The following is a 72,089-nucleotide window of genomic DNA, read 5'->3' on the forward strand; positions in this document are numbered from 1 at the left end:
ACACGGTTGAGCTTTCTCAGTTTGGAGCTGCCCTGCACAGATTATCCCGAGTATGGCAGATAATGGGAAATTACACCACGGTTTGTCGACAGGGGCACGGAGGTCCTAGTGGATGGGCTAGCACGGGGGGAGGGGCTTATTCTTCCGCGGGTGGGGGGCACATCACCAGACCCACCGAGCATGGTCTGAGCTCTCCACCCAGTTCAGTGCAGTATCTGCGGTCTGAAGAAATATCCAGCAATACAGGACAAGCATCAATAACCTTCCTCGCTCTGTCAGGGTAGGGGTCACTGTATTCTCTCTGCTCCCTCACACTCACTGTATATCTATTGCAGCAGTGACCCAGAACAAGGCTCATGCTTCACCACTCTTACTGCTGCATGCAGCACCTTCCCCCGCCTCTCTCTCCCGCCATTATAACCTCCCCCCACCCCGACACTAATAACACTACATGGATACAACACTGTGGACTGACTCCCTTCAGACACCTCACCATATCTCCCCCCACCTACACCAACACTAACAACAGCGCCACCCACTCCTACCCTCCCCTTCTCCCATTCCAGGAAAAACAGCCTGGAATAGGACACAAAAGGCCAAGCCAGGTGATGGAGTGCCCGATATCCAGTCCCTCATCACCCTCCCCTGGCCATGTGGGGAGGACTATGGCATGAGCCGGAGAGGACCGGGACACCTCGTGTGGAATTTCTGAAATATCCACAACCCACCGACCAAGTAAGGAGCAATGTTCAGTGAAGGGAAATTCTCACTTTAAACCCACTGGCAGCTCCGTTTCCCCCCCGGCACAACTTAGAAGCCGTGGCCCTGATGCCATCTCCCTTTTTTGTTGAGCTGGTACAAATGGAATCCCCATGGTTTCGGTGGGCATGAGAGTGGACTCACACCACACCATGACCACCTCCTCCCAGGAAGCGAGCACGGAGACTCCTTCCTCCTGTAAACAGCTCAGATACTGACACTAATTTGTGAGATTTACCGCTACCCCCACTTGTCCTGATGACAGAGGGTTGTGATGGAGAGTTGCTTTTCTGGAGGCCTGTGACCAGTGAAGTGCCACAAGGATCTGTGCTGGTTCTGCTACTTTTCATCATGTATATAAATGATTTGGATATGAACATAGGAGGTATATTTCGTAGGCTTGCAGCTGACAACAAAATTGGAGATATAATAGCCAACAAATAAGGTTACCTCAGATTACGACGGGATCTTGGTCAGTTGGGCCAATGGACTGAAGAGTGGCAGATAGAGTTCAACTTGGATAAATGTGAGATGCTGCATATGGGAAAGGCAAATCAGAGCAGGATTCAATACACTTAATGGTAAAGTAATGGGGAGTGTTGCTGAACAATGTGACCTCAGTGTAAAAGTTTATAGTTCCTTGAAAGTGGATTTGCACGTAGATAGAATAGTGAAGAAAGTATTTGGTATGTTATTGGTCAGTGCATTCTGTATATGAGTTATGAGACTGGATTACGTATGTACAGTACATTGGTTAGACCACTTTAAGAATACTGTATGCAATTCTGAATGCCCTGCTGTAGGAAGGATGTTGTGAAACTTGAAGGGGTTCAGATAGGGTTCAAAACGATGTTGCCAGGATTGGAGGTTTTCAGCTACAGGGAGAGGCTTAATAGGCTGAGGCAGTTTTCCCTGGAGCATCAGAGGATGAGGGCTGACGTTAGAGGTTTTAAAAATCATGAGTACAATGGTTAGAGTGAATAGCCAAGGTCTTTTCCAAGGGTAATGCACTCAAAAACTAGATGGCAAATATTTAAAGTGGGATGGGAATGACATAAAAGGGATCCAATCGGCAAAATCCTCATGTAGAGGGTTGTTGTGTGTAACGAGTGAGCTGAAAATGTGTTGCTGGTTAAAGCACAGCAGGCCAGGCAGCATCTCAGGAATAGGGAATTCTTTTAACCAGCAACACATTTTCAGCTGTGATCTCCAGCATCTGCAGACCTCAATTTTTACTGTGTAACGAGTGCCAGAGGAAGGTGTGGAGGCTGGCACAGTTACGACATTTAAAAGGCATCTGGATGGGCAGATGAATGGGAAGGTTTCAGATGGAAATGGACAAAATTCTGGAAAATAGGAAGAGATTAATTTGGTATCTGGTCTGCATGGACGCGTTGGACCAAATGGTCTATTTCCATGCTATACAGCTCTATGACGCTATGTCTTTTTAGAAACGTGCTCTTCTTATCTTAAAACAATCTCCTATTTGAGGGAAAAGACACCTACCATTCAACATAATAGATACCCCTCATGATATTATAAACCTCTATAAGTTATCTTTCAGCCTCCTATGCTCAAGTAGATAAAGTTCGAGTCTATCAAGCCTGTCCTTATAATCAAACACTCCATTCCCTGCAACATCCTGATAAATCTCATTTGAACTCTCCCGACCTTGATAATATCCTTTATATAACAAGGCGACCAGAACTGTATACAGTCCTCCAGGACATGCCTCGCGAATGTCCTATGCAGCCTGAACATACCGTCTCAACTCCTGTACTCAAAGGACTGTCCAATGCTATTTCTCATGTATATAAATAATTTGGATATGAACACAGGAGATATAGTTAGTAAATTTGCAGGTGACACCAAAATTGCGGTGTAGTGGACAATGAAGAAGTTAACTCAGAGTAAAATGGGATCTTGATCAGATGGGCCAATGGACTGAGGAGTGGCAGATGGAGATATATTTAGATAAATGAGAGGTGCTGAATTTTGGAAAAGCAAATCAGAGCAGGACGCATACACTTCATTCCGGAGAATGTTGCTGAACAAAGAGACCTTGAAGTACAGGTTCATAGTTCCTTGAAAGTAGAGTCTCAGGTAGATGGGATATTGAAGGTGTTCGGCATGCTTTCCTTTATTGCACTGTGTACAAGATTTGGGAGATCATGTTGTGGCTGTAAAGGACATTGGTTAGGTCACTTTTGGAATAATGTGTGCAATTCTGGTCTCATTCCTATTGGAAAGATGTTGTGAAACTTGAAAGGGTTCAGAAAATATTGACAAGGATGTTGTCAGGGCTGGAGGATTTGAGCTGTAGGAAGAGCCTAAATAGGCTGGGGCTGTTTTCTCTGAATCATCGCAGGCTGGGAGGTGAATTACAGAGGTTCATAAAATCATGAGAGGCATGCATATGATAAATAGACAATGTATTTTCCCTGAGTTGGGCGAGTCCAAAACTAGATGGCATAGGTTTAGGGTGACAGGGGAAAGATTTAAAAGGAACCTCAGGGGATTTTTTTTTGCACTGAGGGTGGTGCACGTATGGAATGAGTTGCCAGAGGAAGTAGTGGAGGCTGGTCAAATTAAATTGTAGTATTTAAAAGACGTCTGGATGAGGATATGAATAGGAAGTGTTCAGAGAGATATGGGCAACGTGTTGGTAAATTTAACGAGATTAGATTAAGGTATCTGGTTGGCATGGACGAGTTGGACCAGAGGGTCTGTTTCCGCGCAGTCCCTGTTTATGACTCTATGTCTCTGTTATGAAGGCCAGCAAGCGAAACACCTTCATAAACACTCTGACTACACATGATGCAAACTTCAAAGAATTATGCCTGAAATCCTAAGTCGTTCTGTTCTACAACACTATCATTGGCTCAACTTTTCATTGTATATGTTTATTTGTTTTACCAAAGTAACGCACACAGAGTCACACAGCCACATGCACATGCACAGACACACACAGACACACGAAGAGAGACACACACGGGCATATATATATATATATATATATATATATATAAAACACACACAGATACATTAGCGACTTTAGTATATAATGTGATAAGTTATGCTTAAAGATGGGATCAAGGCTTGTTGCGAAAAAACAGGAGAATTGGCTTGAAAAACATGACAGCCATGCTCAATCGCTCAGTAGACTGGATGGGCTAAATTGCCTTTTATTCTGCTCTCATGTTTTGCAGTCTATGGTACATGCATTTGTCTGTGTTTGTGCATATACTTGCATGTGCATGTCTCTGTGTGCGTGTCCGTGTTTTTGTGTCTGTGTTTTTGTGTGTTTGAGTGTGTCTGTGTGTGCATGTCTGTGTGCGTGTTTGAGTGTGTCTGTGTATGCTTTCTGTGTATGTATCTGTGTGTGTCTGTGTATGTTTGTGCTCATCAGTATTTTTAGAAATGGAAATATCAATGTACATTTTTGTAATTTCTATCCTCTTTGACGTTCACCTTTCCATCATAGTTTGAGGAAGTTTGTTTTCGTCATGAATTTGTTATTTTAACAAATTAAGGAAATCAACCTGACCTCTTTCGAGGATGCCCCTGACCCAGTATGAGACCTGTATCATTGACCATATCCTCAGCCTGTTGCACCGATAAATTGCTGTGACCAATGGAGGAATGGCAATAGAAAAGAAAACAGTTACCCAACAACCCATGGAACTCTGGACCAGTGAGCCTGACATCAGTGGTCCAGAGTTGGTGATGCCTGGTTGGTGAGTTGTTGGAGGGGATTCTGAGGGATAGCCAACTGCATGCATTTTCAAAGGCACCATGGCTTTTTGCATGAGAAATCCTGTCGCACTAATTTGACTGAGTTTGTTAAAGAGGTGACAAAGCAGATTAATTAAGGCACTGTTGTAGGTGTTTTCCATACAGAGTGGAACAAGTTGTTCGACAAGATTCTGCATATTAGGCAAGTTAGTAAGGTTAGGTCAAATGGGAACCAGCGCACCCAAGCCAATTGAGTACAAAATTAGATTGAAGGGGGGAGACAGAGGTGGTAGAGGATTGCTTTTCCGAGTGGAGATCTGTTTTAAGGTACGAGGGGAAATATTTTAGAGGGATCTTAGACGCAATGTTTTCATACAGAGGGAGGTGTCCATATGGAATTATCGGCCAATAAAGCGGTGGAGTCTGGCATCTTGATGGGTATCTAAATATAGAGGTTTAGAGGAATATGAGCAAAATGCTGTCAAATCAGATTCGATCATAATGGGAAGTCTGGTCAGCACTTACACATTTGCATGCTGTCTGACTCTATAAGAGGGATGAGCAGAAATTCTAAACAGGCATTTCAAGTGGAAGTTCGCTTCCCCAAATATTTGAGATGTCTCTTTGTTTACATTTATGGAACGCTGAGTTAGTTAAATATTGGACAGAGAAGTGCGTCATTGATAATGGCACCCAGAGAGGAAAGTGGAGCTGAGACCACAACCTGATCAGCCACAATTTTAGTCCCTGGTAGAGAATGCTCAAAGTATATAATGACCCACTATTGCTCCTCATTTCAATGTTTCTGTGTTCCATTCAGCCCATCAAACCTGCTAGAAGAAGCATTTAGAGGCTACTTACTCCTATCACCTGGTACACAGAGCAGACCATTCAGCCCCTCAAAACTGTCAAACACAGTTTGTGCTAGTTTAGAAAACTCAGGTTGGGGTGTGAAAGAGGCTCCTCATCACTCCTAACTGAGCTTCCCCTTTCTGCAATTTGTACTTCACTTGTTGGTCAAATTGTAGACCCAGTTTCACTGTGAATACAGCCCCATTCCTCACCCAGAGATGGTCCAGAAAATCTGGCAATATTCAGTAACAGAGCTTCCAGGAAAATAATAGCCTCTACTTTCCAATAACAGAACGTGAGAACAACACAAACAGGAGTATGTCATTCATCCACACCATCCGCACACCCCGACAACCCCCACGCCTCAACACCCGCATGCCTGCCTTGCCCAACAATAATATCATAAAGTCTAATATCCTCGTTCATGTTCAATTCTTCACAGCCATCAACTCTCTGATTGGTTATAAAGCACTCCCTGCCCTCACACCGCGACCTGTTGATATGAGCAAAAAATGTGAACACAAGGGCCCAGGGAAGAGTGTCTGGCCCTGACAGCAAGGCAGCATTTAACTGAGGTCGGTCTCAAGGAGCCTGAGCAGGATTTCACTTAATAGCAATGAGTTGTAAACTTCCCTTTTTAGTGTGATTTAAAGCATATAGCACAATGATTGTGCTTTGTGTACATAAATCCATGCAGTCCTGGACATGTCTGCAAAAGATTCTCAAGGACGCTTCCTCAGCACAAATATCTTCAGCTGTTTCACAAATGTCTTGCCCACACCATAAGATGACAAGGTGGGGGGAGGGGGGTTGTTTACAGAAAATCATGCAATATTCAGAAAAAAAGACTCCTTCAGCTCCTGAACCAGTCTGTGCCCATGTGCAGAAAGACCCGGACAACATTCAGTCTTGTGCTGTTGAAGTGTCGGTAACATTCATGTAACAGTACTGCTGGACACTGCACATTTCCACAGTTAAAAGGAGGAGCTCATTCAGCCCTTCACGCTAGTTTCACAGGAATATGAGGAAGTCATTCAGCTCAACGAAGTGATTGGAGAAGAGTAGAGATAGCCCATTTGGTGCCTCCAACCAATTACACAGGAAGGGAAGGAGTCACGTGTTTCAGACCACACCAGAGCCACTCAAAAATATTTGAAGGTGGTGATCTAGACTCTGAAGATTTCTTATTTTAAAGGAAACGTAAAGTGTCTGTTCCAAATACAATGTGACTTGTTAAACTACAAGACGTTAAGAAAAACGCAACACAGGCAAATAAACCAGAATTCAGAAAAATAAGTCTTTTGGAAATCTTATCAGAATGATAGATAGAGCAACCATTATTAATTAAGAGTTCTGATACAGTAATATCCCATAAACACATACTTGGTAAAAAGGAAAGTTCAGATACAGATTCTCAGATGCAGTTCTCCAGTCGAGAATGGAAAAGAAAATCAAGTGAAAATTCAGAGACAGTTGCAGCTAGTAGACTTCCACTGAAGCTTCCAACTCTGTTGAGACCCCAATAGCTTCTGAAGTTACTGAGAAACCGAAACCTTTCCTGTAATGTGGCTCCCAGAACTGCACACAGTTTTCTATCTATGGCCTAACAAATGGCATGTTTGGCTCATAGTATTTCACCTCGATGAATAAATGCTGTGCCTACAGTCCCGTGTGTTTTCTTAACTGGCTATTACACTTTCCAGTCACATTCAGGGATATGTGGAGAAACACTCTCTGAGCTTCCTAGTGCGCTGCCATTCCTAGAATACTCCCCTATGTGATTCCTTCTTCCACACTGCATCACCTCATAATTATCAGTTTGCACTCCATCTGCCATTGATCTGCATATCTGACCATTCTATTTTTCTTTTCAAGGCCTTCTTTTTCACTGCCAACTACCCGGCCAATCTTTGCCTCAAACACAAATTTACTTATTACACTCGTCCCCCACCCCACGCTCTCCCCTCAATATTCACATCTACATCATTTATGAATACACAAATAATACGATACACTGCACTGCACGCTGTGGTACATCACCAGACACTGCTCTATCTCCACCACCTTTCCAGTAACTTGGGAACATATAGCAGTTCTCTAGTACTCTGGAAACTCCTTTGTGGTCAGATTCGACATAAACATTTGCGTCATATAATTTCCTCTCTTGTCTCCAACAGCATCGTGAGATACAACTCATCTGGACTTTACATCATCCAAAACCATCAAATCCAACTTGCATCTTATATCAATCTGTTCGAGAGCTTCACGATGCATCTTCTTGAATTCTGCATCTGCCTCCTTCTTCTCCCAAGTAAAACAGATGTGAAGCTCTCATGTCACAATCTATCAATGTTCACCAGCTTCACACACAGATAGCCAGCTTGGTTTCGAAATGGGTCCTAATTGTTCCCTGGTTATTCTGTTCTGCTTTATGTTTTTGTAGAATATCTTGTGATTTCCCCTTAATCTTACCTGATGCACTTCTCCATGCCCCTGTATTAGTCATTCTGCTGCTCGTGAATTTTCTAAGATCTGCTGAGATCACCTCTCATTTTTTGAAACAGTACAGTGGGGTGGCTCAACACTTTAACTCTCCCTCCCACTCCACCGAGGACATGCAGGTCCTTGGATTCCTCCACCGGCAGAACATAACAACACGACGGCTGGAGGAGGAGCGCCTCATCTTCCGCCTGGGAACCCTCCAACTACAAGGTATGAATTCAGATTTCTCCAGTTTCCTCATTTCCCCTCTCCCCACCTTGTCTCAGTCGGTTCCCTCAACTCAGCACCGCCTTCCTAACCTGCAATCTTCTTCCTGACCTCTCCGCTCCCACCCCACTCCGGCCTATCACCCTCACCTTGACCTCCTTCCACCTATCCCACCTCCATCGCCCCTCCCTCAAGTCCCTCCTCCCTACCTTAGCCTGCTTGGCTACTCTCTCTCATTCCTGATGAAGGGCTTGTGCTCGAAACGTCGAATTCTCTATTCCTGAGATGCTGCCTGGCCTGCTGTGCTTTGACCAGCAACACATTTTCAGCTGTGATCTCCAGCATCTGCAGACCTCATTTTTTACTCACAGACTGGGTGCGGGCCGAGCGGGCCCACTGGGTCGCAGTGTACAGGCCGGGATCGGACCAGTGCGCTACCCGGTCCTTGTGCAACTCCAGCACGATAGAGAAAAACAGGTGCTGGAAGCTTCTAGAGCTCTGCCGAGGGATATATAGGTTCTGATCTACAAACGATCCCGAATTATGTTTTTCCAAGATCTTTCTACAGCTGTGATCTGCAAGAGGCAAAGCTTTGATAAGGCAAACATGACGCTGAGGGATGTGAATATTCAGTACTTGGTATGATATCCAGCAATATCCAGCCATGGAGGGTCTGTGTTTAATTTTGACTCACCAGAAAACGCAAAGGACTTCCTGTACACATTGAAATAGACTGGCTGTTCAAATAATATGGACAAATGTGTTCCCTTTGTATTCTCTGGGGTTTGCCTGGTTTACCTCGGTTTGGGTTTTTTTTTAGCATGTGGAGGTCCCAATTTTCCTTTTTCTCTCTCCTCCTTTCTTCCTCTCCGCCCATGGTCCTTTGTTTTTTTTCCATCCTTTGCTTTTCGTTTATCTCTCTTAGTACGGAATAGAAAAGGGGTTGGGGGAGATGGGGTAGTTACATTTGTTTCACCAGGACTGCCACGGGTGAAGGTATGGATGGGACGGGATTGAATGCACACTTTTAATTTTCTTGTTGTAAGACCCATGTAACGTTTTTTAACTTTGTTTTGTCTGGGTTGGGAGCGGCTTCAGCTAGGAGGAGCCATGGGGGATTAGTGGGTTGTATGAGCGCCTCCTGTGGGCAAAGGGGAAAGTCTATGCTTATGTGTGTTATATGTTGGTTCATGGTAGAAGTAATTGTTTAAAGTGTTGATTTGTTTGTTTTTGTCGTTATATTTTCAAGTTTATACAAACTGTTTACAGCTTTCACTCAGCGTGCTATAAATGGGGTTCTTCTCTCAGTGGCTAATGGGCTGCTTTGGATGGCTATGGATAACCGTTCATTTAAATTGTGCACCTGGAATGTTAAAGGGAGCCATTCACTGATTAAGAGAAAAAATATATGTTCAAGACTTAAAAAGGAAATGGTTGATGTAACATTGCTGCAAGAAACACATCTAACCGATAAGTACCATTTAAAGTTCCAGCAGGAAAGGTTCAGCCGGGTGTTTTTCCATCCTTTAATACAACAAGTAGAGGAGTAGCTACACTCATTCATAAGAACCTTCCACTTCAGTTGTTTGCATAAATTAAGAATGAATGTGGGTGGTCTCTGATCCTTAAAGCTTTAATACATGGAGAGGAATATAGGACATTGATTAATATTGCCCCCAGCACACCCCCTCAAATTTCAAATAGATCCGCTCTCCTGGTTGATGATCTTTGGGGCACGTCGTACAGTTAAGGGGAGATTTTAACTGATGTATGGACCCCTTGGTGGATAGGATACCGAGGGGTCTCGCGAGTATTTCCCCGCCATCCAGGCAGCTGGTGGACCTGAACAGGTAGCTGGGTTGGTGGATGTGTGAGATGTCTTCACACTGAAGATAGGGACTTCACCTTTTTTTCGAACCCACATAAATGCTATACTAGGACAGACATGTTGTTTGCCCCATTGGTCTTTTTAAATTCGGTGCTGTCCTGTAGAATTGGGAACATAGCCATTTCTGATCATTTGGCAGTGTACATGGAGGTCAAGGATGGTGGTGATGAGACAGGCTCACGGCACTGGCATGTGGATCCTTTCCTCCTGAAGGATAGCAAATTCATTGAGAATTTTTCGGGGGAATTTATTTTTTTTGGAACATTAACTTGTGTACGGCCAGTAATCTGATGGTGCTCTGGGAGACTGCCAACACCTATACAAGAGATTTGATCATTTCTTACTCGGTGACTCAGAAGCGACAGAAGGGAGAGCAGCAGCGCATGCTTGAGGCTCGGCTGAAGAGAGCTGAGACACCATATTTCGTCAGACCGTCTGTAACTTAATTGCAGCAGATTGCAGCCCTCCGGTCTGCTCTGAATGCTGCACTCGCCTAGACAACAAAGAGAGAGATTTCCTTTGCAGAACAGAAGGTATTTGAGCATGGTGGTAACCAGGTAGATATTAGGTGTACTTGGCCAGAAAGAAGATTGCTGCTATTATCATCTGTGATCCCAAAAATATTAATGCAGCATTCAGGAAGTTCTTCTCTGGGTTGTTTCAGTCAGCGGGCTTGGAGGACTGATTAGCGATGATGGAGTCCTTTATTAAAATCTTGGACCTCCCAGGTGTAAGTTCAGAGCAGGCGTCCCTTTAGAATGCCACTCTGATAATCAGAGCGATACAGGAGACAGTGAGGCAGCTCCAGAGTAGTAAAGCCCCCGGCCCAGATGGATTTTCGGAGTGAGATTTAGAAGGAGTTCATAGACATGCTGGCTGGGCCAATGTTGGATATGTACAATTGTTCGTACAGTTAGGACTGCCTCCCATCCTCTTTGAGAGAAGGAAATATTCATCTTATTCTCAAGAGGGGCAAAGTCCCAGAGGATTGCACTTTATATGTGCCTATTTCATTATTAAACGTGGACTTTAAATTTTGGCAAAAATGTTGGCTTTGTAGGTCCATTGTGAAAGAGGACCATTTTTATTAGGGGCAGTAGGTCCTCTGATAATATTAGAAGAGTGCTAAATATGGTTCCAGTGTGCCAGCAAGGTTCGATTTCAGGCTCGATAGTCTCCCTGGATGCAGAGAAAGCAGTTAACCGGATGGAGTGGATGTGCACATTTTATGTCCTTGAATGGTTTGGTCTTGGAGGGGTCTTCGCCAGGTGGGTGGCAGTGTTATATAGTGACCCGAAAGCAGCGGATTTCACTAATGGAATGAGGTCTGACAATTTTAGTATTGACAGCAGTAGCCAGCAAAGTTGCTCTCTTTCACTGTTACCATTTACTTTAATGATTGTGCCTTTGGCATCCGGAGGGACGCCAGTATCACGAACAAGGAGGTAAGACCAGGAAGGCATAAGATCACCCTTTAAGCGGATGGCGTTCCTCTCTTTCTAATTAACCCAATGATATCTGTGTCCTGTTTAATACGAAAGATTAATTTATGTGGATCATTCTTAGGGCATAAAATCAATTTTATGAAATCGGAGGCCATCCCTCTTGGGGGTCTTATTAGAGTACCCGACATTGGGGTGGAATCTGATTCCCTTCCAGATGGTCACAAGCAGGTTTAGGATTTTTTTTTATCATCCAAGCCTTCGATTAATTATATAAAGCTAACTTCGTGCAGTTACGAGAGAAGATAAGGCAGAATCTTCCAATATCCTGTTTGGGTTAGCTCTGGTTAAAATGAATGTCTTTCCTTGTTTATGATACCCATGCCAACGCTCCCCTTGACGCTGCCCAGGCAGGCGCTACAGATGCTTAACAGTTGGCTTTGATCTTTCATCTTGCGTCACAGACGGCCTCCTATTAAGCTGGACAAATTGCAGCTTCCACAGTGAATGGGGGTGTGTCGATTTTTCATACTTTAAGAAATACCAACTCAGTTCCTTGCTATCCGATGTGGCTGATTGGGCTTGTCAGGCCCATGGTTAATTTGGCTGGACATCGAGGCCTTACCGGCAAATTGTCCCCTCATTAATCTGTTGTTCATGGACAAGATGAGGACTGTTATGGAGAATTGCAGAAACCGATTGTCCTTAGCACAGTGAAAGCATGGAGAATGATGGGACAAGTTGAGGGCTCTTTACAAAACAAAAACTTTAGATTTCACTCCCATTGTAGGATTGATGGACTGGCTTTCGGCTCTGGGGGTCCAGGTGAGTTTCCTGTTTGGGAGGATTTTTTTGACGGGGAGGTCATGATGAATTTTGAGCAGCTGAGCCAGGAATATGAGGCATCTGGGAGGGACGTCTTTTGTTACTTTCAGCTTCAGGACTTTATACAGAAAAAAGACTATATTAATGGTTCGTCTCTGTAAGTCAGATATGGAGATGAGAGTGCTTCAGAGTACGGGCACTCTCTCGTTCAGCGCCTTTTATCATTTATTAGGAGGTAGTGTCTCGAAGGACATTGGCCCTGTTACACCAGTACAGGAAGAGGCTTTTCAGCCCCTGGAGCCTGTTATACAGTTACGGGAGGAGGCCAATCAGCTCCTTGAGTCGATAACACTGTGTCCAGAGAAGGCCATGCAGTACCAGTACCCTGTTATGCAGCAATAGGATCAGTCTATTCAGCTTCCTCAATTCTCTAACATAGGAACTGGAAGAAGTCACACAGGGACTGGAGATTGGTACACTGGGAGACCAGGAGGACATTCAGTCCCATGGAGCATGTTGCACGGGAATTGGAGAAGGATGGAAACTATAAGATTTCTTATGGGAAAGGAGGAAGAAGTTTACTTCATGTGTCTCGTGTATGGGAACAGAAGAAGGCCAATCATTCCCTCAGTCCTATATCAGGGATGCAGGAGAGACCATTCAGTATCTCCAGCCTGTGATGGAGGAATCTTAGAAGGTTTTTTCCAGCCCCTCAAATTGTGACACAGCAGCAGGAAGACAGCATAAGCCCTCACGACTCTTACGCATCAACAGGAGGAGGACAGGCAGACCATGAGATGGTGATGTGGAACACCAGAAAGACATCAGCCCAAGGCTGTGCACAAGGAAAAGAATGAGGCCATTCAGTGTCTCAGACCTCTTACAGAGCAATCAGAGCAGGTCATTTCATGCCATGTGCCAATTATATAGGATTGGAGAGAACAAAGAGATTATAGGGAGGTAAGAATTTAGAAGTAATACCTTCACGATGGAATATAGAATAGTAAGAAAACTGTTGAAATTTAAGAAATATTATTAAGGTCGATTATTCAGGAATTAAAGACAAGAAATTTGAAAAGTCAAACAACAATCCATTAGAATCGACATAATTTTACAAAGATGAATTGTGTTTCAATTATTTTCTTGAGCTTTTTCAAGATGTGATAAGCCAATCTGGATAATGGGGATCCTAGAGATGAAATATTTGGACTTCCAGAAGGCATTGAATAGCTGTGCACAAATGATAAATCTGCAGAATAAGGTCGCTTATGAATAAAAGTAATTTTTCAGCTTGGATACAGGCTTGGTGAAGCAACAAAATGCAGTGAGATGGAAAAAAATGGGTCATTTTCTGTTTGTCAAAATTCAACTTTTAGGAAACCATAAATCTTGGTCCCCAGGCCCCACCTTTTTACAATCTATAGTCTTACGTAGTTGAGAGGATAGAACATGTTATAACCCAATTGACAGATGGCACTAACTCAGGTAAAAAATTGCAATGAAGATGCAAGTAATTAGAAAATGTATATGGATAGGTTGGGGCAACGTTTGACAGAAGAAACTGAACAACAAAAGTATGAGCGTTTCCATTTGGATCAGTGTTACAGAAAGGCAAATTATTCTCCAAATGGAGAGAGGCTTCTGAATGATTGGGTGCAGAGGGATTTGGCTGCCCGCGTCCATACTACAGAATACTCAGATGTAGGTACAGCAGATAATGAGAAACGCAAGTGCAACTTTGGCATTTATTTCTAAAACAATGGATAATGAAGCGAGGGAGATGTGAGATCGCAAGTGAATGCCATGATGAATGCCATGATGAATGCCATGCCTCTAGGAATTCCCTGGCTGTTCTCTGTTTGGCTTGCCCTATGATAGTAGTGTTTTCCCAGTCGAATTCATGTTGATTGTTGTCTGAGTGTGTGGCTACTAGGAATAGCTATCATAAGGCAAGCCAGGGAATTCCTAGAGGCATGGCATTCATCCACAAACTCCATCAACAAACACATCGACCTGCACCCAATATACCAATCACTACAGCGGACAGCTTAAACTGACACCCGGAAGCAGCAAGGACAGACCACTACAAATACCGGAAGAAACATCAAAGAAGCTCGTCGCAGGAGGCTCCAGAGCACTGATGATGTCGCCTAGCCAGGGGACGAAACGTTTGCAACAAAAACTTCCAGCTTGGCGAACAGAACCACAACAACGAGCACCCGAGCTACAAATCTTCGCACAAACCTTGAACACTTACATGCAGTTTGTGTACTGGAGGGTTCATTCTGATCCCAATCAGACACGAGAGGTGTTGCTCTATCGCCCTGATGTTCCCATGGACCCCATTGCTCCCAACCACCATATATATCCTCCGACTCCAAATGGTGACGTTGATGTCGGCATACTGGGAGATGATGGAGCTGTCACCCACTCCTGTCTGAAAGTTACTGATCATATAAGCTGAATGAAACAGTGACCCTAACAGCCACTGGCAGCACCGTCCTCCCTGATGTGAAGATGCAAGTCGTGTTGAAGGAAGTGACACCGCTCTTTGACCAGCTCCTTGTTCAATCAGGGTCCCCTCACACTCTGCTCCTGAGTTAAATGTAACTTGGGAAGCTGTTCCTGGAAAATCCAGTGTGGATACAGCAGATCCCTTTTCCCAAGCACACTCTGTGGTTTCAGATCCTCCTCTCTGTGCAGCCTCTGCTCCATTTGTTGTTCATGTTACAGACACAGAGGTTGTAACTACAGTCCCTATGCTCCATCCAGAGTTGGGTCACTAAATCCTCAGGTCTCCCTGAATGTCTGAGGCAGGTCACAGCACAACCTCCAGCAAACCATCCCCAGCACCTCCACTAATGTTTCAGTAACAGGAGTCAGTCAGAAGTCCCTCACCTACAGGTTAGATGACTGCTCTTTTACAATAGTACTCAAGAGGTTTCCTCGTGTTACTGACCACACAATCATCTGAGAGGGACAGGCACAGACCAAGGTTCAAAGGCATGTCTAAAGCTGCTGGAACCCCTGTCCAGCATGGAGCACCACATGGGGCACACCGGGAAATGAGCAACAGTCAAACACACACTCCACTATCCAAGGACCATCACATGGGACACACCGGGAAGTGAACAACAGTCAAACACATACGCCCTTGTCCTTGGAGTACCACAGGGGACACACCAGGAAGTGAACAAGAGCCCAGCACACACACGCCCCTGTCCATGGAGCTCCAAGTGGGGCACTCTGGGAAGTGACCAACAGCCCAGCACACACCTCCCTGTCTATGGAGCTCCACATGGGACACACCAGGAAGTGAACAGCCTGATACACACCATTTCCTTGTTTCTGAGCTCTCGATACACTAGGGAGACAAATGGGACCCACAGCCGGGACGTTCAGGAGAGCACGATCCGTACATTTTGCAACTAGTTTCTGGGCTTCATAATGATTTCCCCGGGATTCCAGGGATATGAGGTTAAGGTACAGAAGGACGGATATTCATGTTATAATCGGATGATTACTTGATCGGCAAGTTCAGAAAACGTGGCTCTTCTCAGACAAATGGGATTAACTGGATGAGTATTACTTTCGAAGGTCCAATAACAAAAATAAAGTAAATGTGTTGATACATCAGCTGAAATCCACGTCACAGAATCAGACACCAGAACCCAGATGATATGTCTATGCATCATGCAGCAGTGTTCATACCAGGCTAGTGTACTGTTCAGTACAACCCAGCAATCTATGTAGACCACACCAGTCCATGAACTACCTCTCCAATGCAGTGAACAGCAGTGAATTGCTGTGAAAACCAGGAGCAGTTACCCTCCCAGCCTGTAGATCCCTGTACACCACCCCAGGGCATTGATTTTAAACCAGGAGCAGTTACCCTCCCAACAAGTAGAGCAGTGTACGCCACCCCAGTGCATTGATCTGTAAACCAGGAGCAGTTACCCTCCCAGCATGTAAAGCTTTGTACACTGCCCCAGTGCATTGTTCAGTAACATTGTGTTAGATGACTGCCCAGCGTGGGGAAACTTGCAGTCCATGCTGGAAGTGACAGAATGTGCACCTCCTATCCATTTACAGCCCCATATCTCCATTGTATCAATGGATGTAGAATATCTCAACACGAAGGAGGAAGATGGTTTAATGTCAAGTAGGTAAGAATCAGACAGGGCTTTAGAGGGTTACAATGTAGTCAGGAAGGAAATGAAGAATAATCTCAAGAGAGAAAGAAGCAGGCATGAAAAAGACTTGGTGAGTAGGATTAAGGTAAATCTTAAGATGTTCTACACTTATGTGAGTAACAAGATGATGGCCTGAGTGAGGGTAGGGTTCTTCAGGATAGTGGAGGGAACTTGCACCAGGAGTTGGAGGAGGTAAGGGAGGTCCTTAATGAATGCCTTGCTTCAGTATTCAGTACAGAGAGGGACCTTCACGTTTTTGGGTACAGCGTGAAACAGGCTGATATGCTAGACCAGGAGGATGTGCTGAAAGTTATGAGAAAAACAAGGATACGTAAATCTTCTTGGCCAGATGGGATATAACCTAGGATACCACAGGAAGCGAGAGAAGAGGTTACTCTGTGTTTCGCGATTATCTTTGTGTCCTCACTGTCCACTGGATTTGTGTCAGATGATAAAAGGTTGGCAAATGTTATTCCCTTGTTCAGGAAAGGGAATAGGGATAATCCTGGGAATTAGAGGCCAATCAGTCTTACGCCAGTGATGGGCAAAGTATCGGAGAGGATTTATGATTTATGATTACTAGGAAAACCATAGTTTGATTACAGGCAGTCAGCGTGTCTTTGTGAGGAGCAGGTCATGCTTTATAAGTCTTATTGAATTTTTTTGTGGATGTGAAAAAACACATTGATCATGGTAGAGCAGTGGATGTGGTGTATTTGGATTTTTGCAAGTCATTTAATAAAGTTACCAATGGTAGGTTCATTCAGAAAGTAAGGAGGCATAGGATGCAGCGAAATCTGGCTATCTAGATACAGAATTGGCTGGCTCATAAAAGACACAGGGTAGTGGTAGATAGAAAGTACTCAGCCTGGAGCTCGGTGAGCAGGGGTGTTCTGCTGGGATAAGTTCCGGGAAATCTGCTCTTTGTGATTTTTATAAGAGAGTTGACTGGGGCATTGAGAGGGTGGGTTAGGAAGCTTGCCGATGACGTGGAGGTTGGTGGAGTTGTGGATAGTGTGGAAGGTTGTTGTAAGTTGCAACAAGAGATTGACAGAACTGAGCTGATGAGTGGCAGATCGAGTTAAATCTGAAAAAGTGTGAAGGCATTCACCTTGGAAGGTAAAATTTGCATGCAGAGAACAGGGTTAAAGGCAGGATTCTTGGCAGTGTTAAGGAACAGAGGGATCTTGGGTTCCATATCCACAGACCCACAAAGCTACCACCCAGGTAGATGTGGTTGTTGAGAAGGCGCAAGGTGTGTTGGTTTTCACAAGCCGGGGAACTGGGTTTCAGAGCTGTGAGGTTATGCTGCAGCTCTATGAAGTTGAGTGCTTTTCTGCATTCAGAGCTTGCAAGCACCTCTGAAACTAGCTAGCAGTTTCAGAGTGTAGGGAAAATTGAAAATATGCAACATTTGACTGTGAAACAGAGCTTTAGTTGTTCTTTTGGCAACTTTCCATATTTAATGAATCTGTTTTAATTATGCTACAGGATCATAAACGCAACAAATTTTGAATTTACTGTTTTGCCAACATTGAACCAATGACATAATTTGATTTTGAGGGGATAAAGATGTAAGCATTATGAATGTTAGACAGAGAGTAAACTGCCATCGACAGAGACTGCCATGTAAAACACCCTCTACTGAAGTTATTTTTTTTTGCATGAAACCTCCTTGCAGTAAAAGACAGAAGATGATCCAATGAGATCTACAGCTGAAAGAAGGAGGACACTGGAGATGACAGCTGCTTCCTGGTTTGGAAATTAAATTGATATAATTTTAATTTTTCTTTTTTAATTGGAACAGTATATTTTTATAGAGGTGGAGGCAGATGACAAACAGTTCAGAGAAAGGGAGCTTAGAGCTGTGAATAGTTGTTGTTCAATGTTCACTTTTAGAGTGAAGGAACAAATTGTCATTATTTTTCTTTAAATAGATTAACAGATCTTTAACAGATTATAAGGCAATGTGAGCTTTTCTGGGTGTTTGGTTTAATTAAAAAACAGGTTCATTGCTGTGTGGTAACAGCATACTTGGAACATTGTGTTTAGTGCTGGTCGCCTTGTTATAGAAAAGATGTGGAAGCTATAGTGAGGATGCAGAGGAATCCCAACGGATCAACAGAAATATTAGCACACACCACACGAGTGAATGAAATAATGGGGAAGTCACCACATGAAAAATAAATGCTGGCAGATTCTCCATGTCTGTATAAACGTCAGTTTGTCAGTGTTTGTGGTGTGTCTGTACTGATGTCTGTATATCTGTGTGTGCACGTGCATCAGTGTATCGGTATTTACCTCTGTGTGCTTTAGTATCTGTGTGTCCCCATCAGTCTCTATGTGTGCTTGTGCATCTATATTCATATCTATGTGTATCTGCGTGTCTCTGTGCGTATCCGTGTGCACAGAGGATCTGCCAGCCCCCGTGGTGTTTAAAATGATGCAATGTCTGCCTCTGCTGGCCTTCACACTCTACTGCATTGATGGCAGTGAAGGGAGAAAATCATAAGGGATTCAGTCTAGGAGTTGGGGAGAGGGAGGTAGATCATAGCACCATCCAAACTGACAGCACCATCTGCACACTAACACGCACACACAGTTGGGTATAGGGAGGATCATAATTGTACTGAGGACATTCAGAGCGGAAATGCTCCTGAGTAATATCTGTGCTCACTCTGCAATGTGGAAGTGATTTGTCTTTGAAGATTATTCGTTACACAGAGTGTACACCTTAAAGAGTATTTCTACTGTAACTGCGTCCAAGCAACTCTGACCAAACCATTTGTAAGGTGATGCGATGAATTTATTACACGTTCTTTAAATTGAAATATTTTATAATTCACCCCTACAAGGTGCAAGTGAGAAAGGATTGAAAAGTCCTGAAACTGATCCAGTGGTGATGGTAATATATCTAGGTGTCAGACAAAACTGTTCTGTGCCTCCAGAGATATTTTCAAAGCCAAACAGCCGTGCAATGTGAGAGATTCACAGTATTTGATGTCCTCTGATAGAGAGAAAAAAAACTGACACTTGTGCAGTGGCATGGGGAGACCAGCAGAGGGAGGCATTGTATGACTATAAACTTAACAGAGACAGACGTAGAGGGAGAGAAGGGGAGTAGGGGTTTATCTCAATTTCAATGGATTTAGCCCCAAATCCACAGAGCCATCATTTCACAGAGATGCACACAAACATACATAGACACATTAAACACACAACACATATACATATAGATATGGACACTTACACACAAACACATGCTCACGCCTGCACACAGACACAGTGGTTTCTTTAAGATAGAGATAAGTACGTTTTTCATGAATAAGGGAATCAATGGTCAGTTGATGAAGGCAGAAGAATGTAGCTGAGAAACATTTTGGCCGTGATCAAACGGCACAGCAGATCCAAGGGGCTAAATGGCCTAATTCTTTTCCAATTTCCTATTTTGTGAAGGGATTCATTTTTGAAGTCGAATTTGAATGCAGATTACTGGGTCAATTGCAGGATTCGTAGCAGCGTGGAGGAAGAAACGGATCTTGGGGTCCATGTCTGTTGGTCTCGCAGTTGCTACGAGTTGATCGGGTTGTTAAGAAGGCGTATGTTCTGCTGGCTTTCATTAGCAGCAGGACTGAGTTTAAGAGCCGCGAGATTGTGCTGCAGGTGTATAAAGCCTTGGTGAGACCACATTTGAAATATTCTGGTCGCCTCATTATAGAAAGGATGTGGAAGCTTTATAGCGGGGAGAGAGGAGATTTACCAGGATGCTGCCTGGACTAGAGGACTTGCCTTATGAAGAATTGTTGAGGGAGCTATGGCTTTTATCATTGGATTAAAGAAGGATGAGAGGTAACTTGATAGAGCTGAACAAGATGGTGAGAGTTACAGACAGAGTAAATAGCCAAAGACTTCTTTCCAAGGCGAAAATGATTGCTACGAGGTGAGCATAATTTTAAGGAGTTTGGAGAAAGTTTTAGTGGATGTCAAAGGTAGGTTTCATTTACACAGAGAGTGGTGGGTGCGTGGAATGCACTGCCAGCGGTGGGAGTAGAATCACATACATTAGGGACAGTTAAGTGACTCTTGGATAGACACATGGAAGATAGCAAAATTAAGGGTATGTCGTTTAGTTTTATCTTAAAGTAGACTAAAAGCATGGCACAACATTGAGGACTGAAGGGCTGTACTGTGCTGTATTTTTCTATGTTTTTATTTCCTACACTCTTGTTAGCTTATAGTATCTGGAATTCTTTAAACTTCAGTGAAGGCTACATTTGATAACTAATTTGCCTGAAGACAGTTAACGGAAATGTGGACAGGTTTGAGGGACTGAATGGTGTATATCTGTTCCTAATTGTTGTGTCCTTGTGTTTCGAAACAGTAGTGATTGGTTTGAAGGGAACACATTTTAAGAATAAGGACCTTCCCAGTTCAGACTGGGACAGGGATGTTCCTTTCTTTTTAGGATTGTGTGATCTGTGGTGTTCTCTTCCCCAGGGAGCAGTGAAGATGGAGTTCCTGAAAACACTCAAGGTTGAGTTCCGTAGCCCTTTGATGAACAAGAGAATCCATGGTTATTGGGAACAGACAGGAAGGGGATGTGTAGTTACAATCACGTCAACAATGCACATTCCGAATGGTGCAGCAGACTCGAGGGTCTGAGTGGCCAACTGCTGCTCCTGCCCAATGCGTTGCTGTCTCACTCAACCCCTCGAGGCTGGTACAGAGAGAGGAAGATCGCATTCAGCCAGTCACGATCGGTACAATGAGGAGACTTCTGTGCCCCCTAAGGATTTATAAAGGGAGAGGATGAAGTCATTCAGCCGTTTGAGTACAATACACAGCATGGGGGAAGGCCATCCAACCTTTCTAGACTGCTACACAGGAACGTGGAGCCCTGAGTAACTACCAGGAAATTGACATAAGAGATAAATGTTTATTTTCAGGTTGGAAAACTTTAACTTAGTGTAGTACCTCAGAGCTCAGTGCAAGATCAGCAACTAATTCGAACCTGACAATAGAACATAGAACATAGAACAATACAGCACAGAACAGGCCCTTCAGCCCATGATGTTGTGCCGAACATTTGTCCAAGGTTAAGCACCCATCCATGTGCCTATCCAATTGCCGCTTAAAGGTCACCAGTGATTCTGACTCTACCACTCCCACGGGCAGCGCATTCCATGCCCCCACCACTCTCTGGGTAAAGAACCCACCCCTGACATCTCCCCTATACCTTCCACCCTTCACCTTAAATTTATGTCCCCTTGTAACGCTCTGTTGTACCCGGGGAAAAAGTTTCTGACTGTCTACTCTATCTATTCCTCTGATCATCTTATAAACCTCTATCAAGTCTCCCCTTATCCTTCGCCATTCCAACGAGAAAAGGCCTAGCTCCCTCAACCTATCCTCGTACGACCTATTCTCCATTCCAGGTAACATCCTGGTAAATCTTCTCTGCACCCTCTCCAAAGCTTCCACATCTTTCCTAAAATGAGGCGACCAGAACTGTACACAGTACTCCAAATGTGGCCTAATCAAAGTCCTGTACAGCTGCAACATCACTTCACGACTCTTGAATTCAATCCCTCTGCTAATGAACGCTAATACACCTTGGCCTTCTTACAAGCTCTATCCACCTGAGTGGCAACTTTCAAAGATCTATGTACATAGACCCCAAGATCCCTCTGTTCCTCCACCTGACTAAGAACCCTACCGTTAACCCTGTATTCCGCATTCTTATTTGTCCTTCCATAATGGACAACCTCACACTTGGCAGGATTGAACTCCATCTGCCACGCCTCAGCCCAGCTCTGCATCATATCTAAATCTCTTTGCAGCCGACAACAGCCCTCCTCACTATCCACAACTCCACCAATCTTCGTATCATCTGCAAATTTACTGACCCACCCTTCGACTCCCTCATCCAAGTCGTTAATAAAAATTGCAAACAGCAGAGGACCCAGAACTGATCCCTGCGGAACTCCACTTGTAAATGGGCTCCAGGCTGAATATTTACCATCTACCACCACTCTCTGACTTCGACCGATTAGCCAGTTTTCTATCCAATTGGCCAAATTTCCGTCTATCCCATGCCTCCTGACTTTCCGCATAAGCCTACCATGGGGAACCTTATCAAATACCTTACTAAAATCCATGTACACTACATCCACTGCTCTACCCTCATCCACATGCTTGGTCACCTCCTCAAAGAATTCAATAAGACTTGTAAGGTAAGACCTACGCTTCACAAATCCATGCTGGCTGTCCCTAATCAAGCAATGTCTTTCCAGATACTCATGAATCCTATCCCTCAGTACCCTTTCCATTACTTTGCCTACCACAGAAGTAAGACTAACTGGCCTGTAATTCCCAGGGTTATCCCTATTCCCTTTTTTGAACAGGGGCACAACATTTGCCACTCTCCAGTCCCCTGGTACCAGCCCCGTTGACAGTGAAGACGAAAAGATCATTGCCAACGGTACTGCAATTTCCTCTCTTGCTTGCCACATAATCCTAGGATATATCCCGTCAGGCCCGGGGGACATGTCTATTCTCAGGTTGTTCAAAATGTCCAACACATCTTCCTTCCTAACAAGTATCTCTTCTAACTTATCAGTCCGTTTCACACTCTCCTCTTCAACAATACGATCCCTCTCGTTCGTAAATACTGAAGAAAAGTACTCATTCAAGACCTCTCCTATCTCGTCCGACTCAATACACAGTCTCCCACTATTGTCCTTGATCGGACCTACCCTCGTTCTCGTCATTCTCATGTTTCTCACATACGCATAAAATGCCTTGGGGTTATCCTTGATCCTATCCACCAAGGATTTTTCATGCCCTCTCTTAGCTCTCCTAATCCCTTTCTTCGGGTCCCTTCTGGCTATCCTGTATCCCTCCACTGCCCTGTCTGAACCCTGTCTCCTCAACCTTATGTAAGCCGCCTTCTTCCTCTTTACTCGACATTCAACCTCCCTCGTCAAACAAGGTTCCCTCACAGGACCATTTCTTTCCTATCTGACAGGTACATACATATCAAGGACACGTCGTATCTGTTCCTTGAAAAAGTTCCACATTTCCACCACATCCTTCCCTGACAGCCTATGCTCCCAACTTATGCTCCTCAGATCCTGTCTTACAGCATCGTAATTTCCCTTCCCCCAATTGTAAAACCTACCCTGTTGCACGCACCTATCTCTCTCCATAACCAAAGTGAAAGTCACAGAATTGTGGTCACCATCACCAAAATGCTCACCCACTAACAAGCCCATCACTTGTCCCGGTTCGCTACCGAGTACCAAATCCAATATGGTCGCACAATCTACATACTGAGTTAGAAAACCTTCCTGAACACACTGCACAAACACCGCCCCATCCAATCTACTTGATCTAAAGAGCTTCCAATCAATATTTGGGAAGTTGAAGTCGCCCATGACTACTACCCTGTGGCTTCTGCACCTTTCCAAAATCTGTTTCCCAATCTGTTTGTCCACGTTTCTGCTGCTATGGGGCGGGGGGGCTGTAGTAAACACCCAACAAGGTGACTGCACCTTTCCTATTTCTGACTTCAGCCCATACTACCTCCAAAGGCAGATCTCCCTCTGCAGCCGTTATACCATTTCTAATTAGCAATGCCACCCCCCTCCTTTTTTACCACCCTCCCTAATCTTACTGAAACATCTGTAACCAGGAACCTCCAACAACCATTCCTGTCCCTCATCTATCCACGTTTCCATGATGGCCACAACATCGTAGTCCCAGGTACCGATCCACGCCTTAAGTTCACCCACCTTATTTCTGATACTCCTTGCATTGAAGCAAACGCACTTGAGCCCATCTCTGCGTCCGCAAGTATTCCCTGTCAGTGCTACCTTCTCCACAGCCTCCCTACATTCTTGGACATCCTTGGCACTCTCTCCCTATTCCTTGCCTCACTGTCACGTGGCACCGGCAACAACTCAGAGATGACGAGTCTGTCTGTCCTAGCTTTTAGCTTCCAGCCTAATACCCTGAGCTCTTGAATGACCTCCCCACTCCTCTTCCTACCTATGTCGTTGGTGCCAATGTGTACCACGAAAGCTGGCTGCACACCCTCCCCTTAAGGATTCTGAAGGCACGGACCGAGACGTCTCGGACCCTGGCACCCGGGAGGCAACAATCCATCCGAGAGTCTCGCCCATGTCCACAGAACCTCCTGTTCGTCCCTCTAACTAGAGAGTCTCCTATAACTAGCGCTCTCCTCCTCTCCCGCCTTCCCTTGTGAGACTAAGAGCCAGACCTCACGCCACAGACCCGGTCACTGCTGTTTACCCCTGCAAGGCTGTCCCCCCCAACAGTATCCAAAGCTGTATACTTATTGTTTAGGGGAATGATCACAGGGGATCCCTGCACTGCCTGCTTCTTCCCCTTCCCACCTCTATCTGTTACCCAGCTACGTCTGTTCTCCAGCGTAACTATGTCCCTGTAGCTTCCATCTATCACCCTCTCAGCCTCTCGAATAATCCTCAGTTCGTCCAACTCCAGTTCCAGTTCCCTAACTCGATCGGTGAGGAGCAGGATCTGACTGCATTTCCTGCAGACGAAGTCGGCAGGAGTATCGGTGGTCACCCCTACCTCAAACATCCTACAGGAGGAACATTCCACTGCCTGCGCTGCCATTACTGTACACCTTGTCTCAAAACAAGAACACTGAGTCGCTACCTGTGGACTTTAAACTTAGGTTAGAGGAGGAGGATGGGAGGGAGGCCCTACTATGTAGGGGCTGGGGTCTAGAACACACCCACTCAAATATCAGTCACTTACCTTCCCGACCAGTTCTACGCTCCAACTTCACTTCCGCTCAGCTCGCGCCGTTCTCTGCTGTGAAAAGACCGTTGGCGTCGAGGTAAGTTCTTTAAATATTAGTCACTTACCTTTCCAATCCTCTCTGCGTTCCAACTTCACTTCCGCCCAGCTCGCGCCGCTCTCTGCTGTGAAAAGAAATGATTTGGATGTGGGGAATGATGGTATTGCAGCTCAATTCGCTCAGCCACCAAGATAGTTATTCAATAAGATCTCAAGTGGAGGTAGACAGTCTGTAATGGGATAGAGACAGGGGAGTTTAATGTGCAAACCTTCAGCAGAAACAGTATAAGCTGGGCTACCGAGGTTTGTACTGTGAAAGAAAGGTAAAACAACAGTAAACTGTTTAAATGGCGCGAGGTCACAAAACTCATTGTGCAAAGGAATTTATGAATCCTGGTACAAACATCAGACAAAGTTATTATGAAAAAGTAGCGAGTGATTAGGAAGATATATGAAATGATTCTACTTTATGCAAAGGCTGTCTGGACATTTTACTGCATCTGTACAGGGCATTCCTGACGCCAAATTAGATGCATTGGATATAACTATGATTCCCTAAACTGACCAGTGGAGTAGCGGCACTAGAAAATAAAACAGTGACCCCTCTACCCGCAGTCTGTGCATGGATGAGGAGAAATTCACAAAGGACTGTTTGAGTGGAAATGCTTTTCCCCAGAAGTTTGTGGTGCCTGGGGGTTTGCGTTTAGTCAAAGCTGTATATTAGATATTTGACAGTAAATGACATTGAATTACAGATAGGAAATTGGGGCTGAGACCACAAACTGATTAGCCACAATCTTACTGTCTGCTGGAGAAGGCTCAAAGTGTTTAATTACCCTCTCCTGCTCCTCAGTCCAACTTCCCTATGTTACATACAGCTCGTCAAACCTGCCAGACAAGAGCATTTGGACGACATTTACTTCGATAAGCTGGTGCACAGAAACAGAGCAGACCATTCAGGGCCTGAAGACACGAGAGTGCAGTGCTGGGAAAGCACCGCAGGTCAGACAGCATTCAAGGAGCAGGAGAATCGACGTTTTGGGCATAAAGTGTTCATCAGGATTTCTGACAAAGGACTTATTCCCTAGATGTCAATTCTCTTGCTCCTCGGATGCTGCCTCGCCTGCTGTGCTTTTCCAGCACTACACTCTCGATTTTGATCTCCAGCATCTGCAGTCCTCACTTTTTCTTAGCGCCTGAAGACTGTCACACACAGTTTGGTATGATGTTGGAAAATATTCTTGGGAAAAGAAAGAGTCGGTGCCAGTGTGAAACATCCTACTCCTCTCTCTTTGCAGAACTGTGTTCATTTGTTGGTTATGTTGCAGACCCAGATTCATTATGTGTACAACTCCCATACCTCACCCAGAGATGTCTCACAAAATCATCTAGTCTCCCTGACTGCAATCTTCAATAACAGGATTCCCAGGAAAATAACTTTCCAATAACCGAATGCGAGAACAACAGAAACACAAATAAGTCATCCAGCCCTTTAAGCCTGTCTTTCTCTTCAATAAGATCATGACTGATCTGCTCAATGCCTCTACTCCTCTTTTGTGCCCAATTCCTGCAGCCCTCAACTCTCTGATGCGTCAAATATCCATTGTGCACCCCAGCACCCCCCAAAAAAAATTTCTCAGTGATCCACCTCCCTTAACCCTCTGGATTAGAGAAGTCCCAACAGTCACTATCGTCTGTGAGAAGGAAACACTCGCGTACACAAACCATGACCTATTGGCATGAATCAAAATAAGAACACATGGTAAGAGTGACAGGCCTTGATACCAAAGCAGGATTGAACTGAGGATGGTATCAAGGATCCCGAACAGAATTGAACGTAATGGGAATGAAGTGTAAACTCCCCACTGGTTACAGGCCATTCAGAGCACAAGGGAAGATATTTGTGTTTGGTGAGGATCAACCATCTCAGTCACAGGATATCTCTGCAGGCATCCTCTCGGTAGTTTTCTTCAGCTGCTTCAACATCTTTCCTAGAGCTTACAGTCAGAAATGGGAGATGTTCTCTGAAGATCGCATAATGTTCAGAATAAGTTGTCACCTCTCTGCCGCTGAAGTAGTCTGTGTCCATGTGCAGCAAGACCTGGATAACATTTAAACTGTGCTGTATGTAACATTCATGTAACAGTCCCTGCTAGACATTGCTCATCTCCTCAGTTAAACATGAGGAGCTCATTCAGCACCCCACGCTGGTTTCAATGGAATATAAGGACGCCATTCAACCCATTGAAACTATTGAATAAGCCCATTCAGTCCTCTCTGCCTATTACACAAGTAGGGAAAGCGTGTAGTCAGCACATCGAGGTGTTAAAGAGGAACCAGGAGTCGCTAAGTCAGGTCCTTGAGCCACTTCCATATGACCAGGAAGAGGCATTGCAGCCTGTAAAGCTACATATTCAGAAATAGGAGGATGTTACTGATACCCCACAGATAGACTGCTGCATGTTGTTCCTACTGGCTCTATTACTCATGGTAGACACGTGTCACGTTAATGTGGTTTCTGAAGGTGAGGATAGAAAATGGATGTTTTTTTTTGCAAATTCTCAAGAAATTACCTTATTTCTCTGAGAAGACAGTCTGGCGTTCCTGTGGAGGTCAGAAGCTGGTGGGAATGACTAACTCTTTCAGGAATAAGGCATTGTGGCTACTGAATAATTTACGAACAGTGCAGGGTCGCACACAACTGCAAACTGAGACGGTGAGAGTTCATTTAGAGCATAAAGCTCCATTTCAACCAGCATGGGGATTCGTCACAGGTACGTGAAATGTTGGGAAAAATGTATCATGTGGAAAATGCAATTTCTCACAAAATCACTGACTTTTTTCTCAACATAATAAGAGTTAGTCCATAATCCTCAAGTTTAAATGTTATTCTCTCGCAGTGCTACAGACTAAACACTCATTTCCTTTATACTCTCTTTCTCATACAGGAATTAGTCTCGTGAAACTCCTTTGTACTCTCGATCGCAACAAAATCGTTCCTTACAAAGGAGAGACATTCTGCCAACAGTGCCCCAAACACTGTCCCAGCAACACTCTCCAACTGCAGGAAGATGTCTTTACTCATTTACTTGAACAATTTTATAATGAATGACAACATGCCATTCACTGTCCTGATTACTTGCCTTTTAACAACTGCAGTTCCCAACTTCTCATCTTCTAACCAATACAAAATGGAAAGGACTGCATTTTTTGCCCACATTCAAATTATTCCTTTGCCTTGTGAACATCTGTGTTCCAAGCACTGATACATTTGATACCCTATGAGCAATGACCTTCAGTTCAGAGCAGGACCTTACTCTCTGTATTCTCCCCATTATCCAATACTCAATCTATTTAGCATATTCACCCCTTACAGAAGCTTTGTTCTTTGCTCACCTGTCAAATGCCTTCTGAAAATTCAAATACACCATTCCCATTGGTTCTCATTTGTCGATATCACAATTTGCATCCTCCAAAAACTCCTACTAGTTTATCAAAAACGATTTTCCCTTCTCTGAATCTAGGCTGACTCTCCAAATCATATCATTCTCCAAAGATCTAGTTGTTATTAATTACTTAAAAATCTAATATTTTCCTCTTAACTGACATCAATTTATCCAGCAGTTGATATTCTGTTGTCCCTCTCTCTCCTGTTTTAAATATTTGCGATAACAGTAGCTACTTTCAAATCTGCAGGACCCATAGAGTTATGGAATTGACAGTACAGAAGGAGACCACCGACCCACTGTGTCGGTTCCTGCTCTGGACAGATCTATCTAGCAAACACAACTCTCCAGCCCTAAATCTGTGACCCTCTCAATTCATCACTCATCTGGTCCAGGAATTTATCAAGCTTCAATACAATGAGTTTTTCCCCAGTATTTCCACTTTAATAATTCTAATTTCTTGCAGTTCCTCATTTTCCCCAGTCACTCTGCTCCTTAATATTTCAGGAGGATTTTCTGTTGCTTCCTCGGTGGAGACAGAACCAAGACAGACATAGTCTCTGTCACCTCATGAATATATGGGAGGATGGCACTCTGGCATAATGGGTATGCCACCCACTCCTGCCTGGAATGTTCCAGAACAAAACCATTGTTGGACATCGTGAGTACAGTCCTCTCCCTGGTGTGAGACTATTGGATATGCTGAAGGAGGTTCACAGTTCTGTGACCTCCAACTTTTTGAAATAAACTGGGCTTCACACTTTGCATCTGGAAAAGTATGTCATTGGGAAATATTTTTGGGAATTTCAGAAAACATAGTGCAGTGTCCTGCTCCTCCCTGTAGACCCAGACACTCTATAAATGCAGTGCCCACACGTTGTCCCGAGTGGAAACATTAGACACTCGAATCTCCCTGAATGATCGCAGCAGCTGACACCACAAATCCGAGAAAATCATCCAGAGAACCTCCACTGACTTTCCACGACAGGAACAAGTCAAAACGCTGGAGACAGGCACATCCACTAAATGTTAAAAATGCTTTTCACTTCAGTTTCTATTCTGGGCTGAAAATCCATAGGGTCTCTGCATAGTCGTTGTCACCTGAAATATTAACAGCTTTGTTCTCCATGGAAGCATTTGACAATATCACTGCACAATTGTCTTTATCTCAGTCACGATAATAGCAACACTGCTATTGCTGATGGAGTTACTGGGGAGGTGATGGTCTCGTGTTATTTTCTCCAGACTATAAATCCAGGGACCCAGGTAATGACCCAAACATAGCCTTCAATCCCCCGACAGCAGACGGTAGAATTTGAATTCAATAAAATATGTGGAATTAACAATCTAATGAAACATTAATGGTTGTTAAATCTAAAAACCCCTGGCTCACTAGTGTCCCTCAGGGAAGGAAACTTGTTACCTTCACTGGTCTGACCTACATGTTACTCCTGACCCTCAGGAATGGTAGATTCTCAAATGCCCTTTTAAATAGCCAAGCCAACCATTCAGTTATAACGTTACAAGATGTCAAAGAAGTGAAAGCCGATAGTCCTGAGTACTGGCAGCCGACAGCACATCGAAGTACAGTGGTTCAGAAAGGCAGTTCCCCAACAGCTTCTCAAGAACAAATAGGAAAGAGAAATAAACTCTGGCCCAGCCAAAATCAAACATGTCCCATTCATAAAGGAAAGAAGATGGCCACACTGAGGAAAGAGATAGAGGGGACAGAACTCACTTCAAACAGGGACGTAGATATGTGCCCACACGTGCATGAAACTCAGGAATGAAGGAGGAGGTGAAAAATGAATTAAAATAATCTCACATTTATTTCCATCCTAGCTTATTATCAATAATCCCTTTGTTTATGTATTCCATCTCTCTATTTGCCCGTATATTAATCTAACCCCGCCAACAGACATTAGACTAATTCCCAGCTGCTTTCAGACCTGATACATGGTCAATGGACTCAATATGTTAAATCTGATTTTCTCTCGACACAGGCTGCCAAACCTGCTCCATGTCCCCTGCACTCTGTTTCTTTTTGGTTCAGGTTTCCAGTATCTTCCATTGTTTGATTTAACATTTTTTTAACCGTATTTTATGGGACATAGGCCCTTCGAATCCACACTGACCCTCTGAAAATCATTGCACCCAGACCCACCGCATGCCCTACTCCTGCATTTCCCATGGCTAAGCCGACTACTAATCTATCCCTGCATCTCACATCGCTAATACACTGAGCTGCACATGATTGGTAATTTAGATTGGTCAATGGATTGAACCTGTTTGGACTGTGGGAGGAACATGGAGCATCCAGAGGAAACACTTGCAGACCCAGGGAGAATGTGAAAATTCAATACAAAAAGTCCTGAGGCCAGAAGCAAACTGGGTCCCTGCTACTATGAGACAGCTGTGCTAACCACTGAGACATCATGCCCCTTCCCCCTCCCCCAAATCCGGGTCCCAGGTACTGTGAGACAGCTGTCCTATTAACTGAGACACCATTCTCCCCTCCCCCTCCCCCTCCAAACTGGGTCCCTGGTACGGTGAGACAGCCGTGCTAACCACTGAGACACCATGCCCCATCCCCTCTCCCTCCTCCCTAAACCAGGTCCCTGGTACTGTGAGACAGCTGTGCTAACCCCTGAGACACCATGGCCCTCTCCCCCTCCCCCACAACCGGGTGCCTGTTACTGTGAGACAGCCGTGCTAACCACTTAAACACCATGCTCCCCCCTTCCCCCCAAACCGGGTCCATGGTACTGTGAGACAGGCGTGCTAACCACTGAGACACCATGCCCCCTCCCCCTTTCTCCCCAACCCGGGTCCCTGGTACTGTGAGACAGCCGTGTTAACCACTGAGACACCATGACCCTCTCACCGCGCTCTCCCCCAAAATGGAATCACTCCAGAAATACTGGAGAAAATGTGAATAAAAGTGATGAGCTTAGAGCATGGATCGGGACTTGGTGCTATGATGTTGTGGCCATAACAGAGACGTGAGTTTCTCAGAGGCAAGAATGGTTACTGGGTGTTCCATGGTTTAAAACATTTAAAATTAATATAGAGGGGGAAAAAGAGGACGGGGTGTAGCATGACTAATCAGAGAGTGGATCACAGATACAGAAGCTACTATTGTCGAGGAGGGTCTGCCTACTGAGTCAATATGGGTGGAAATTAGGAACAGTAAGGGAGCAGTCACCTCATTAGGGGTTTACTACAGGCTCCCCAATAGCAGCAGGGAGATTGAAGAAAGTATAGGTCGGTAGATTTTGGAATACTGTGAATGGAGTAGGGTTGTTGTAATGGATGACTTTAACTTTCCCAATGTTAATAGGAACCTCCTTCGAGCAGATGGTTTGGAAGGAGCTGTTTTTGTAAGCTGTGTTCAGGAGGGTTTCCTAACTCAGTACGTTGACAGGCCGACGAGGGGAGAGGCCATTTGGGATTTGGTGCTCGGCAATGAGCCGGGGCAGGTGTCAGATCTTGCGGTAGAAGAGCATTTTGGTGATAGTGACCACAACTGCCTCGCGTTGTACATAATTATGGAGAAGGCGAGAAGCAGGCACAATGGGAGGATATTTAATTGGGGAAAAGAAAACGATGACACTATCAGACGTGCGTTGGGAAGCATGGACTGGGAGCAATTGTTCAATGGAAAGGGCAGTATAGACATGTGGAGAAGGTTTAAGGAACAGTTGTTGCGAGTGATGCATAAATGTATTCCTTTGAGACAGGCAAGAAAGGGTAAGATAAAGGAACATTGGATGACGAGAGCAGAGGAGCTTCTCGTCAAAAAAAGAAGACAGCTTATGTAAGGCGGAGGAAGCAAGGGTCTTGCTTAGCTCTAGAGGATTATAGGCAGGTGAGGAAGGAGCTCAGAAATGGTCTGAGGAGAGCCAGGAGGGGGCACGAATAAGGCTTGGCAGGAAGAATTAGGGAGAATCCAAAGGCATTTTACACGTACGTGAGGAATAAGAAAATGATCAAATAAAGAGTACGGCCGATCAGGGATAGCATAGGGATCTTGTGTATACAGTCTGAGGAGGTAGGGGAAGCCATAATGAGTGTTTTGCTTCTGTCTTTATTAAAGAAAAAGGACCTTGTAGTGAATGAAACCATTGAGGAGCAGGTAAGCATGCTGGAACGGATAGAGATTGAGGAAGCTGATGTGCTGAAAATTTTGTCAAACATTAACATTGACAAGTCGCCAAGGCCAGACCAGATTTGTCCTCGGCTGCTCTGGCAAGCGAGAAATGTGATTGCTTCTCTGCTTGTGAAGATCTTTGCATCCTCGCTGTCCACTGGAGTCATACCTGAGGACTGGAGGGAGGCAAATGTAATTTCTCTCTTCAAGAAAGGAAATAGGGAAATCCCCAGCAATTCCAGACCAGTCAGTCTCACGAATGTCGTCTGCAAGGTGTTAGAAAGGATTCTGATGGGTAGGATTTATGACCATCTGGAAGATCATGGTTTAATTAATGGTAGTCAGCACGGCTTTGTGAGGGGCAGGTCATGCCTCACTAATCTTATCAAGTTCTTTGACGATGTTACTAGATAGGTCGATGGGGGCCGAGCGGTGGATGTTGTGTTTATGGACTTCAATAAGGCATTTGATAAGGTTCCCCATGGTAGGCTTATTCAGAAGGTCAGGAGGAATGGGATACAGGGAGATTTAGCTGATAAAAAAATTGGCTGGTCGACAGAAGACGGCGAGTGGTAGTGGAAGGAAAATATTTTGCCTGGAAGTCTGTGGTGAGTGGTGTTCCACAGGGTTCTGTTCTTGGGCCTCTACTCTTTGTAATTTTTATTAATGACTTGGATGAGGAGATTAAAGGATGGGTTAGCAAGTTTGCAGAAGACACAAAGGTTGGGGGTGTTGTTGTCAGTATAGAGGGCTGTTGTAGGCTGCAGCGGGACATTGACAGGGTGCAGAGATGGGCTGTGAGGTGGCTGATGGAGTTCAACCTGGATAAATGCAATGTGATGCATTTTGGAAGTTCGAACTTGAAAGTTGAGTACAGGATTAAAGACAGGAGTCTTGCCAGTGTGAAGGAACAGAGGGATCTTGGTGTGCAGGTACATAGATCGCTAAAAATGGCCACCCAAGTGGAAGGGGTTGTTAAGAAAGCATATGATGTTTTGGCTTTCATTAACAGGGGGATTGAGTTTAAGTGCCATGAGATCTTGTTGCAGCTCTATAAGACTTTGGTTAGACTGTACTTGGAATACTGTTCTGGTCTGGAATACCAGTCTGGTCTCCCTATTATAGGAAAGATGTGGATGTTTTGGAGAGGATTCAGAGTAGGTTGACCAGGATGCTGCCTGGAATGGAGGGCTTATCTTATGAAGAGAGGTTGACTGAGCTCGGACTTTTTCATTGGAGAAAAGGAGGAGATGGGTCCTAATTGAGATACATAAGATAATGATAGGCATAGATCGAGTAGAAAGCCATAGACTATTTCCCAGGGCAAAAAGTGGCTAACATGACTATTGCGACCACTAAGACTCATAACAGCACACAGACCAACAGCCACTCTCAGACAACAATTCACCAGGACGAAGGACCCGATACACAGCATGAGCAAAACCAATGTAGTGTACAAAATCCATTGCAAGGACTGCACAAAACACTACATAGGACAAACAGGAAGACAGCTAACGATCCGCATCCATGAACACCAACTCGCCAAGAAACGACATGACCAACTATCCTTAGTAGCCACACACACAGATGACAAGCAACATGAATTAGACTGGGACAACACTACTCTTATAGGGCAAGCCAAACAGAGAACAGCCAGAGAATTCCTAGAGGAATTGAACTCATCCACAGATTCTATCAACAAACACATCGACCTGAACCCAATATACCGACCACTGCAGCAGACAGCTGGAACTGGCAACCGGAAGCTGCAGAGACAAACCACAATAAATGCTGGAGAAAACATCACAGAAGCGCTTCCCAGGAGGCTCCCAAACACTGAGGATGTCACCTAGATAGGGGACGAAATGTCTGCAACACAAATTCCCAGCTCGGCGAACAGAACCACGACAAAAGTTAAAGCAAAAGGTATTGGGAAGAACATATGCAAATGGGAAAGTAAAAATTATGCTTACATTCGTGTGAATGTAACTGAAACAGAGAAGATGTCGTGCATCCGTTGCATAGCGTGCTGCTGAGACAAAACTGGAAGTATTTTGTATTGCTGTGGAGTCCCCATCTATAAACGAATATACCGAGTACAGAGGAACTGCAAAAGACATTCTCCAGATTAATCCCTAAGAGTGCAAGATTGTTTGATTGGGAAACTCAGCCTGCGATCTCGAATTTCAACTAATGAGAGGTGATTGTAGTGAATGTTAGAAACATAGAAACAAAGAGGTGGCTGAATAACAGAGGGACATGGAGAAGTGCATGCAGGCGCGATTAGGGAGAATCCCACGATATTATACACGGACAACACGTAGAACAGAATAAACAGTGAAGAGTTATTGTTCAGAAATCAAAGGGGAAATCTGTGTGTGAAGCTGGAGAGCATTAATAGACTGTGAGAGGAAAGTTTCACATCTGTTTTACCTGGGTGAAGGAGAAGGCAGCTACAGAATTCGAGTTATTTGACGATGTGACTACAAATGTGCACGAGGGTCTAGCTGTGGATGTGGTGTATATGAACTTCAGCAAGGCACTTGATAAGATTCCCCTTGGTAGGCTCATTCAGAAGGTCAGGAAGAATGGGATACAGGGGAACATAGCTGTTCGGATACAGAATTGGCTGGCCAACAGAAGACAGCGAGTGGTAGTAGAAGGAAAATATTCTGCGTGGAAGTCTGTGGTGAGTGGTGTTTCACAGGGCTCTGTCCTTTGGCCCCTATTGTTTGTAATTTTTATTAATGACTTGGATGAGGAGATTGAAGGATGGGTCAGCAAGTTTGCAGATGACGCGAATGTTGGAGGTACCGTTGATTGTGTAGAGGGCTGTTGTAGGCTGTAGCAGGACATTGACAGGATGCAGAGATGGGCTGAGAGGTGGCAGATGGAGTTCAACCTGGATAAATGCGAGGTAATGCATTTTGGAAGGTCGAATTTGAAAGCAGTTTACAGGATTAAGGATAGGATTCTTGGCAGTGTGGAGGAACAGAGGGATCCACTCAAGTGGAAGGGGTTGTTAAGAAAGCATATGGTGTTTTGGCTTTCATTAACAGAGGTATTGAGTTTAAGAGTCATGAGATCTTGTTGCAGCTCTATAAAACTTTGGCTAGACTGCACTTGGAATACTGCGTCCAGTTCTGGTCTCCCTATTATAGGAAAGATGTGGATGCTTTGGAGACGGTTCAGAGGAGTTTTACCAGGATGCTGCCTGGAATGGAGGGCTTATCTTACGAAGAGAGGTTGACTGAACTCGGACTTTTTTCATTGGAAAAAAGAAGGAAGAGAGTGAACCTAACTGAAGTGTACAAGATAATGAGAAGCATAGATAGAGTTGACAGCCAGAAACCTTTTCCCAGGGCAGAAATTGTTAACACGAGGGGTCATAGTTTTAAACTAGTTGGTGGAAAGTATAGAGGGGATGTCAGAGGCGGGTTCTTTACACAGAGAGTTTGAGAGCATGGAATGCGTTGCCAGCAGCATTTGTGGAAGCAAGGTCATTGGAGACATTTAACAGACTGCTGGACATGCATATGGTCACAGAAATTTGAGAGTTCCTACATTAGGTTTAGCTCACATGAGGATCAATGGTCGGGACAACATCATGGGCTGAAGGGCCTGTTCTGTGCTGTACTGTTCTATGTTCTGTGTTCTAAACAGTAAACAGTGACAAAACACCACAGATGAGTCTGATATGATCCTCTTCTGAAAAACACATGTTGGACTCAAAAAGTTAATTGTGTTTCTCTCCGCTCAGAAACTGCAAATGTTTTCCTGCACTTTCAGTTTAGTTACTCTTTTGGACAGTAGATATTTGTCTGATCTGAAAGGGAACAGTGAAGCTGCCATTTCTGTTGAAACTCAAGAATTTTGTTATGGTGTTTGAATGAAAAATGAAAAACTCTGTGCCCGACAGCTCCCCAAATACCGATAATGTATTGCCACTGTCATAATGCATTATGAAAATGTTGAACTCGGTGGTCATGACATCACATGATCAATCCTCTGAAAGTAACTGATTGAAGTAATGATCCCAATTGTTATCAATGTCTTATCATGCTCCTGATGTCACTGGCATCATACTCATCCAGCAAGGTCTTACCTTCTGAGAGTTTACATACAACGATGAAAACATAAAATATCTTGTATTTTTTTAACAGGACATATTCATCCATGGTTTGGGAAGGCACTAGCAAGGGCAGCGTTTATTTGTCATCCCCAATGGCTTGGCAATATGCGACACAGAGTTGCCCTGTTTTACCTCTTCAGTCCAAAGTGATGCAGATCCAGACAGAGCTGTTTGTAGGGGCATTCCAAGATTTTTAACAAAAACTTGTGAAGGAACAGCAAATGAGTCCCTAGTCAGGATGACATGCAGTTTGGAAGATACCTTGCAGAGACTGATTTTTCCATTGTTCCCATTCCCAGTGCAGAATGCTCTCTAATTCCCATTAATCACGGTTTTGCTCAGGGTCCTTGATTCCACTCTCAGTCAAGTCCTGCTTCGATTGAAAGGGAAGTCACTCTGATCTCACCTCAAATTACACAGGAAGATCAGTTGAAAGAATAGGGAGCAAAAGGTAAGAACACTGTTTATTTGAACAATGTCTTCGTAATATTCAAAAGGAAATTGATGCATGGTCTTCCTTAATGCATTATTTCAACATGACATCACGTTTGAAACAATATTCAGAACGGTGGGTATTTGTTCTTTTAATTTTCTTCCAATTCAACGGAGAAATGAGAATGTGAATTGATCATCTATAATGTGTTTATAATCCAGAATTTAATTCAATCTTTATCATCATTGCTCTAGCTCTTCCAAACAAAATTAATAAATTAGCCTGTGTCCATCCTGCAGCTTAAAAACGTTCTTTTAGCTCTGAGCATTGCAGCGAATGTTGTAAAGAATAAGCTGCAGGCCCAAGTAAAATGGAAATATTTCAGGGCAAGGTGCCAAAAGTTAGTCCAAGGTTAATGATGTCCACGCCATATGAATAATACACGCAGAGAGGTGGAGTATAAAAACAGAATTCATCTCCATGTCCAAAATAATATTTGTGGCTCCCTTACAAAAGACCACAGCTGATTCACGCTGTAGATTCACCAAAATAGGAGAAACAAGAGACTGGAATTCCCAATTCTGCAACAACATCTGTAGAACAGGAAGAAAATCAAGGTTTGTTTCTGAAATTCATAAATGCTGATGATAAGAATGTGGGAGATGGAGGGGATGTTAGCGAATGATAAACCATGTTGTCGATGACACAATGATTAGCCGGGTGGGTCACAGTGAGCAGTAACGTGTTGGTTACAAGAGGGTACAAACGGATTGTCAAATGGTCAGATCAATGACTGATAAACGGTCACACTGAAATATGTGAGATGCTGCACTTTGGAAGATGTAACAAAACAAGAGAGAACTCAAACCATGAAATCCGTTACATTTGCTTTTGGGGAGAACCTGACAGAAGTGTATCACAGCATGAGAGGTATGGAACGAGTGAACAGACAACAGATATTCCCCGCAGTCAAAGGGTCAAAAACAAGGGGAAATATGTTTGAAGTGAAAGAGAAGATACTAAGAGAGGATTTGAAAAAACTGTTTTGAACACAGAACATGAAATGTGTCAAAAATTCATTGCCTGGGAGGGGGGTTCAGGAAGGTAACCTCACAAACATTATAAAGCACTTGTATTAGCACTGGGTGGTGCAGACTCGATGGGCCTTGTCTTTATTAAATGATTCCATGTGGTGGCAGCCATGAAAGCTTTGGTATATTCTGAAGTAGCAACCAATGGGACATGTTGGTTCGTTAATTCGAACTGTGCTCAGTATGTGGCGAGATTACAAACAAGCATCATCCCATTGAGTATCAGCACTTACTCTACATAGGACAGCCCAGCCATCTCTGAGCTCATCCAGGATAATTCACATGCTCAGTGAAAGAATTGTCCAACAACAGCATCAACATTATTCCAGATGTTTGACACCATTATTTTAAGTTCGCCAATAACATAAAAACAGACTTTGCTTCATTATTATATAGACTTCTCTTGTGAGGTTATTATTTCTCTGAAGACTAATAAGTTCTTTCCCATATATTCGTATTGACAAAGAGTCTGTTAACCTGCAAGCTGTTCATCACAGCGTGGCGGCTTGTTTAACACTCCATCCTTCACCGGTAATATTTACTCCCAGTTAAACCAGCACATGAGATGATCAGCTGGCACTCCCTCTCAACAACCACTTGGATGGACCAACGTCAAATGGACTGGAACGTCTCAAGGGCAATTAATGTTGGTCTACCTCCATTAAAATCCCAAATGACAATCCGATTTTCTAATAATTATTAAACAATGAGGCCATTTTATTGATCTGATGAGTTTGTCTTTGATGTTGTGAGATCTATTTCCGTGAAACCATTTCGTACATATATTGGAAGAACATAAAAGCTCAGCTCACAGATACACGGTAACGCAGCATTTAAACATCAAATGCCAGGATATAGTACGTTATAGACCTTCAGGTAACTGAGAATAATGTCGTTTGGTGTTTTTTGGCTGATGTTGTTGTATTGGGCTGAAGGGCCAGTTTGTATGCTGTATGAATCTATCACTTTAATTGTTGGAAACAGAGGATGTGGTCTCATTATTTCCATAGTTTGTGAGCATCAGATAGTGAGGAATACAATCTCCAAGGGCACACAGGATTTGAAGCTATGTCATTCTCCCTTCACTGTCAAATTGTTAATAACCCCGTTTCTCTCTTTGTAACATGCGTGTTAGTGTACCTGAACGATAAGAACCACTGGAGTTTACCACCATTTTCTGATCAGAAATTAAACACAGGCAACAGGATGCTGGCCTTGCCAATGAAACGCACGTCACAAGAACAACTGACAGGAATCTGCATTGTTAAAGTTATCCATTCGGCCCAATCTGATTTCTAAAACAGTTTCAAGTGAGGCTTTCCCTTTGTCCTCTCCTCCTGACTTCTCCACAGCATCATGAATCTTTCCTGAGTGCTTTTGAGTCCCATTTCAAAGTCACACATGGAAAGCTGTGCACAATAATCTGAAAGGAAAAGTCTTCATGTTCAAGAGTAACGTGTCATAATTTTTTTCAGTATCTAAAGACAACAGAAATGCGGAAACTAGCATCAGGAGTAAGGATTAAAATAGCTTCATAATGCGATAAGATTATGTATGATCTGATTGTGCCTCAATCACGCATTCCTCCTTTGCCTTGATAACGTTAATGCGTCATTCTTAGTGAAGAATCGGTTTTAGGAATATTCAATGTCTTATCCCTCATCACTCTCTGGGAAGAGAGTTCCACAAAGACACAACATATTGAGAGTATTACACCAAATCACCAGCTTCTTCACTGAGATATTCTTCAGTTTTACAGCCCATGCACTCATGGTAATCTCTCACACAAGCTGAAATATTATTTCAAAATTCAACTTGAAAAGACTACTTGGAATATTCTGTGATTAAACAAGATCACATATTGTTCGCCTAAACCCTAGCAGATCCATGGCCAGTCAGTTCAAGATTTCCTCCTGTAATAAATGGTCCTCACAAGAGTCAGCTGAATGAATCTTCTCTGGACAGCATTTCATATCATTGTGGCCATAGCACTTTCGATGTGGTTAAACCCCTACCTTGTAGAGCTGTAGAAAATATTCCCTACTTTTAAATGTATTCTTTTTTCCGAAACTTTCAACATTAAACTTACCTAACTAAAAAAATTGATGTACACCTAAAGGTTTCATTTTGTAATCCAGGTGCCCGGTTCCTCTGTCTCTCTGTGCCTCAAGTCAATCTCTCCATTGAAACAATTCCCTGCGGTTCCATTCAACCCTCAAACAACTTTGAGCACAGACATATTTTCCAACAGTGTTCCATACACCAATATTTGGTTGTTCACTTGACCCACCTTAATCTCTTTATAGACTCATGCCCTCGTCATATCGTCCTTCTGTCACATTTTCAAAAGTTTGTATTCTTCCATAATACAGACAGGATATTTGGCCAAAGAAATACACTGTGGCGAAAATGAAATATTTTTACTCAATGCCTTAGCTATAAATTTGTGGTAATGCTGAAGTAATGTGCAGTCCCATCACTCAGTTGCCATCACTCGAAATAGAGTCAGATGGTATGGAATGTGTGTCGGCAGAATTGAGGAACCACAAAGGTGCAAAACCGTAGTTGGAGTTATGTACAGGCCTTTGAATCATAGTCAGGAGCTGGGGCACAAAACATAACAGGAAATGGAAAGAAAAACACGTGTAGGAAAGGCAAAGTTTCGTGACTGGGGGGATTTCAATATGCAGGTGGACTGGGAGAATCACTGGTAATGATTTGCAAGGAAAGGAATTTGTGGAATGTCTATGAGATGTTTTTTTGGAGCAGCTTATGGTGCAGGCAACAAGGGAACGGGTAATACTGGATTTAGGGTTGTGCAATGAGGCAGACTTGATAAGAAGCTTAAGGTGAAGGAACCCTTTGAAGGCATTGATCATAATATTATTTTGAACCTATTCTTCAATTTGAGAGGGAGAAGGTAGAACCGGAGTTAACATTACAGCTGAATAAAGGCAACGACAAAGGCATGAGGGAGGTTCTGAGTAGAATTGACTGGGAGAAGAATCTAGCAGGAAAAACAGTGGAATAGTAATGGTGGGAGTTTCTTAGAGCAATTTAGGAGTCACAACAGAGATTCATCCCGAGGTAAAAGATGCATTGTACAGGGAGGATGAGGCAACCATGGATGACTGGGGAATTCATGGCTCAGGTAAAAGAAAAAAAGAGAAAGTATGTAACATGGCAAATGGCAGTGGGAAACCAGAGAATTGGGAAGCTTTCAAGGATGAACAGAGGGCAACAAAATAAGAAATAAGAAGGGGTTGATTAAATAAGTGGTTAACCTAGCCAGTGATAGAAAGGACGACTGTAAGAGTTTCTTTAGATATATAAAAGACAAGAAAAGAGAAGCAGAAGTGGATCCTGGGGCACTGCAAAATGACGCTGGAGAGATAGTATGTGGAACAAATAATAGATGAGAAACGGAATAATTATTTCACATCAGATTTCACGGTGGATAACATGAATAATGTCCGAAATGCTCAAGAGAGTGGGGACGCAGTGCTGATGAGGAGAAATTGCTCGAAAAACGAAATAAGCTGGATGGAGGCATTAATGGTATTCTTTCAGGAATCTCTAGAATCAGGGAGGGCTCCAGAAAATGAGAAACGTGCGAACGTGACACTTGTTTTTGTAGATATTTGTATTGAAAACAGAAGATTTTTAAAATATTTTACAAAATTGCAAAAATGATACGAACTAGTGTATTCTGCTTTACAATATAATAACAACCCCAATATAGAATTTGTAAAAAACTATTAATCTATTCTACAAACTACCAAAACATGAAATAGGATATCCTGCATTACTAACAATAGACAAAAGAGAAAAGAATATAAATAAGTAAATAAATAACTAGATACAAATTCAATATAAACGTATATTACATCATAACAGAACTAGTATTTATATGGGATTCCTCCTCCCGGGATCCCCCGAACCAGCCAGAACCATCCCCATGGCCAAGCAAAGGCCCTAAACAATGTGGCTGATATATTTGTGTCAATGCAGTTCAAAAAGGGCTGCCATGTTTTAGGAAATAATTATGTTTTTTGGTGCACCATATTCATAAGGAAGTCAAGGGGGATATTTTCCATGACTATCCTGTGCCAATTTGAAGCTCCTGGGGGACCTTCGGATACCCAATTCAATAAAACATCTTTCCTCGAACAAAAGGAAAGGATAGTGAATAATGTCCTCCCGTGTACTTCCAAAGAGGGGAAATTTGGGGAGCCCAAAACAGTGGGTCCAACCCAATCTCCGTAACCAAAATCTTTGCCAAGGCATTCGCTACTCTGCCCCACTACCTGCAGATCTTATGGCCGGTCCACAGACAATGCGTGAGATTACTAACTACTATTTTGCACATGGGTCACATTGGAGATGCTCCTGCCTTGAACTTTGCAAGTCACTCAGGTGCCATCTGAGCCCTATGGAGTATCTTCAATTGGATAGCCTAAATTCTGTTATAGACAGAGATCTTCCTGGCGTTTTCCCAGATGTCCTCTCACACGTCTAAGAAGATTTCCATCCCCAATTCTTGACTCTAGGTTTTATATAACCGTTCCATGTCCTTTGATACCTTATTAAATAGTTTGTGGTGGAGAGGACTGACCGCGGGCGGACCCAACGGCCAATGCACCCTCCTTTCCCTATCCAATTTATAAGGATTAATTATCAATATGGCCTTCTTTACTAAAAAGTCTCCTATTTGAAAATATCGAAAAAAGATCTTTGCTATGCAGCCCAAACTTCTGATGCAGCTGTTCGAAGGACATCATGACCTCCCCATCGAACAGATCTCCGAAACAGGAGGTACCTTTGCACTCCCAGGCTCCGAGTACAGCATCACTCAGCCCTGGCTGGAACCCCAACATTCCCACTAGAGGGGTATAAGGGAGGTTTTTTTGTAGTTTACCCTCATCCTGTCACATTATCCTCCAGGCTTTGATTGTATTTAATAGAATAGAATTTATACAATGATCCATAATAACTCTCACCTTGTCCATAAATAGTAGATTGATGATGGGATATTTTGCTAGGGAGGCTTCAATATGTAACCAGATTGGGTCTCTTGTGAACCACAATCAATCAGGAACGTAGGATATTAGAGTGCTCAATTCGTACCTCCTGAAATCTGGAAAATCCAGCCCACCCCTTATTTGTGAAAGCTGTAGCTTTTCTAATTTAATAAGGGATCGTCTATTACTCCAAGTAAAGGAGCCGAGCCAACCATAAAGCTTACACAGCACCTGTCTCGGCAGCATCAAGGAGAGCATTCTCACAGCGTACAAAAGGCCAGGTAGGATATTCATGTTGACCAAAGCTATTCTATCTATCCAGGATATCGGGAGATCTTCCCAGCATTGAAGGTCCTATCTTACTTTCTCAAATGAATGTGTATAATTGGCTTTATATAGCTGACTGAATGCTGGAGTATTAAAAATACCGAAGTAAAGAAAACCTCCCAGTGACCACCGAAAGGGGAAACGGGATCTATTCGGAAAATTGGATATACTGGAAAGAGCTCCCAGCAGCATGGTCTCCGATTTCATTAATTGATTTTATAACCTGAGAACATACCAAATAAGTTAACCACTTGAATTAAGCAGGGCACAGGTGTCAATGGAGCATTTAAGAAAAGGAGGACACCATCTGCATAGAGAGTAATTTTGTGCTTACCTGATCTAACCTCCAGAACCACTGTATTAGGGTCGGCTTATATAGCTTCCGCCAACAGCTCAATCACTGGCATAAATAATAATGGTGAGAGAGGGCAAACCTGTCGACAACCTCTCCCAATGCTAACACTATCCGAACTTAAAACCGCTGCTTTGGGATCAATAATTAATAAAGTAGCCCATTTAGTAAAGACCTCTCCAACAGGAAACCATTCCCGAGCATAAAAGAAATAAGTCCATTCTACCCAATCAAATGCCTTTTCTGCCACTAGGAAGATAACTAATACAACTATCGCTCCCTCCTGGCAGGCTGATACCATATTTAAGAATCTTCTAATGTTATTAGTTGATCTGTGGCTCTTTATAAACTCCGTCTGGTCCTCTTTTATAACAAATGGTAGAACCCTCTCCAGTCTTAATGCCAACATTTTTGAGAGAACTTCAAAATCCACATTCAACAAGGACATGGAAGAGCAGTCATCCGGGGCCTTACCCTTCTTAAGAATGAGAGAAATATTTGCTTCTCTCTGAGAAGGTGAGAGGCGGGCCTGACTATGTGAATAATTATACATATTTATAAGTGGCCCGGCTAATTCCCCAATAAGTTGTTTATAGAACTCAGCCTGGAATCCATCTGGTCCAGGCGCTTTGCCACACTGGAGCTGCCTTACCGCCTCCTGTATATCCTGGGTTGCCGGGAGGCATGCAAGAACAACACCCTCTCTGCGGTTAGACTCTATCTTCCTCGTTCTATCCTCATAGCCCTTTGGCCTATACAATTTGAAACAGAACTTTCTAAAGGCAGCATTGCTCATTTCACGATCACACGTCAGGGTACCAGCACTCTTTCTAATAGGCGAAATGGCTTGGGGAGCCTTTTTCTTCCTGGCAACGTATGCTAGATACCTGCCAGGCTTGTCACCGTATTTAAATAATCTCTGTTTCGCAAATAATATCTCCCTCTTTGCTGTTTGAGTAAGTGTGGAATTCAAAGTTACCCTAAAGGCTGTGATCAGCTGTAGTTTAGTAATGGAAGGTCTATCCACGTACGCTGTCTCACCGCCTTCAGGCGAGCCTCGAGCAGACACTATTGTTCTCCCTTTTGTCTTTTTGGGGTCGCAGAATATGAGATAACCAAGCCTCAAGCATAGGCCTTAACTGTCTCCCACATCACCTTAGGGTTACTGGCTGTGTTTGAGTTGATATCCCGGAAGGTTTTAAATTCCTGCGAGAAATATTTTATGAACTTATCATCCTTCAATAGGAAAGGTCCATACGCCAGTGTCGGAAAGCTATCTTGTCATCACCAATCTTAACCTTCATATATACTGCGGCATGTTCGAAAATAGTTATATTACCTACTTTACAAAACAATATTGAGTTCAAAAGGGTCGAGGAGAGAGAAACTATCAATTCTGGTATGGCACTTGTGTGGATAAGAATAAAAAGTAAAGTCTCTACACTCGGGGTGAAGACAGTTCCACACACCTATCAGCCACAACTCCCTATCAGATCCGCCAACGCCGAGATCTCAAAGATATGCCCACAGAGCTCTTAGGTATTCAGTTCACCCATGTCGATGATACAATTACAATCTCCCCCTCTAATAGTACGGCGCACCCCAAGAGCCATCAACTTGGAGATCACTTCCATTACAAATGTAAATGGTGCACCGGTGGGCAATAGAGATTCAAAATCTCATATTCCTCTCCATATATTAGGCCTTAATTAATATATATCATCCAGTCATCTTTTATCTGGCTTAGCATTTGGACGGGAAGATTCTTACCAGTAAGATTAGCAACTCCCCTACTTTTTGAGCTGAAATATGAAAAGAACACCTTGCCAAATCCACCCTGTTGCAGCTTCGAATGCTCCTTATCAAGTAGATATGTCTCCTGTAGAAGGCCTACATCCACCCTGTCTTTTTTTTTTAAGACTTGATAACATCTTTTTCCTTTTGATTAATGAGTGGCTCCCCTTGACATTCGAGGTGCACCACCTATACGAGTGACTAGCCATGATAGTCCGAGTCAGCCTGATGCCCCCCAGGAGGGAGAACACCACCCAAAATACATTGAATAAAAAACAAAAATGATTCACACATAAAACACTCTTTATAACAGCTGAATCAAAACAACTAAGAACTATTCCTAAAAAAAAATGAAACATTGTCACAAGGAGATTTTTCCCCTTCTTCAGAGGAGGCACTACTACCTTCCAATAATCCCACCAGAACATTTCCTAGCCAGAGGCATGCCATCGGCCCAGGCATTACAAAGTAGAGTAAATAAATTCCAACGTTTCATAAGAATGAAGCGACACCCCCACACAAACACCTTGATACACTTAGCAAAACAACACAAGATGAAAATATATAAAATTACAAAATTACAATCTCAGCAAGTAATAATCAAACAAATTTTAAAAAAATCTGAAACGTCCCCCAATAATCAAATAAACCACACAAAAAGAGTCCATAGAAACGTTAAGGAACTAGCACTTCCCCTCCCTCACCACCACCAGGGAAAGATAGAAAAGAGAAAAAAGAAAGAAAAGAGGAGGAAAAAAGAAGAAAAGAGGGGCAAAATAAAGTCATTATCCATACAGTTCAAATCCGGCAGTCAATTTAGAGCATCCAGAAATTCTTTTATTTTTTCCGGTGATCTGAAGTCATATACAGATCCTCCATGATTGCAGCATAGCATTGCTGGATATCGCATAGAATATTGAATATTTAATTCCCTGTGATGCTTCATTGCCTCATCAAATGCCTTCCTGTTGCGGACCACAGCCAGAGAACAACATTATCCTGGAGCCCTTGTACATGATGCCAAGGGGATCCTTTTCCAACTCTCTGGTGGACTCTAGCAGCATCTGTTTTTCCCTCTAATGTTGAAGTTGAACTAGGATCTGGCGAGTGCACTGGTCTGACCCGAGCTAGCGCACAGCAACCTGATGGGCCCGCTCAACCAGCAACCAGCCCAGTTCCGACTCCAATTTCAGCAGCTGTGGGAGCCATTGCTCCAGGAAACCAACAGGCTGCTCTTTCTCCTCCCATTCTTGAAGGCCCAGCAACCGAATATTTTACCGATGACCTCGATTTCCAAGGTCATTAATATGTTCCAATAATCGATGTCCAAGGGCCCAGACCTGACCCATGGATGACTCAGCAGTGGTGTCAGAGGCCGCGGCCCATTTCTCCGCTCCCCTGACATGCTGCCCGAGTTTCTCGATCTCTCCATCATGTTTCTGCAGCATGACCGAGATCGACTCCCACCTGGACTGGGTCTATTCACTGGACGCATCAGTGTAGATGTTGGGAAGATTCATCAACTGTTAGGAGAGAAAGGACTCAAGGTCATAGCCTGAGAGTCAGGGGAAGATCATTTAGAACGGAGTTAATGGGAAATGCCTTCAGCCTGAGAGTGGTGAATCTACGGTAAAATGGCAGTTTCCTTCCCTAAAGGACATGAGTGAACCAGGTGAGTTTTTCTTGGCAATCGATTCATAACCACCATCAGTCTCTTAATTCCTGATTTGAAGTCAACCTCTGCCACTTTCTGTGGCAGGATTTGAACCTTTCTCACTCAAACATTATCTGGGTTTACCACATAAGAATTCAGCCATAATTCTAAGAGGCCACTGACTTGCCCAATCCTCCACAGTGTGACTAACTTGTGCAGTAAGAAATGTCCTGGGATTTGCCTTCATGTTATCCTTGACTTCCTTATCAAGATATAGATGATTTTCTCTGTTATGCAATTCCTCTTTGGTCTTTAATATCGCCCTATTTTTTTTGCCAAACGTCTTCATCTGTACTGCCTTTGACTGTTCTTTTCTACCCCAGTCCACCCAGGGCGAATCCTTCCTTCGGCTAGTATAATTATCATTGCCGAACACTAAAACTCCATGTATGACTCAGTCTGCGCTCTTTCAATCTGAATGTGAACCTCCAGCATGTTGTGGTTACTCCTTCCAAGTTCATCCACCATACCTTCCTTGTTACATCATATCAAATCTAAATTAGCCCATTCTCTGGTTGGTTCCATGACGTCCTGCTCTCAGAAATAGTCTCTCATACACTCCACGAATCTTTGTTTGAGATATCGGCCATACTAGTCTGAAAACGCCCGATCTCGTCTGATCTCGGAAGCTAAGCAGACTCATGCCTGGTTAGTACTTGGATGGGAGACCGCCTGGGAATACCAGGTGCAGTAGGCTTTAAAAAATGGGCGGCACGGTGGCACAGTGGTTAGCACTGCTGCCTCACAGCGCCTGTAGACCCGGGTTCAATTCCCGACTCAGGCGACTGACTGTGTGGAGTTTGCACGTTCTCCCCGTATCTGCGTGGGTTTCCTCCGGGTGCTCCGGTTTCCTCCCACAGTCCAAAGATGTGCGGGTCAGGTGAATTGGCCAAGCTAAATTGCCCGTAGTGTTAGGTAAGGGGTAATATGTAGGGGTATGGGTGGGTTGCGCTTCGGCGGGTCGGTGTGGACTTGTTGGGCCGAAGGGCCTGTTTCCACACTGTAAGTCTAATCTAATCTAATCACTGTCCAGTTTATTAATTGAGCCAATTTGCATGTTCAATCCACCCATAGTTATTGCTGTGCACTGGTTACAAACCCTCACACTTTTTTACCTTAGAAGTACTTTGGGGGACAGTGACTGAAAATTACTCTTCCCAAAAGGTCTCTTCTCCTGCTTTTTATTTGCACTGAGACAAATTTCAAATATATTTTGGCACAAAACACCTCGAAAAGGTCTGAGTTCCCACTCACACAAACAAATGTTTGTGTTCTTTTCAATAACGACATTTCACAATAAATATCGAAGAATTAATAGAGAGAAAAGTGGTCATGAGATATCTTTAGCAAAAAGGGTTGAGAAAAAATCCGAAGAGCTTTTATTCATGGTGGCACAGTGGTTAGCACTGCTGCCTCACAGTGCCAGAAACCCGGGTTCAATTCCCGCCTCAGGCTCCACACTGTGTGGAGTTTGCACATTCTCCCTGTGTCTGCGTGGGTTTCCTCCGCGAGCTCCGGTTTCCTCCACAGTCCAAAAATGTGCAGGTTAGGTGAATTGGCCATGCTAAATTGGCCGTAGTGTTAGGTGAAGAGGTAAATGTAGGGTTTGTGTGGGTTGTGCTTCAGCGAGTCGGTATGGACTTGTTGGGTTGAAGGGTTCCACACTGTAAGTAATCAAATCTAATGTAATATATAAGGAGCTAGAGGCTAACTGGAGAAATGTTTGGTAGACACAAGGACAAAGGACGAAAGTTATGCATGGAGTCAGAGAAAATGGGTGAGATTCTTAACAAGTATCTTGCATCTGTATTCATCAAGGAGAGGGACATGACAGATGTTGAGGTTAGGGATAGATCTTTGCGTTCTGGGTCAAGTCGACAATTCGAGGGAGGAAGTTTTGCATATTTTAAAAGGTATAAAGTTAGACAAGCCCCAGGACCGGGTGGGATCTACCACAGGTTACTGAGGGATGTGAGTGAAGAAATAACTGGGGTCTTAACATCTTTGCAGGATCCTTGAACATGGGTGAGGTCCCAGAGGACTGAAGAATTGATAATGGTGTCCCCTTGTTTAAGAAGGTTAGTGGGGATAATCCAGGTAATTATAAACTGGTGAGCCTGACATCAGTGGTAGGGAAGCTGCTGGAGAAGATACTGAGGGACTTGAGTAAGGCGTTTTATTAGATTTCCCATGGTGGGCTGATGGAGAAGGTGAAGTTGCATGGGGTCCAAGTGTTCTATCTAGATGGGTAGAGAACTGGCTGAGCAACAGGAAACAGAAAGTGATAGTGGAAGGGGATTTCTCAACATGGAGACCAATGACCGGTGGTGTGCAACAGCAATCCGTGCTGGGACCACTGTAGTTTGTGATATATATCAATGATTTGGAAGGAGGTATCCGTTGCCTGATTAGCAAGTTTGCAGATGACACCAAGTATGGTGAAGCAGCACATAGTGAAGGGGGCTGTCAGAGAATACAGCAGAATATACATAAATTGGAGTGATGTTCACAGAAATGACAGATGGAGTTCAATCTGTGCAAATGCGAGGTGATGCATTTTGGAATATCCAATTCAAGAGCAAACTACACAGTAATCGGAAAAGTCCTGGGGAAAATCGATGTACAGAGAGATCTGGGTATTCTCAGGTCCATTATTCCATGAAGGTGGCAACGCAGGTCAGTAAAGTTGTCAAGAAGCCATATGGCATACATTCCTTCATTGGATCAGGTGTTGAGTACAAGCATTGGCAGGTCATGTTGCAGTTGCATAGGACTTTGGTTTGGCCGCATTTAGAATACTGCATATAGTTCTGATCACCACATTACCAAAGGATGGGAATGCTTTTAATAGGGTACAGAGTAGATTCACCAGGATGTTGCCTGGTATGGGGTTGCTGGTTATGAAGAAAGATTGAGCAGATTAGGATTACTTTCATGACAAAGACGAAGGTTGATGTGGGACCTGACTGAGGTCTACAAAATTAAGAGAAATATACACAGGGTGGATAGCAAGAATCTTTTTCCCCAGATTGTGAAACTCAAATACTAGGGGTCATGAGTTCAAAGTGAGATGGGAAAGGTGTATGGCAGATATATGTGGAAAGTTCTTTACCCAGAGGATGGTGGCAGCCTGGAATGTGTTGCCAGCAGAGGTGGTAGAGGAGGGAACGATAGTGTCATCTCATATGTATCTGCCAGATACATGAATGGGCAGGGAGCAGGGGGATACAGACGCTTAGAAAATTGGTGGCAGGTTTAGAAAATAGGAGGATCTGGATCAGCACAGGCCATGAGGGCCAAAGGGTCTGTTCTGTGTTGGAATGTTCTTTGTTCTTTATCATTCATTCTAAAAATAGCAAGTTTTCAACTTATTGTATGCTATAATTTAATAATATAAACATTTATTTATTTGACAGTGTATGTCAATTTATTGTCGTTTCTAAATTATAGTCACAGGGTCAAAGAGATGTATAGCGTGGAAACAGACCCTTCGCTCCAACTCGTCCATGCTGACCAGATATCCCAACCCAATCTACTCCCACCTGCCAGCACTCAGCCCATATCCCTCCAAACCTTTTCTATTCATATCCCCATCCAGACGCCTTTCAAATGTTGCAATTGTACTAACCTCCACCACTTCCTCTGGCAGCTCATTCCATCCATGTACCACCTTATGTGTGAAAAGGTTGCCCCTTACGTCTCTTATATTTTTTCCTTCCCAACCTAAACCTGCACTCTCTAGTTCTGCGCACCAGGGAAAATACCTTGTCTATGTCCCGATTCATGCCCCTCATGATTTTATAAACCTGTATAAGGTCACCCCTCAGCCTCCAATGTTCCAGGGAAAATAGCCCCAGCCCATTCAACCCCCAGCTATAGCTCAAACCCTCCAACCCTAGTAACATCCTTGTAAAGCTTTTCAGAACCCTTTGAAGTTTCACAACATCCTACCGATAGGAAGGAGACCAGAATTGCATACAATATTCCAAAAGTGGCCTAACCAACTTGCTGTACTGCCGCAACATGACCTTCCAACCACTGTAAAATGCTTTGACTAATTAAGGAAAGCATACCTAGTGCCTTCTTCTCTATCTTATCTATTTGTGACGCTACTTTAAACGAACAATAACCTGCACTCCAAGGTCTCTTTGTTCAGCAACACTCCCTTGGACCTCACCATTAAGAGTATAACTCCTGCTAAGGTTTGCTTTCTCAACTTGCAGCATCTCGCATTTACCTAAATTAAACTCCATCTGCCACTCCTCAGCCCATTGGCCCATATTATCAGGATCCCGTTGTCGTCTGAGATAACCTTCTTTGCTGTCCACTACACCTCCAATTTGGGTGTCTTCAGCAAATTTACCAACTATAACTTTTATACTCACATGCAAATCATTTATATAAATGACAAAAAGTAGTGGACCCAGCACCAATGCTTGTGACACTCCACCGGTCACAGGCCTCCAATATGAAAAACAACCCTCCACCTCCACCCTCTGTCTTCTACCTTTGAGCCAGTTCTGTATCCAAATGGATAGTTCTGCCTGTATTCCATTAGATCTAATCTTGCTAACCAGTCTCCCATGGGGAACCTTATCGAACACCTTACTGAAGTCAAGATAGATCACATTCACCGCTCTGCCTCATCAATCCTCTTTGTTACTTCTGCAAAAAACACAATCAAGTTTATGAGACATGATTTTTCCACGCACAGAGCCATGTTGACTCTCCCTAATCAGTCCTTGCCTTTCCAAATACATGTATATCCTGTCCCTCAGGATTCCCTCCAACAATATGTCCTCCATTGATGTCAGGCTCACTGGTCTATACTTCCTCGGCTTCTCCTTACCACCTTTCTTAAACAGTGGCACCACGTTCGCCAACCTCCTGTCTGTGGCACCCGACCTGTGACTATCAATGGTACAAGTATCTCAGTAAGGGGCCCAGCAATCACTTCCCTCACTTCCCACAGAGTTCTAGGATACACCTGATCGATCAGGTCCTGGGGATTTTTCCACTTGTATGCATTTGAATACATTCAGAACTTCCTCCTCTGTAATATGGGCATTTTTCAAGATGTCACCATCTATTTCTCTGTATTTCTACATCTTCCATGTCCTTCTCCTGAGTAAATACTGATACAAAATGCTTGTTTAGTATCTCCTCCATCTCCTGCGGTTCCTTGCTGATCTTTGAGGGCCCTATTTTCTCCTTTTGTATTTGTAAAATCCTTTTGGATTCTCCATATCTCTATTTGCCAAAGCTATCTCATGTCCCCTTTTTGTCCTCCTGATTTCCCTCTTTAGTATAATTCTTTAAAGTCTGGTTGAACATCTGTAGCTCGGGTGTCCGTTGTTGTGGTTCTGTTCGCCGAGCTGGAAGTTTTTGCAGCAAACGTTTCGTTCCCTGGCTAGGGAACATCATCAGTGCTATTGGAGCCTCCTGTGAAGCGCTGCTGTGATGTTTCTTCCGGTATTTATAGTGGTTTGTTCTTGCCGCTTCCGGGTGTCAGTTTCAGCTGTAGTAGTTTGTATGTGGGGTCCAGGTCGATGTGTCTGTTGATGGATGTTCTTGCCGCTTCCGAGTGTCAGTTTCAGCTGTAGTGGTTTGTATATGGTGTCCAGGTCCATGTGTCTGTTAATGGAGTTTGTGGATGAATGCCATGCCTCTAGAAATTCCCTGGCTGCTCTCTGTCTGGCTTGTCCTATGATGGTAGTGTTTTCCAAGTCAAATTCATGTTCCTGGTTGTCTGAGTGTATGGCTACTAGGGATAGCTGGTCGTGTCGTTTTGTGGCTAGCTGATGTTCATGGATGCGGATTGTTAGCTGTCTTCCTGTTTGTCCTATATAGTGTTTTGTGCAGTCCTTGCATGGTATTTTGTAAACTACGTTAGTTTGGCTCGTGCTGGCTATTGGGTCCTTTGTTCTAGTGAGTTGTTGTCTGAGTGTGGAAGTTGGCTTGTGTGCTGTTATGAGTCCTAAGGGTCGCAGTAGTCTGGCACCTTTGCATAACTGCCTCTGCTATGAGTCCCGAGATTGGTGATCACATCGGTGTTCCGTTGATTTGTTCGTATATCTGATTGTTGAATGTAAAATGTGTGGTGAGGCACAGGTTAGAACATACAGCCCTACCACAAATCCAACCCAAACTCTGGATCAGATACGTCGATGACACCTTTGTAATCATCAAAAACACAGAAATAGAAAAAACACACCGAGTCATCAACACCACACTCACAGGAATACGATTCACGAGAGAAGAGGAAAAGGATAGCCAACTCCCATTCCTAGACGTGTTAGCAGAGACAATACCCAACGGAGAATTCACCACAAGGGTACACAGGAAACCAACACACACAGACCAAGTCCTAAACTATGAAAGTAACTACCCCAACACACACAAACGGAGCTGCATCAGGACACTATTCAAAAGAGCCACAACACACTGCAGTACACCAGAACTGCGAAAAGAGGAAGAGGAACACCTATACAAGGTATTCGCCAAAAACGGATACCCACGCAACTTTATCACTAGATGCCTAAGAGATAGATCACGGAACGAGGACATGCCACAACCAAAAGGACTAGCCACACTACCATACGTCAGGAGCGTCTCAGAACTGACAGCCAGACTACTGCGACCCTTGGGACTCATAACAGCATACAAGCCAACTTCCACACTCAGACAACAACTCACCAGAACAAAGGACCCAATAGCCAGCACGAGCCAAACTAACGTAGTTTACAAAATACCATGCAAGGACTGCACAAAACACTATATAGGACAAACAGGAAGACAGCTAACAATCCGCATCCATGAACATCAGCTAGCCACAAAACGACACGACCAGCTATCCCGAGTAGCCATACACTCAGACAACCAGGAACATGAATTTGATTGGGAAAACACTACCATCATAGGACAGGCCAGACAGAGAACAGCCAGGGAATTTCTAGAGGCATGGCATTCATCCACAAACTCCATTAACAGACACATGGACCTGGACCCCATATACAAACCACTAGAGCTGAAACTGACACCCGCAAGCGGCAAGAACAAACCACTATAAATACCGGAAGAAACATCACAGCAGCGCTTCACAGGAGGCTCCAATAGCACTGATGATGTTCCCTAGCCAGGGAACGAAACGTTTGCAGCAAAAACTTCCAGCTTAGTATAATTCTACTGCATTTATAATCTTCTAAGGATTCACACGATCTATCCTGTCTGTACCTTTCGTATGCTTCCTTCTTCTTCTTAATCGGACGCGCAATTTCTTTAGTCATTCATCACTCTCTGTACCTACCAGACTTTCCTTTCGTGCTAACAAGAACACACTGTCTCTGGACAGTGTTTATATTTTAATTCCATCAATATCGAATCAACTTATTGTTTTCAGAGATAATGCAGTTAATGTTCGTTTGAATAATTGTCGCTCATAGCTTATCATTGCCCAAGTCACAAACATGGCAAACGCCAGGTCATTGTTCAGGTCAGAAAACCCATCACTTTACATCATGACCGACATTAAAAGTGGATTCCAAAAGGCCTGAATTCGGGTACAGTGTAACTGGACCTCACGGCTGCCTGTGGCACTGAGTGAGACACTGGCCTGCTCCTGAATCTGAGCAGACTGTTTCCAACCTGGGTCAGGGCAGTCAGTCAAACATTCCCTCACAGAGAATCACTTGGAATCCACCTAGAGCAGAAGGAAACTAGCCAACAGGCTGTCACTGCTCTCAGTGTAGGTATAAATGCTGTCTAAATTAGATACCAATGACTGACCAGGATCCATACCTTACTAATTCACCCTCAGTCACAGCCTGGCCCAGGGAGCAGATATATGGACATTGAGTGTCAGAATCACATAGCACAAGTTACTTATGGTGATGACATCTGGCATGTTCCCCAGACTCCATACATCTGCCCTCTGGACCAGACACTGTGAGAAGACATTCACATTTGACAGTCTATTGCAGAATCTTTGTCTCACAGTGAACCCTCTAAAACTATATCCAATAAACGTACCTTCACATTCACCAGTATCAAAATAAAATTATACATGTCTGTGGATGCTCAGATACTAATTCATAGGTCACCCAGCAGAATGTATCTGAAGAAACCAGGAGCAAATGGCAAGCCAAGAATCGTTTTCATAACTAAACTTGGTGGATTTTGTCTGGTCTTGGTAACCTCACATATTGTGCTGACACTTAGACGAATGTAACAAAGCACATCAAAACTGGAAGTCTTTGTCTAACGTCCCTCCCCAGATTCCTGACCTCACACACCTCACTCCCTCACACACCTCACTCCCTCACACATTCACCAACTGACAAGAATCCACAAACTGAGTGAAACTTGGAACATAGAACAGTACAGCACAGTGCAGGCACTTCAGCTCTCAATGTTTTGCCAGCCTTTTATCCTACTTTAAGATCAGACTAACATACATAACCTTCAATGTACTAACTTCCATGTGCCTATCCAAGAGTCTTCTTAAATATCCCGAATGTATCTGACTATAACCATCACTGGTGGTGCACTCCATCCCACCACTCTGTATAAAGAACCATGTCTGACTTTCCCCCGAAACCTTTCTCCAATCACCTTAAAATTTCGCCACTTGTTGATAGCCACTTTTACCTTGGGAAAAGACTTTCGCTATCCAATCTATCTATGTCTCTCAACATCTTGTACACCTCTATCAAGTCACCTCTCATCCTTCTTTGCTCCAGGGGGAAAAGCCCGAGCTCCCTCAAACTTTCTTCCTAAGACATGTCCTCCAGTCCTGGCAGCATCCTGGTAGATCTCCTCTACATGCTTTCTGAGGCTTCCACATGTTTGCTGTACTGAGGCAACCAGATCTGAACACAATATTCCAAGTGTGGTTGAACCTCAGCTTTAAAATCCATCCCCCATAATGAAAGCCAACACAGCATACACTTCCTTAACAACCTTATCAACTTGGGTGGCAATACTGAGGAAACTATGCACATGGACCTCAAGATCCCTCTGTTGCTCCACACTGCCAAGAATTCTGCCTTTAACCCTGTATTCTGTATGCAAATGCAACCTTCCAAATTAAATCAATTCACACTTTTTATGGTTAAACTCTGTCTGCCACTTATCATCCCAACTCTGTATCCTGTCAATATCCTGTTGCAACCTACAACAACCCACCACACTATCCACAACTCCATCAACCTTCATGTCTTTGACAAACTTTCTAACCCACCATTCCACTTCCTCATCAAAGTCATTTATAAAAAGCACAAACAGTACAGGTCCCAGAGCCGATCCTGGTGGAACGCCACTGCTCACTGAGCTCCAGGCTGAATACTTTCCATTTGCTACCACAGATGGGCCATCTTTTATGGGCCATTCACACCCATATCCAGAGAGCCAAATTTCTCTGCGTCCCATGCCTCCTTACTTTCTGAATGAGCCCACAACGGGGAACCTTATCAAACGCCTTCTAAAATTCATGTTCACCACATCTACTGGTCTATCTTCATCAACATGCTTTTTTTACATCTTCAAAGAATTCAATAAGGTTTGTGAGGCATGACCTGCTCCTCAAAAAGCCATGCTGACTACCTCTAATCGTACTATGTTTTTTATGGAATTGTAAATCCTGTCTCTCAGCATCGTCTCCAATACTTTGCCCACCACTGGTGTAAGACTGAATCAGGGAATAACAGTTGCCACCCCCCAATCATCTGGTACTACTCCAGTGGACAGTGAAGACGTAAAGATCATCACCAAAGTCACACCAATCACTTCCTGGAGTAAACTTGTGTATACCCCATCTGACCCAGGGTATTTATCTATCATTATGTTTGTACTTTAATAAGTCTGTATTTCCCCTCAGCCTGTCTACACCCTGTCCAACCAACTGATTGACTGCTTTCCTTTTCAGTGCAATATACAGTGCTGCCTTGCTGAGCAAGTATGATTCGCAACGTCCTGCGAATCACGGAATCAAAGAAAAAGGAATGCACTAATGCTTTCCTGATAAAGAGCTCATGCCTGAACTATCGACTCTCCTGCTCCTCGGATGCTGCCTGATCTGCTGTGCTTTTCCAGTACCACACTTTTCCACTCTTATCTCCATCAACAGCAGTCCTCAGTTTCTCCATGACTGAGGGCTGTCCCCTCTGCACACTGAGCGCGGAAGTAACCATCAGAAACTCATTGTATGTGGAGCTGACAGTTCTGGAAAGTTGCACTTGATGAACACATTTTTTGAAAAAAGCAATTACAATTCAACAAATATTCATTCAGTCCCAGAATTACTATTTTGGTTCATGGTTAGGGCAATCTGATAACAAATAGTGAATGATTGAGGAACTCTGAGGCACAGAGTATTCCAGGTGTTATATTCCAGCTTACATTAATGTTGGGAGCATTATCAGACAGACTGTTGTGATAACGGAATGAGTTGACATGTGGAGGTGGAATGTGTTTGCCATCACAGATGTGTTTGAGAGAGGTCAGGACTAACAAGTCAATATTCTGTTGTACTGGAACTATAGGCAGGACAGGAGAGGGTGTTAAAGAGGAGGTGGTGTTGCATTGTTAATTAAGGAACAGTTACTGCAGGAAGGTGGGACAATATCTTGGACGTATCTTCAAATGAGGCTTTATGAGTCGACGTGAGGGTACAAACGATGACAGACACACTGCTGGAGATATTTTATAGAGCCAAAGGAAGATGAAAATATAAGAGCAGATATATAACCAATTCACGGAGGTGTGAAGGACAGCAAGGCTGGAGGTGTTACAGAGAAAGGAAAGTAAGGCCGGAGATGTTACAGAGAGATAGGAAAGCAATGTTGGAGATGTTACAGGGAGAGAGGAAAGCAAGTTTGGATATGTCACAGAGAGAGGAAAGTAAGGCTGGAGATGTTACAGGGAGAAAGGAAAGCAAGGCTGGAGATGTCACAGAGAGAGGAGCAAGGCTGGAGATGTTACAGAGAGAGGAAAGCAAGGCTGGAGATGTTACGGAGAGAGGAAAGCAAAGCTGGAGATATTACAGAGAGAGGAAAGTAAGGCTGGAGATGTTACAGAGAGAGGAAAACAAGGCAAGGGATGTTACAGGGAGAGAGGAAAGCACGGTTGGAGATGTTACACAGAGAGGAAAGCAATGCTGGAGATGTTACAGAGAGAGGAAAGTAAGGCTGGAGATGTTACAGAGAGAGGAAAACAAGGCTGGAGATGTTACGGAGAGAGGAAAGCAAAGCTGGAGATATTACAGAGAGAGGAAAGTAAGGCTGGAGATGTTACAGAGAGAGGAAAACAAGGCAAGGGATGTTACAGGGAGAGAGGAAAGCACGGTTGGAGATGTTACACAGAGAGGAAAGCAATGCTGGAGATGTTACAGAGAGAGGAAAGTAAGGCTGGAGATGTTACAGAGAGAGGAAAACAAGGCAAGGGATGTTACAGGAAGAGAGGAAAGCACGGTTGGAGATGTTACACAGAGAGGAAAGCAATGCTGGAGATGTTACAGGGACAGGAAAACAAGGCTGGAGTTGTTACAGGGACAGGAAAGCAAGGCTGGAGATGTTACAGAGAGAGGAAAACAAGGCAGGGGATGTTACAGGGAGAGAGGAAAGCACGGTTGGAGATGTTACACAGAGAGGAAAGCAATGCTGGAGATGTTACAGGGACAGGAAAGCAAGGCTGGAGATGTTACAGAGAGAGGAAAGCAAGGCTGGAAATATTACAGAAAGAGAGGATTGTAAGGCTCGAGATATTACAGAGAGAGGAAAACAAGGCAGGGGATGTTACAATGAGAGAGGAAAGCACGGTTGGAAATGTTACAGAGAGAGGAAAGCAATGCCGGAGATGTTACAGAGAGTGGAAATCAAGGCTGGAGATCTAACAGAGAGAGGAAAGCAAAGCTGGAGATATTGCAGAAAGAGAGAATTGTATGGCTGGAGATGTTACAGAGATAGGAAAGCAAGGCTGGAGATGTTACAGACAGAGGGGAAAGCAAAGCTGAAGATGTTACAGAGAGAGGAAAGCAAAGCTGGAGATTTTACAGAGACAGGAAAGCAAGGCTGGAGATGGTCGAGAGATAGTGTGACCTGTGCATGCTAGAACATGTTATAGAGCTATTTTATAAATCATTCACAGGATATGGGGAGAGATGTAGCAGCTGGATATTAGAGAGATAGGGAGTGGTGTCGGGGCAGGCGGAATTTACAGTGATAGATAGAGCTGGTGTATGAGATAAAGATTGTGGAGATACGGAGGGTTACTGAGATACAGATGGATGCAGCGGCTGGAGGAGATGACAGGGAAAGATGCAGAGAAACACATAGATAGTTTAAAAATGGAATTATGCAATGTCTTAATAGAGAAAATATTTTAGAAACCTGTGGAATAGAAAAGATACTTGGAGGAACTGAAGGAGTGAGACCTTGGACTTTCCAATCACAAGAGTCATAGAGTGAGTGTCATTCAGTACAGAAGAGGCCCTTCGATTGAAAGTGAAAAAAATTAAAAACACTGCAGATACTGGAAATCCCTCCTTCCTAACGTTTGGGGGCTAGGGCGAGATGTGGGAGAGGCATTCAACAGACTCCTCAAGCAACAACGTGACATAACGAAATCTCACGGTGTCAGATCAAACACCGACATGGAAACCTCATGTTGACTGCCTTCCCTCAGCTGATGGATCAGTGTCCATCAACATTGTACAACTCTTGGAGGACGTACTGACAGAGTGAATGAGCTGGAGAATGTATACTGGGTGTGCCATTTAAAACCCAACACCAAGAGGGGCTCAGCAGCAGCATTATTGATCGAGAGGATCGGGTCCAAAAGGACATAGCTGCGAGACTGGGTCAGCACCGGATCGAGAGGGTACAACTGACAGGGTGAAACATGCTTGACCTCACCCTCAACAAACTACTGGCTGCAGACACATTGATCAAGGACCATATTGGGAACGGTGACAGGGCATACATTATTTCTATAGAGAAAGTCCCACTTGTACATTGTCAATAGTGTGTGTGCGTGTGTGTACACACACGTATAAGCACACATGTGAGAGATACAATCCCCATGCTAAACGGGACAGATTTCAAAGAGATCTAGAACTCAGCACTGGCCTGTGAGGTGATTCGGATCATTACCAACAGCAAAATAGTACTCCAGCACAATTTTCACTGTCACTGCCTGGCATATGCTGCACGTTACCCTGACCATCAGGCCAGGGGATAAACCCTTGTTCAATGAGGAACACAGGACGACCGGTCAAGAGGAGCACCAGGTATATCTCACAATGAGGTGACATTAGCGAACAGGACCACTTACTTACCAAATAGCGTAAACAGCCAGTGACAGACAGATCTCACCAACAAATCAGACCTAATCTCTGCAATCCTGTCACATGCTGTCAACGTAAATTGTGTGGTCAATCAAACAACTCACTGGAGGAGTAGGATCCACAAATATCGCCTTCCTCAATGATGGAAGGGCCCAGTCCAACAATAGAAAAGTTAAGGCTGAAACATACACCCATGTTCAGACCGAACTGTCAATGGGATGATCTATTTTAGTCTTCTCCAAATGGCAGTCATCAGCTAATCTGATTCACTGTGTGTGCTAACTCCAAACGGCTGGAGGGATAGGGAATGCAAAGGCTGTGGGCCTTGAGAACATTCCATTCAGGCTGTTCCTGCTATGATACAGCACTGACACCTACCTGGCAATGTGGGAAACTATCAGGGTGTGTCCTGTACACACACAGGCAAAACATCAGACAATCAATCAATGACTGCCCCATTGCTCTAATCCCCAACATTAAAAAAGTGATGGAAGATGTCATCTACGGTGGGGTGAAGCAGCACTTCCTCAACACCAACCTGCTCAATGAAGCTCAGTTTGAGCTCTCATCCCTTGGGCACATTGAAGCCTTGGTTTAACGATATACAACAAGATGAATTCTAGAAGTGACTGCACTTAACATCATCATTACTGCATTTGACCAAGTATCGTATCTAGGATTAACAGCAAAGTTGGAGCAAATAGGATTCGTTTGCACTGACTGAAGTTATACCTGTTACAAAGGAAGGTGGCTGGGGTTGGTGGGGAGCAGTCATCTCTGCAGCAGTTCCCCAGGGGACGGGTTTCTGAGTAAACCTGTAGACCATAAATGGAAAGGTAGGGCACCATACTCCAACAGGATGACAGGGTTGTTCTCTTGTTAGATAGATGCGAGTAGAGGCAGTTTAACTAGACAGTCATCATGCCTCAAGCAAGGGAGAGGTTGAGTAAGACAGCCCTTTTCAGACACCCCATTCAGTGCAGGAATTGAACTCACACTGTTGGCATTAATCTGTATTACAAACTAGCCGTCCAACTGATTGTGCTTACCAAGTCCTCGCTCAGCTCCTTGGGGAAGATACTGGAATGTTATTCCATTCAGATATGTTGTTAGATGCCTCTGGAGCAAGTGGAACTAGAAACCAGCTTCCTAGCTCAGAGAGAGGGACAGCATCACTGAGCTGTAAGAGTGCTCTCTACCCTAGGCCCAATAATTTTCTGCTACTTCATAAATGACCATCCCTATACTATAAAGTCACAACTGGGGATGTTTGCCAATGATTGGACAATGGTCAACTCCATTCGTGATTTACTCCGATACTGAAGCAGTCCTTATCCAAATGTAACAGGATCTGGAAATATGCTGGTGTGTGCTTAACAGTGACTAGTACCATTTCCATTACACACATACCAGACAACAATTACCTCTAACAATAGAAAAGTGTACCATATCCTTTAATGTTCAATGCCACCACCATCACTGAACACCCATCTAGCAATATCCCGGGCATTACCGTTAACCAGAACTGGACTGACCATATAATTTCATTATCCAGTCCTGTGAAGGGCTGATGCTAAAACATTGACTCTCCTGTACCTCAGGTGCTGCCTGACCTGTTGTGCTTTTCCAGGGCCACACTTTAGCACACATTGTTGTAGCCAATGCATTAATATGTCAGGGGAAAGAAATCCTACAAGAATGACTCACCTCAAAATTTCGGAAAACCTGTCTTCCATCAAAAAGACTCAGGTTGAATGTGCATGTGATTAAATACCTCCATTTTCCTATATGAGTGCAGCTTCCCCCCTCATCCACTGACACTCAGTAGCAGCAATGCCTGCCATCTACACGGTTCTCTGCAGAAATTTACCAAGGCTCCTTACAACGTACCCCTGAAACCCTGACTATCAAGAATGACAAGGGCAACAAATACATGGGACCACCATGCTCGTGTTCCAATTCAAGCTATCTACCGAGCTGATTGGGAAGTATATTGCCTTCTTTCAGTGTCACTGTTTCAAGTTCCCTCCCTAATGGTATTGTAGGTCTACCTACAGCACATGGACGACAGCTGTGCGACAGCTCACCCCCACCTTCTCAAGGGCAACAAGGTACAGGCAATAAATACTGGTCTTATCATATTCCATGAATAAATTAACATGAAAAATATTATCCAGACCTGCCCAATCTGGACACTGTGCTTTGGGTTTTGTGAGCTCAGGCTGTTTGGGTCCAGGCAGTAAGCTATTTGTTGTAAACAGCTGAAGGAATATGCTGTTGGAAACAATTGGACAATCTCTCAGAGGCATGGCCGACATACCGAGCATCACACAGGCACTGACAGTCACATCACACATTAGCTCTGAGATAGACAAAAGCAATTGAAAATATAGTCATACCTGACGAACATATTTAAGCACACAGTGATATTGTTGCCACGAAAATGATTATGAGTGAATATTAGCAGGGGGAAAGTGAGGACTGCAGATGCTGAAGATCAGGGTCAAAAAGTATGGTTCTGAAAAAGCACAGCCGTTCAGGCAGCATATGAGGAGCAGGAGAGTCGACTATTAGTTCACAATATTAATACAAGGGAAAATAATTGTATATTTTCAAAGTTCTTGTACTTAATAATAATTTGGTCTTAGGTGTGGGAATGAGATTCATCATTCCAATGCTCCTTACTGTGAATTGTGCACTGTTTTCATCACATTGTTGTTATAAAAGTAAACAGAATAAAGAGGGGATATAATGCTTATTGGGCAATCTAAAAGGTGGTATTATGAACGGCTATCAAAACTTCAGTCAAGAGACTTTGCTGTTAATGGTTAGAACAACGCTGCAAACATTTACACAGAGATTTCCAGCTCAAGTCATACACAAGGTCGTTGGGCTGGGATCAAACTGGCCATCAATGGAGCTGCACAACTCTGTTTCGATACTGGCATTGTGGAGCTAATGTACACTAGATATGGTTTATGATGAATTCAGTGTAAGATGCCATGTGTTGCAGGAGCCCATCACCTTTATATCACCTTCATTCAGGATCAGGTCCAAGGTTCAGAATTACAGAGTTTAGGTGGCACATAAGAAGAGATATACTTGCAAGACATAGCTGTTTACAGGTCGTTGTTATTAATATTGAACTGTGTCTGGACCAGTGCCATATGCCAGTCCATTGACCAGTCAGCCCCATACACATCTCTCTGTAATTCTGGTATGTCTCTAACCAGTCTATTGTGAGGGATTATGTCAGTAACTGTCCAGTTCCAGCTTGCAAATTCACTGGACAGATTCTGGAGATGGCCAGTGTTTTGGAGGTCATGGTGAGGCCCAATAAAACTGTGTCTGAGTTCAGGCTTTTCCTGAAAATCATTTTCAATACCTTTGCTGCCTGCAAGATGGTGTGTTCATTGATCTGAACATGAATTGGCTGCTTACTACAGTCACTGAATTGTGTAATAATTAGCTGTGTGCTGTGGTAATTCAATTATTGTTCACTTCAACTGTTTTCAACTGAAAAATACGGATGTTTGGTCTATATTAAAATATGTAAGAAACAAAGTGATATTAACTCTTCATTATACAAAATGTAAAAGTGACCTGTTGAATATATCCCACAGACGAATCAAGCAACAGTCAGATTTTATCTGTAAAGCAGGATTCTGTGAACAGGACTATGTCCTAGGCAACATCACCACCCTCTCTGTTAGGGTCTATCCCACTGACAGGACAAGCCAGGCAGAAGGGGACAGCTCTGTGGTGAATAGTCAGTATGGTGCTCAGTATTGATGCTGGATCCTGTGGCTACTAGACTGCTCTGCAGCAGGTTATTATGGAATGAATGAAAGGTAATCATATAATTGACGACAACATCACCCATCTGCCTACTGCAGATGGACCTCTCCATTTCATACACCAGTAAGAATGGTCACTGCACAATCCTTGTGGGGAATAAGGGCTACCTTCACAGTTTCCAGACTCCCCTCACAATGATATGTAGCCCCCTGGCTAGTGAATGGTACATATTTTAAACAGATTGAGAAACTAATGATGATGCATCCATGAGGTGCAGTGGGCCATCGGCATAAGCAGAATCATGCTCTGTACAACTCATAGAGTCATCAACCTCACAGCCAGACATATCTCCCACTGTGCAGTAACCATCGCAGCCCGACATACCTCCCACTGTACAGTAACCATCGCGGCCCGACAAACCTTCCACTGTACAGTAACCATCACGGCTTGACATACCACCCACTGTACAGTAACCATCACGGCCCGAAATATCTCCTACTGTACAGTAACCATTGCGGCCCGACATACCTTCCACTGTACAGTAACCATCACGGCCAGACATACCTCCCACTGTACAGTAACCCTCACGGCACGACATACCTCCCACTGTACAGTAACCATCACACCCCGACATACCTCCCACTGTACAGTAACCATCACGGCACGACATACCTCCCACTGTACAGTAACCATCACATCCCGACATACCTCCCACTGTACAGTAACCATCACGGCCCAACATACCTCCCACTGTGCAGTAAACATCACGTCCCGGCATACCTCCCACTGTACAGTAACCGTCATGGCCCCTCATATCTCCCACTGTACAGTAACCATCACGGCCCGACATGCTTCCAACTGTACAGTAACTGTCACGGCCCGACATACCTCCCACTGTACAGTAACCATCACAGCCTGACATACTTCCCATTGTACAGTAACCATCACGGTCCGACATACCTCCCATTGTACAGTAACTAACACGGGCCCAAATACATCCCACTGTACAGTAACCGTCACAGCCCAATATATCTCCCGCGCTATAGTGTCTGGGTCAGTGTTGAGTGCAGAAGAACATGCTGGGAGCAGCACCAGCCAGAGCTGGAGACGAGGGACAACCTGGAGGAACTCTTAATGCCTTCAGCTGCAAAACGAGACGACTTGTATTCCGACAGCACAAAAAGCATGTGATGGACAGATCTCAGTGATCCCACTATCAATGGTTCAGATCTATACCTGCAGTCCTACCAGATGTAGTCATAAAATATAGAGGACAATGAAAGAGACCACTGGAGGAGCAGGCTGCTGCTCTCCAACAATTAAATCCCCAATTATTGGGGAGCCCAGCACAGCAGGCATCAAATGATGCTGCTGCATTTGGAACAATCTTCACCCAGGTGGGCTGAGCAGATGATCCATTTCAGGCCCCTTCAGTAGGCCCCAGCATCACTGACCCCAGTCTTCACACAATTCGATTCACTCCACACAATGTCAAGAAATGGCTGGAGAGTCTGGAAACTTGGTTTAACTCCAGAGACTGGCACATCTCTAGCCAAGCTGTTCCATTCCAGCAAGAACACTGACACCTCCCAACAATGTGATAAACTGCCCGCGTGTGTCCTGTGAACAAAAAGCAAGACCGTTGCATTGCAGCCAGTCACTGACCCATCGGTGAACGGTCCACCGTGGAAATGTGATGGAAAGTATCAGCAATAATGGGATCAATCAGCAATAATCTGCTTAGTGTCATTCAGGTAGTGTCCCGTCAGGCTCACTCAGATCCTGAACACACTGCAAGCTCAGTTTAAAAGAGTGGAACTCCAAAGTGGCAGTGAGAGTAATTACTCTTAACATCGAGTCACCATTTAACGGGGTGTGACAATAGGAGCCCGAGTAAAACTATAGTTCATCAGAATCTGGGGCAAGTACTCTCCTGGTGGGAATTATCCCCAGCAACAATGATGCCTGTTGTTAGTGTGAGTAATTATCCCAGCAACAATAATGCCTGTTGTCAGTGTGAGTAAGTGGAACTCCAGGAAAGCTCTGCAGCCATTCCTCAGGAAAGACGGTGTCTGAGGCTCAACCATTTCCAGCTGCTGCAATGACCCTCTCTCCATCATACGGTCAGACAGGGAAATGGTCACTGATTATACCATTCCTGAAACAGGCCATGCTGAAATGCAACAAGACCTGGAAAACATCCGGGTTTTGTCTGACAAACAGCAAGTAATGCTCATGACACTCAAACATTAGATAAATATAACAACAAAAAATCAAACCATCATTCTTTGATTTTCAATAGTGTACCCATCACTGAGTTCCCAACACGGTGTCTACCAGCATCCTGGGTGCTATCATTGACTAGAAATTGCCCTGGTCGAGCCATATTAATAACACTGCCTTTAAGAGCAGGTCAGAGGTGAGGAATTCACCTACTAACTCACCAAAACCTGTGATGGCTATTCGTGCAATGTAACATAAGGTGACATTCCAGCCAATTTAATAATTATAACTTCCACGACCATCCATCCATATCCCACTGGTGTGCAGCAATAGCAGTGTATACCATCTACAAGACTCACTGCTACAAGACTTATTGGACAGTACTTTCTAAACTCACTGCCATCTAGAAGAACAAAGGCAGCAGGGAGTTTGGAAAACCAGCTATCTGCAAGCTCACTCCTTCATACGATCAGATGTGGCTCATGAGTTTACAATTCCCAACTCCTCAGATCACAAAAATCAGTCCAAATGCAGCGAGAGCTGCACAGCAGCCAGGCTTCGGGGCTGACAAGTGACAAGTAACATCTGAGCCACACAAATATCAAACAATGACCATCATAAACCATCTCATCATCGCCATTCAACATTCAAAGGCAGTACCATTGCTGAATCCATTGGCATTAACATTCCCACGTTAATCCAAGACCATTTCCCTGCTACGGTGAGAATATCAGATCAGAAGTTAGGAATCCTGCAGCAAGTAACTTTTCTTCTGCTTTGCCAAAGCCTGGCCAAAATCTCCAAGGTTCAAGTCAGGAATATAATCAAATAATCTCCACTTGTTTGATAAGTGCAACTCCAGAAGTACTCAGACATTTTGATAAAATTAAAGACTGAGCTACGAAATAAATTGTCCCCATCCACAACGACTCCCTCCTTCTAGCACCGACACTCAGCAATAGGAATGAGTACCATAAGATTTCCTCAGTTAGCTCCATCCACAGTCATTACCACTGCCAGATGGAAAGAAAAGGACAATATTTAGGGAATAGTGATCATAATTCATCTGATTTTAACATAAGTATTGTAAAGCACAAAGCTAGACTACGAAGACACTGTCTAACTTTATTTTTTCAAGTAAACAGAAACAAGTAACTAGAAGATAAATCAGAATCAGAGCAGTGGCAGGTAGTCTGAGAGGAGATTAAAGTGATTCTAAAAAAATGTGTTCTCGTAAGTGAAAAGGGCCAGGCTGCTAAATCCAGAGACCCCTTGAAAACTAGAAATACAAAAACAGAACAGGAAACCTTCCATCACACAACGGGAACGTAATACTACAGAATGCCGAGAGGAGTGCGGAATGTGGAGGAGGGAGATCCAAAACGAAATTAGAAAGCAAACAGTGTTTGTGAAATGATGCTGTCAAGAAATATCAAGTCATCTTTAGCAGATTTCTTTTCAGACCAGAGAAGGAAAAGTAAAATAAGGAATATAAAAGGCAAGCAATAGAAACTGGTGAAGGTTTGCATATGGTTCTGAGTTTCAATTGAAGCTTAAAGGACCTCAACAATGTGATCAATCTGGGAGAATTGTCTGAGAAGCCCATCAGACCCTTCTCGATGTTACTATATTCAGGGATGTGGAAACTGGTCATGGAGACAGGGTGGTAAGGATGGCAATTTTTGGGAAAGTTTAATGAAAAGACAAATTGTCAGTTCAGTCAAAAAGAAAAAGGAAGCACATGTAAGAGTTTGGGAACTGGAGACACTCAGAAGCCTCGAAAAACATGATAAAAGACAGGAAAAACATAAAGAAAAAGAGTTGGGAGGACGAAAACGCACGATGAAATGTCTTTATAAAACAGGATTAAGGAAAATTCCAAAGCAGTTTATCAGGAGGAACAGAGTAGCCAAGGAAAGAGTACATCTGATCAAGGACAAAGGAGGGAATTAATATGTGAAGCTGGAGGAAGGGGGTGAAGTCGTTAATAAATACTTTGTATTGGTATTCACAAAAGAGGAGGACATAGGGGTGGTGAGACAAGAGATGGATATGTTAATATCCGATGTCATTTTGATATTTAAAATGGAGGCCGTTTTGGGTGTTTTGAAAAATATTAAGGTCGACAAGTCTCCAGGATATGATGGGATTAATCCCAGAATACTGAGGGGATCGAGGGAGTAAATTGCTGAGACTTTGTGCACACACTTGGTTTGCGCTTCAGTGACAGCAGAGGTTCCAGAGAACTGGAAAATAGCCACTGTTGTTCGTTGGTAGAAGAAGGGCAACACGGATAATTCCAGAAATTTTAGCTTGGTGAGCCTTACATCAGTGGTAGGGAAAATATTGGAGTTTTTAAGTGATAGGACTTACTCACATTTGGAAAAATATGGACTTATTCACGATGGGCAACATGGTTTTGTGCGGGGAAAACTGTGTCTCATAAACGCGATTGAATATTTTGAGAAAGTGGCTAAAGTGATTCATAAGGTTCATGGGGCTGGATGTTGGCCATCTGGTCCTCTGCAAGACCTTTGATATGTTTCCTTACAGCAGGCTCATACGGAAGGGGATGTGAAGTAGGATTAGCAGTCAGTCAGTAACATAGACAGAGAACTGCTTGGTCATAGCAGTCAGTCGTGGTGGAAGCGTGTTTTTCTTCAGTCTGGATATGCGTGAATAGACGGGGGAGTTGCGGGTTGTCATGGTGATTGGCAGATGAAGCAGCAGGATATACGTGGGCTGGAGACTTGGATGGAGAAAAAAAGCAGATGCAATTTAAATGGGCAATTGCGAGTTGATACCTTTGAGAAAGTCTGCTGCAGGAGAGAAATATACAATAAATGAAAGACCTTTAAGTAGCTTCCAACATTGAAGGGATCTGGGCATACAGATCCATAGCTCCCTGAAAGTAGCAACACAGGGAAACATTGTTATATGTTGCAGCTGAATAGAACAATATTTCGGCATCATTTAGAATATTGTGTGCAGGACTGATTACCAGATCAGCAAAAGGATGTCGAGGTATTGGAGAGGGTTTGAAAACTGTTTACTAGGATGTTGTCTGGTTTGGAGCATTTCAGACATAAGTGGAACCTGTTACAGGTTTACAAAATTAAACCTGTATTTGGAGGTTTGTATAGAATAGACAGTTGCAGTCTTTTTGTTCCCCCAGAGTAGAAATATAAATTGCTAGGGGGGGGGAGCATAAGTTTTAGATAAATGGGGGAAAGTTTAAAGGATATATGAGAAGCAAGACTTTTTTTTTGCACTGTTCTAGACAGAATGTGAAAGTGCCCAGAATGCACTGATGGAGGAGGCTGTAGAAGAAGATACAGCAGCAATGATGGTATCCTGACATGTGCATGAGTTAGCAGGGAATATAATGATATATAACATTTTATAACTTCTAAAAGCATCAAGTATCTGTGCAACTTAATGGGCTGACAGGCCTGTTCCTGTGCTGTGCAGTTCAAGACAAGATTTCAGCAAGATAGTGGCCAGTTGCTGATTGAATAACTCCTGATAATCAGCATCCACATTCATGCAGATCTCTCCTCATTAATTTTCAGGTTCATGTCCTCCCTCCCACTGTGGGGAAACTCAATATGGACAATTTGACATGAATGTTAGAGCTGGTATCTGGTGACGCCATCGTGACCCTCGCTCCTGTGGCCTCCTGTATTGGACACCAGCGTCTCAGGGGACACTGCACAGACCAAAGCTGGATGTACTACATACTACTTGCGGAATGTTTCAGAGAACACCTCTGGGACATCCGGACCAACCAACCCAACCACCCCGTGGCTCAACACTTTAACTCCCCTTCCCACTCCACCAAGGACATGCAGGTCCTTGGACTCCTCCATCTTCAGACCATAACAACACGACGGTTGGAGGAAGAGCGCCTCAGCTTCCGCCTGGGAACCCTCCAACCACAAGGGATGAACTCAGATTTCTCCAGTTTCCTCATTTCCCCTCCCCCGACCCTGTCTCAGTGGAATTCCCTCGAAATCAGCACCGCCTTCCTAACCTGCAATCTCCTTCCTGACCTCTCAGCCCCTACCCCACTCCGGCCTATCACCCTCACCTTGACCTCCTTCCACCTATCACATCACCATTGCCCCTCCCCCAAGTCCCTCCTCCCTACCTTTTATCTTAACCTGCTGGACACACTTTCCTCATTCCTGATGAAGGTCTTATGCCCGAAACGTCGAATTTCCTGTTCCTTGGATGCTACCTGACCTGCTGTGCTTTTCCAGTAACACATTTTCAGCTCTGATCTCCAGCATCTACAGACCTCACTTTCTCCTGTACTACATATCCTCCAATGCTGGCATCTGACACATGTCAGGATCACCATGCCATCCCATTAAATCTCCGGCCCACTGACAGTACGCTTCCGTACTTCAACGCTGCAGCTCAGGGTGCAGTGATAGCTCTCATTGCAATGCTGCTGCAAGGACACTGTGCTCAGGGACACACCCAGCTCATTGCCTGTCCCTCTTGGCTGCTCACTCAGTGTTTGTACACACTCAATGCTGCTGCAAGAACACTGTGCTCAGGGACACACACCAAACTCATGGACTGTCCCTCTGGGCTGCTCACTCCGTGTTTGTACGCATTCACTTTGAGCTGACTTGAATGCTCACATAATTATTGCCTTACCTCACCCTGCCTTTAGCAGTGTTACCCCTCAGCTGGAGCTACCAGGCTCACCCGCCTGCTGCATTGTCTTGGTGGTCAATGATACCAAACCCAGGAAGCTTGGTATCATTGTCCACAGTCAGTCACGGTGACGAGCACAGGGAGTCAAGAGGAGTCTCAGATCTCAATCCGGAAGTTTGAACATGGTCAGTCAGTCTGTCATCGTTGTTAGAGTCAGGATCCTTCCCCAGTACGTGTGGTGTGGTGAGGAGCTGAATGTTGGTAGACTTGGAGGAAGGTATCAGTTCCTTGATTAGCAAGTTTGGAGATGACACTAAGATTGGTGAAGTAGCAGACAGTGAAGGGGAATGC

At 43.9% G+C, this 72,089-nt stretch overlaps 1 pseudogene; it reads left to right on the forward strand.

Moving 5' to 3' along the window:
• The first annotated feature begins 48,288 nt into the window (after positions 1-48,288).
• LOC132831536 (5S ribosomal RNA) lies at positions 48,289-48,407 on the forward strand (annotated as a pseudogene).
• Positions 48,408-72,089: the final 23,682 nt, after the last annotated feature.

Source organism: Hemiscyllium ocellatum, chromosome 33 (genome assembly GCF_020745735.1).
Source record: "Hemiscyllium ocellatum isolate sHemOce1 chromosome 33, sHemOce1.pat.X.cur, whole genome shotgun sequence".
Taxonomy (NCBI): Eukaryota; Metazoa; Chordata; class Chondrichthyes; order Orectolobiformes; family Hemiscylliidae; genus Hemiscyllium; species Hemiscyllium ocellatum.